This window comes from Adiantum capillus-veneris, chromosome 15, assembly GCF_014529385.1.
Source record: "Adiantum capillus-veneris isolate H3 chromosome 15, ASM1452938v2, whole genome shotgun sequence".
Taxonomy (NCBI): domain Eukaryota; kingdom Viridiplantae; phylum Streptophyta; class Polypodiopsida; order Polypodiales; family Pteridaceae; genus Adiantum; species Adiantum capillus-veneris.
Genome location: NC_140945.1, coordinates 117,215,114 through 117,287,202, shown reverse-complemented (window position 1 = coordinate 117,287,202; position 72,089 = coordinate 117,215,114).

The window sequence follows — 72,089 nt, the reverse complement described above, 5'->3', positions numbered from 1 at the left end:
AGGTCTTCTAGCATCCCAATAGGTTTAACGATAAACCCATTGGCCATCTTCACTACTATGGTTGTGGTCGCAAGGTGAGGTCTTCCCATAGTTTCCTAGCAATTTTTAGTCACAATGCTAACCCCAGCGCCACCATCAAGGATTCCCTTCACAGTTAATCCCTTAGTAGTGATTGGTATGGTCGCATTGGATTCATCACCCTCAAAGTATTGTCCCAACTTGTTAACATGTATTTCTATAACAAGGTTCTCATCTAGGTTGGGTTATGGATCTAAGTGTTCCTCCTCTATTGGAATCTCCCCAGCTCCATCCATCTGTTCAAATTGTGGTAGCCTAAACTTTAGTTCTCCATTGAGGAAGGCTCGAAGAGCTGAGACTAGCTCAGGGTCTTTATATAGTTTGGACATGATGGTGGTTCTAACTTCTGAAGACATGAAATCCATCAATTTGGCAATGTTTAAAGGCACCTTTTGGCCTTGATTCCTTTGACGTGGGGAAGATGGGATCTCCATTTCTTTGATAGGATCAAGTAGTCCCTCTGTAAACATTCTTTCCATCAAGAAGTGAGTACGCCCACTTTCCCATGACTTTAAGTCACTTTCTTCTTGGATGACACTAGGTATGGCTTAGGGTCTATGGACTTGGTGAGGTTGTTGTTGCATAGGGAACACGGTATCTATAATCTGGATCTGCCTAGGTGCCGGTTCTAGATCCCTTTGGGTATCTTCTACCAAACTCCTTAATTGCTTGACTCGCTCAATCTCCTCCGTAGGGTTTGGATAAGTTCTTATCTTCTTCTTGGATCCTAGCCATTGTGGCTCATGAAGATCTTCCTTGTTCGTTTCTATCTTAGTGGTTTTTTTGGTCTCCATGGTTTCACCTGAATCAAAATCCTCTTCAGCGTCGTTCATATATACGGGGTCATCACCAATCCCTATGTTGGTCTTTGAACTAGGGTCTGACTTCGCTACTTTTTGCGATCTCTTCCTTCATGTTTTCTTCTTTTTCTGAGATTGGGCAATTGATGCCGTGTCTCTTTCATCAAGAATATAATTTTGTTTTTGGAGCATCGATCGTGTGAGTACGTTTACTGGTACCACAGTTGTACTTTGTGATGGATCCTCGATAACTTCAATCAAATTTAATGGCGTGATCTACGGTGCATTTGGATTATTTGGACATTGGGCAATCAAATGATCTATGCCACATCGATTACACATGAGTATCGGCATTTTAGACGTGCTCGCTTGATTGGTTTTTTTTAGTGTGGCGTTCTTTTGTAGCCTAATAGGACACTCGGCTACACGATGTGGACCTCCACACTCATAGCATTGAAGAGGTGGTCTCTTAGTAGTGTAATTGATATTTTGGCCTCTTGCAGCAAGAGCAGCTACTTGATAGACAGGTTTGACTTGTCCCCAATAGTCCTCCATGTAGTATTATGGACTTTCTTCAAGCACATCCATCCCATACTCAATATTAGAATCTATATCTTCCTCACAACCTTCCAAACAAGCAATAGATGACTCACAACCCACTTGATTCACAGAAGTGATTCTTGGATGTGGTGGTTGTGGTCCTAGCACTAGAGGTGGTAAGGGTGTTGTTTGAACAACATTTTGGGCCCTAGGGACCATGTGTTGTGCTGTTTGTTCAAGAGGTGGGGCTGGCATCAATGCAGGCACTTGAGGTGTGTCTGTCCATGCTAAGGTTGGTCTATTGGCCATCGCACACTTAAATACTATTCAATCCTTATCTTGATGACCATACCTTCCACAGGCATTGTAGTTCCCATTGAATTATACTCTAAAAGTAGGGCATTTACTGGTACTATGCTGTCCATAGCATACTGAGCACCATTGTTGCTCCCTTCTTGGATACATATGATTGTTTTGCGGAGCATGATTATCTCTACGACTCTCTTGAATAGCCTTGGTGAGATCTGCTAAAGTCATCTCAGATATCTTTGGCTCCTTAGCAATAGGCTTTAGGGTTATTGGCTGATGCCCTGATGCTTGCGAGCTAATAGATTTAGGCTCAACAGACACTCTTTCTCCTTGAATCATTAAATTATCCTCCAATTGGATCGCATTGGTGGTGACTGCTTCCCAAGTGGTGATACCTCTAATGACTAGGCCATTGTAAATATCCTCATGTCATAATCCCCTGTTGAGCCAGCAGAGGATCACACCCACATTTTTTCTCACACTCATCATTTTGTAACCATTGATTGTAATAAATGTCTTTCCGACATTAATTTTGATTTGAGCCATTCATTAAGTAACGGGACTCAATTGAGTTTCCAGCTTGTAATCCCGAAATAATTTCACTTGCTGATGTAATTAGTTAGAGATGTTCTCACCTCCAAGGCTGAGGTATATAAGCCAAAGTTTTTGTAACCTAAGGATTCAGATTATTAATCAAAGTGAGTTTTTGAGCGCTGTGACTGTGTCTGAGAGAGAGTGTGTGAGAGAGAGAGTCTTATCTACTTGCTACGCGAGCTACGGAGCCGCCATTGGAGAAGCGACACCGCCATTGTGTTAGCAACGGCGAGAGCTACGCACAGATACCAAGAGTGCGCGCTATCGGCTTCTATGTGTGGTAAGTTCCTACGAGCTTCGGTGTGAGTTTTCTTCCAACTCGTGTGTCGGAATGGAGCGTGCAGCATATCTATAGAACCACAACGAGTAGAGCTACACATTGGTACCATCGGGGTCAAGTTTCGATCACTTGTATTTTTCGGCCTGTCTTCATACGCGTTTACCGCACGGAGTGGTTATAGGTTGATTTTGCAGTTCAAGTCTTTAGGGTGTTGTTCTTACCTAGTGAATAGACTTCCCCTTGAGTTTAAGATCGATTCAACGATTCTAGGTCCTGTTTCGTATAGCATTCGTTCGTAGTACGGATTTCAGTCACTTGCGTATTTTAGAACTTAGATTTGATTTCCTTAGTAGTGATTGTCATTAAAAGGTCGAGTAGGTGGTTTGACACCCACCTAGTTGTTTCCATGCGCCTGCGGGTCAAGCTCCGTCCTCGTCTGACAAATTCTATTGTTGGTTGAGTTCTCGCTATTTAGCTTCCGCTAGCGGCGTAACCGCTTTAACATTTGGCGCCGCTGCCGGGGACGAGAGCCCTAAGTAGGTGACCTTAGACTAATCCTACGAGGTGAGTCGTATAAACTACTTTGTATACTTTAGTTAGAAAAGATCTAGGAGTGGTGGACTCCGAAGATCTCGAGAGATACTAGGAAGTGGGGTATTCCTGGGTCTTCCGTGTTGACAGTATTTTTAGTTTAGCTTAGATTTGTTTGTTGTTTTGTTGGTGTTGAGTAGTTGTTGATAGAAGAAGAATTTGCTAGTCCGTGAGTGGCAGTGGATCTCTTTAAAATCACAATTACCAAACCCATTTTATGATTAGGAATAGCTTAGGTAGGACTTCATTTGATCCTGATCTGGAGCTAGTAATCATTGGAGTATTTGCTTGATATGGTTGATTGCATGTTAGATCACTAAACCGTCGAGTTAGTAGTGAAACTTGCAATAAACAAAAGTCAGAGAAATTTTCTGTGTATCTGGGAGTTGCTGAGCACTTGAGAAAGCTTTAGGAATGATTCTGTGCCAAAAAACTCAAAATCTGCAACTTTAGACATCATACGCGTATGATGTCTAAATGACCAAACAGAGACCAAAACAGAAATTTTGACTTTACCAAAGTGTTCAAAAGGGGGGTTATACCCTAATTTCAACTTAAAACAAGAGCATTAACACTCAAAGAAACCCAAAAAGACAAGTCGGAGTCCAAGAAACGCAAAGAATAGGAAATTTTGAATTCAGATCTTATTTTTACATTCAAACCTGACAAAAACACTTGAAACTCAATTATAAACATTGGAGAAGGCTTAAAACCAAGAATAGTCAAAATCTGGGACAAAAGATATCATACGCGTATAATGTCTTTTAGCACATCCACTGCTTATTTTTTATATCTGACCTGACAAGATTGTTACAAACACTGTAGAAAGCATAAATATCAAGTCTTGGCCCAAATTGATGAAAAAGACATCATACGCGTATAATGTCTTTGACCTAATTTTGGACATATTTTGATACTTTGCCAACACAGATCCATTGTAATAGCTGTCTAGAGGTTATAATTCAAGTTTCATCCCATTTGGATCACAATTGACCCAAAACAAGCCAAAAGCGGAAAATTGCCAAGAAAAGCCTAAATCAGCCATAACTTGCTTAAACAGAGTTCAAACTGAATTTTGTGAGTGGACTAAGCATAAGGGGGCTACTGAGAGTGAGCATAACCAAAATAGTCCAAATCTGTGAAAAAAGACATCATACGCGTATAATGTCTTTTTCAGCATAACTGCAACAAAATTCTCACTTGATGAAACAGAAGTTGTCCAACTGACAAGATTAAACAATTGACCAAGTATCAATCAGTTTGGATCAATTCTGACCACAAAAACTTGGGAAAACAAATTGCCGAGACGAAAAAGTTAAAGTCCTTTAGGGGAATTGATGAATTTGAGATCAGGCAGGAATCTCCAGAATAACCAACCAAAACAAGGGGAACAAGCAAGTGTCATATCAACCGAGGGAAGTGTACACCAAAGTTGGGTGCAATCATTAGAGCCGATCTTTGAAGGAAGTGTTGCTGATACTTCTTCAGAGAGATCTTACGAGATGTTCACCGAACACTTGGAACACTTGAACCTGAACAACAGAGAAAATATGGCAGCAGGGTCATCAAACCCTTCCGCCACAATGAAGCTATTGTTCATAAAATACCAGTACGACAATGAGCAAGGTGCCAAGATCTACAAAGATGGAATGGACCGCTATTGTGTAAAGATAGAAGAGAGACCTAGTGAGTTCAAGGACTTAGTGCCTGTGAGCTATAGCGGAGATAGATATCTAGATGACGAGGGTACCATGTACTTGGTAGTCCTAAACCCTAACATTGTGGACAAATGGGGATTGATGGGCACCAAAGCCAAAGTAGATGAAGAACTTGAGGAGAAAGCGCCAATAATGAACTTCCCTGATGTGAGGTTAAGAAGAGAGAATGAAACTACAAGGATCAACACTGATAACATCTATGTGGGGCTATACAAATATAATAATGGGGAGCAAGATCTCTATTATAGATGTGAAGAACCCTACACTGGAGAGTTGACAGACCAAAAAAGACTTTATGTCTTTACCTACACAGAGGGATCGGAAGTGAAAATTGCCGCTTACGACAAGTATGGGAGGCAATACTCAACAATGGGCAAGAAAGAATTAGAAGGATATACATATTTTGGGGGACCACTACATCAATATTATGTTACTTCTAGCTCACAAAGACCAGCACCAACAAATGGAGTGCAAAACCCAATGACGACAGGAGGACAAAGAACTCAGGCTGCTGACTCTTTCAGTCAACCTCAGTACTCGAAGCCCGGACCAATGGGATCATTACATTCCAGAGAGTCAATGGATACGAATCGAGGTAGTGCAATTCCAATCCCCACGTATACCACTCCAGGTCTAAGGTTCGAAGAGGAACCATCACATTTACCTCCTAGTAGTAGATTCAGGGCAGGGGAACCGACAAGGGTAACCCATGAAGTCCATGATGCTAGAGAAAGCTTTAGCCGGGATACAGGAGCAATGAGATTGGTAGCAGACCATAGACGTATGAGACCATCTCAAGTAGCCAAGTGTATGCCAAAGAAGTATGGTGGTTCAGGAGATCCGTATGCACATGTATCACTCTTTAAGCAAGTCTTAAGAGCTGAGCAGATAACAGATTTCCATACACAATACGAGGGATTTGGTCTTACTCTAGAAGGTACGGCATTGACATGGTTTCAACCACTGAACATAGGGGGATTCCATGACATTGACCATTTGCTAAGAGAGTTTGCTGAGGAATTCTCAAAACGAGGGATTAAGCACAATACGGTTTCACAAATATATGCTTTTAAACAGAGAGAACACGAAAAAGTGAAGGAAGCTTCACTTCGCTTCAAACAATACATTGAGAGATGTCCAGTACGTGAACGACCACAAGATGACAGACTATCTGTTCTCTTTATTGAGGGATTGAGAAACGACACTCTCAAGAAGGACTTGCACTTGAAAGCGACACTCTCAAGAAGGACTCTCAGCGGATACAGATTTCACATCCAATAGCTCTTCCTCCGTAGCGAGCGAGACTACCACTAAAAAGAATGTTCAAACAACAACCATGCCAAATGTAGAGCAAATGATAGAAGAGGCTCTAAAAAGGATGGCACCATACCAAAAACCATTGCCAAAACCACTGAAATGGTGTGCGATTGAACAAAAATGGACAAACCATCCAACAGAGGAATGCTATTACAACAAAGGGTATGTAAGGGAGCGCCAGTATGCACCTCCTGCTCAATTAGCACCACCTCAGGTACATCCAGTACCTCGATACCCAACGGGAAATGTACCAGGACCTATGGGGATAAAAAGACCGCAACCGGTATTGGGACAACAACCACCTTTACCAGGAGCAAGACCAGTGGGCATTAGATATGCACCAACCTTAGAGAATCAGGAAGAACAAGCCTTAGTGCCTGTTCAAGCCTATTATGAAGAATCTGGTGCACACATGTCTCCAACTGTGTATTACCCACCAGAAGAACCCAAACAACCAGAACCATAGGGCATGATTGGGAATGTTGGAATACCAAGACAAAGACCATCCTATCCACAAAGGACGAATCAAATGGGACCGAGACCAGCACTAGGACCCTATTACAAGTGTGGAGGTGACCATCTGATGAATGTTTGTCCACATACGAAAATCATTAGAATTAACGCTTATTACACTGAGTGTGGGGTTACTCACTTCATTGAGGATTGTTCAAAGAATCCAAACAAAGTGCAAAAGACGACATTGAATATGCTAGAAACTATTCCTACCAGCAGTGGGTCTGAAAATGAAACTCTGATACCAACGCAAGTTGTTACTAGAGCTCAAGCTAAGAAAACCACTAGAGAACCTGAGAATGGAAAGTTAGCGACTGAAGTGGTTAGTCAAGGACCGCGGAGTCAGAGAAACACATGGAAAGCTAGAAAAGCACGCATGAAGTTGAGAAAAGAACGTGAAGACGCTATTCTAGCTGAGGAACTAAAGCGAACTAAAGATAGATTAGAAAAACTTGAGAGTCAAAACGGGAAATGAGAGATGAGCCCGGAAAGAACGAAACAAAAGAGTATTAAAGAAACAACGAGCTTAAGCTCAGGGGGATCAGTGCTAGTCGACAAAGTACACGAACCATTGGACGCACTGATGAGAGCTTACGAAGCTAGGTTAAAGAACAACCAAACACAAGAACAGAGGTGGATGACATACCCAAACGCGGAATTGGAAAAGCAGAGACTTGAAATGTGCCAGAGAATGATCGAGACTGCACAAGCCTTATTAGAACCACCAAGAGAAACAATGAATTGTGGAACGGAAAACCCAATTCAGCAAGAGACTATCATTTCACGGGTAGCTGAAAAGACTCCCAGTGCACAAAAACCTGAAAATACACACAAGGATGACCGCATAGTATTGAACACAACCGATCAGGAGATAGAGAGTTTTCATCCAGTCATACAGAGTTCTTACGGAAGAGATGAGGATTACAATGAATTTTGGAAACAAGTGAGAGAGGCAAACTTTGCAAACGAGCTAAGTTGCCAAGCTAATCGGACAAATTGGGAAAAGGACATCAGGAATCCTCCCATAGTGGAATTTGAGGCAGGATCTCAAGTGGATTTGGATCTGCAATCTTATTGGGGAGATGGGGGCTCTGTTAGAACAATGGAGAGCAAACTTCATTCACTGAATACCTTACCTTCATACTTAGGAGAGTATGAAGCAAAATCCGAGATTAGAGCACTTCCCTCACGAAGAATCTCATCAGAAAAAGTCATGGACTCGCAAGGATTGATAGAGATCTTGTCAACACCAGTGACATGCACTATCACTCTAGCTGAGCTTTTGAGGCTAAGACCACATATGTGGACCACTGTAGGAAAATGCTTGGAGAAATTTGGGATAAAAGACCCAACATCGAGACTGCAAGAGGGTATACAAGAGCTGAGCAAACCACAAAAGAACGCTAAGTCTGTACCCTTAAACAAGGTCGGAGAGTATTGCGAAGGTGAAGAGGGGAATACAACCTTACCAGTTGAATTCCAAGGCGTGAACACGATGGCAATACTAGACAGCGGAGCTGGGGTAGCCATTGCTACAAAAGAAATCTGGAAAAAATGGGGGAAACCAGCAATAAGGAAGACTAGGTTGAAACTCCAATTAGCAGATGGACACATGGAGAAACCTATGGGGTTATTAGAGAAAGTCTTAGTAACTTCTTGCGGCATTGAATACGAACATACTTTTGCTATTTTCGATTTTGGCAAGGAGAATAACTATGATATCATACTAGGAAGACCATTCATGAGACAGTTGAAAATGGTCCAGGATTGGGGCTACGATCACATATACCTGAGAAATATGGAAACCACTACACGTGTGAACCTGAAAGACCATAGCTACAAAGATGTGAACCGAACACCGGTAGAGGAGTTTGATTCAGCTACTTTGGCGGGATCCGAATTTCCAATCTGGTTAGGTAAGCCCAAGGAGTTATGGTTGTGTGGAGCCTCAAAATGTGGAAGTCTGAGGCGAGAAGAATATGTTTTAGAAAGGGCTATCGAAGACGAAGCTTATATAGGAGAACTCTTTCCAGAGGACACGCTTGAACCATTAGAATGGACACACATTCTAGCAACCCTAGATGTTTGTGCAATTCCGGATGGTCCCACAACGAAATTTTGTGACAAGGACGGGTACGACGTGGTTCCGTACTTCATGCTGAGAACTACACTCGAAAAAGAAATTGATAGAATAGATGACCTGGAAAAGCTAGACGAGCTTGGCCTAAAAGCAGTAGCTTCTATCTACGCTCAAAAAAGGCGACAAAAGGAATTTTTTGATAAGCATGTGCGGACTAAAGAGTTTAAGATTGGGGACTATGTCCTAGTTTACACTCTGAAACAGCATGCTAAGAAGCTTAAAAAGCGAGGGATGGGACCTCTGGTGATTAAAGATCTATCACCAAGTGGAGCCGTCAAGCTTGCTACATTAGACGGAGAAGAAATGCCCAATTGGATAAGTGGATGCAGAGTGAAAAAGTATCTTTTGCCGCTAACCCAAGACATGCTTCTCAAAATACATCAAGAAAAGCTGCGTGTCCAGAAAAAGAAAAAGATTGTGGAGGAAGCGCAAGCCGAGGCGAAGGAAAGAATGGAGAAAAGAAGACTACTGCGTCAGAAACACCGCAATGAAGGAGCAATACGAATAAACATAGTCAGTATAACAAAAATGGATAATGACAAAGAAGAACCCATCATTGAATGCAAAGTAGGAACCAACCAAATCAAAGCCAGAGCACTATTGGATTCAGGAGCTCAAACTAACCTACTTTCACTCAGTTTGTATAGACAATTGACAAATGACATTAAATTACAAACTGCCAAGCAAGAGTTAAAGAGTTACTCTGAGAATTCAATCAAAACTGTCGGATGCACAGGTTACATATACAGATTAACCAGTATGTGTATCCTCATATGTTTTACGTGGTTGAAAACCAAGCTACACAACATCCATTATTGCTAGGACAACCATGGCAGAAGCAATACAATGCAATGATTGACTGGAGTTCTAAATCAGTGCTTATCAAATACGAAGGTGAAAGCCAATCAGTTAAGTTCACCAAAGAAGCAGAGCCAACTCCAAAGGAAGAATCCAAGAACAAAGGTAAACAACAACCAGAGAAAAAGAAGAAGCAATGGCAACCAAAAGTTTCTATACAGTTGGATTGCTCTTCGACGAGGAACTCTCAACAGTGGATAAGGAAGACAAGCAATAATATAATAGCTCAACCTTGGGAAAAAACGGAGTCAAAGTTGGTATGGAGACCAAAAAAGGTTGTGACAGAGGAAACAAAGGTGGAAAACAGAGTCTTCAATACCAGACAACAGAGTGATTCTATACAATCAAGGACAGTGAAACAGATCTGGATTCCAAAGAAGTTCATGACGGCACAAAGCTATAGCAAGCAAATTTGGATCCCAAAGATTTGTAAACAGGAACTCCCTTCAGTACAATCAACGGAAACTCCTAGGTATTTCAAGGCGAGGAAATCAACACAAAGAACAAAGCAGGTTTGGGTCGCAAAGAGTTTGTGGCAAGCATAAGCGAAGAGGAAGCAGATTTGGATTGTGAAAAAGAACAACCAGGTAAAGATGAATCCATCTACTGATTCTACTACCGAAGTGCCAAAACCAACCCAAAACCCGCCCACCAATCCTTCAATCAAACAAAGAGCATCTTTATTGGAAAGACTGTTGTATCATCGCTCTACAATTGCATTGGGAACTTATGACCAAAACAACTACAATGCTTCGCCCACGGACACTTCATAGTCGTCCGGGAGGACTCAGACTAGGAGGGGGGGAGGTATACAGGTATACAGGAGCTACAAAGCAACTACAAGCGAAAAAAAACAAAGAAAAACAAAAATTATATTACAAGGGCAGTGTCTTACATGATTTTGCAATTTTTATGTTTGATTGCGAATATTGAGAATATTTATGCCCTTATATACCTTGTTTTGCAACAAGAAGAGATCAAATGATGAATTTGGGTCTCTAGACGTGTAAATATCACTAAATAAGAGTGTGTTTGGAGCTAAAAAGTGAAAAAAAGTGGTAATCCAAGTCCAAAAATCACAAATAAGTGTATATTCATATACACAAGGTTACCAGCTATTTATTGTGTATGTTTGGAATTTTCTGGCTTCAATTTGCTATTTTCCTTTATTTTTTATGATTTTCTTAAGAAAAATAAAAAAGCAGGTGAAACGAGATCAGAAAAAAGCAAAGAATAGATGGTGATAATCCTAATGACAAGGGCAACCCATGGTAAAAATTGAGTACAATTCGGGAAAAGTTGCGGAAAGCCCGAAATGACAGAATTTTGGCAAAGTGGACAGATTTCTCAGAAACAGGTCAAACAGAGTCCAAATTGAGAAATTTCAAATCCTAAAGTGCATTTCACGACGAGATAGGAGTACATGTCAAATTTGGTAACAAGTGATCCGGGAAGTCCGAAGTTAAGTATTTTTCACTTCACTTTCAAGCTCATTTCCACTATTACCTTCTTGGAGAGAGCAAAGAGCACACAGGAGCATCCAACCTTCTACAGCCTTCTACGACTGCTACGAGAGCTCAGAGGACACCAGACATGAGAGGTAGACTCGTTGCCATAAGCTTTTGATGCTTATCATTAACTTTTGTCACGAAAACTGACCAAAACCAAGAAACAAGAGCAGACGGGGAATGCGGTAGAATGCTAGGTAGTGGCACAACCGCCTAACCAAACCTTGCAAGAATTTATAGGTGGGTTACCCTAGTATAGAAGATAAGTTTCTAACACTCAAAGCTCGAGAAAGAACGACTGGAAAAACCCTAGGTCAACAGAGCCAGCAAGAGGCAGACAGGAAAAAATTGTCGAAACGACACGAAACTTCACAGGAAGTTCAACCACATCAAGGACAATGCAACCATAGAGTATCTCCAGGTTTGGACCACCAAAAGTAGGTCGGAACAACCGATTCGGCTGCGAACACACAAAGCGTCATTTTGGCATAACGACTGAAATTGACGACCAAATGAAATGAAACTTCACAAGCAGCTTCAAATATACATGGATGACTTATGTTTGCAAGCAAAACCCAAAAGAAAGCTGATTCATTGACCGATGGTGAAAAAGACGCTTTCGGGCAACCAAATGGAGAAAGATGGAGAACGGAGAGCCAAAGTCAAGTTCAACCAAATAGATGGCTTCACAACATATCCAATGAGCTGGAAATGCAACTCTCGAGAAGAAAAGTTGAAGAAATTCAACCCCACGGAAAAGAGACGACTTCGGGGACTGAAATGCCTATAAGGGGGCTTTTTAGCTAAACTAATGACTTTTTAAGTTGAAAACTAGTTAGCAGGGCTTAGGGCACTAGCACAAAGCATTCTTTGCACAAAAAGACCAACATTTCAGGAAAAGACATCATACGCGTATGATGTCTCACAACATGAATTTCACATCCATTTCAACATTTGAGTGCATAGCCTCATTCCACATGTTAATCACATCCTATGAACCAAGTATCATGAGAATTGGAGTTAGAAAACCCAAGGAAAGCCAAAAAGACGCAAAGTAGGCCATAAAATTGATTTTTGGTCCTAATTTTGTCAAGATAACTCCAAACTCATTGAAACTTTGTAGGATTGTTGATTAACACATCTACAAGCTCTCTGGAACCAAAAAGCACCATTTTGACACAAAAGACATCATACGCGTATGATGTCTATTTGCACTTACAGAGCCAAAACTGCTCATTTGTCATCATACATCCATTATATATATCTAATACATGCTACATATGAAATTTGGAACCATTTGGTCAAGTGGATCACCCCATTAGCCCAATTGAGGGAAAATCCTTCACCTAAAGCCTATTTTTGGCCCAAATCCAACATACTCAAGTCCAAACCAAGATTTGAGTAGGGACAGTCCTTCACTAGTACATGGGGAGTCCACAGAACCAATCCCATGCAAAATTGATGAAAAAGACATCATACGCGTATGATGTCTCCAGAGCCATTTTTAGCCCAAAATCTATCCAAACTTCATAAATCCACTGAATAAGCCTATCTAAAGCCAAATCCAAGCTTATAGAGAAATTTGGTCCAAAAATACACTAAAAGACATCATACGCGTATGATGTCTCACTATGTGATTTTGGCAACTCAGGGCTTCAACCACCAAACAGAAGTGATCTACATGCCATTTGAAAGTGAACCACCAAGTTTTATCCAAGTTGGATCATAAAATCCAAATCCCTTTCAAAATTTTGCCAAGAGCCAGAACTGGACTAAATTGGCCAAAACTTGACCAAATGGGATCCAAACTCAAATCCAAGCATATGATAATCATGTATACACTATCAGCTACAAGCACAACCAATATGAAGTCATTTTGACACAAAAGACATCATAGCGTATGATGTCTCCAGCATGATTTTGAGCCCATTTTGCATATTTTTTCACCTACCTTGCATCCTTAGGCCCTGGATAGCTCATGTTTCAATTTTCAAGTCATTTGGATAGTTAAAAGCTTCATTTTGGCTTTCAGTACTAAAAAGACGCTAACTTCTGAAATTGGAGTTACAGGATCCATGGATTACGCCAAGTTATCGGCAACGAAGAGAAAAAGACCGACAATCAAAGATGCTCTTGCAGAAGCGGAACCCTTTGACATTCCAGCAGAAACCCTCAAGCCAACCAAAACTTGGGTGGCGGAAGCAATATTGGAGAAAGAGGGAATAAAGATCTACCAGGGGACTTTCAGAGATCCTCAAGGGCAAGCGGTGGATGTACCGATGATCCCACAGGAATTGGTAGATTATAGCAGGTCAGAAGACATCAGCAGGTACCTAGAAAGGGCAAACTTGCACAATTTCTTCACCTCGAGACCATCAGGTGTGGATACAAGAAGAGTGTACGAGTTGGCAACATCCATTCAGAAGGATGGAAAAGCCACATTGACAGCCATGGATGGAGAGAAAGTAGAAGTACAGATCACTCCACAGCTCATTGCAGACGCATTGAAGCTACACAACAAAGGGAGCTCGGTCAGGGAAAGAAGGGAGGCCATAGAGGTCTATGGGCCCAAGAAACAGAATGCAACCTATGGAGATATGGCGGACCCAAGAGCGGCAACCCTTTGCCGACTATACAACCAATTCCTTCATGTTTGCAGTAAAAGACCGCAAAAGTATACGACACCACCCCATGCCATTGCGACCACCATCACATGGGCATTAAAGAGCAATATGCCAAAGGAGGTGAATTACGCTCAACACATCCACGAGCAAGTAATTGCCATGCACAACGAGAAGCCAAAGTACATAGGAGGAGCGGAAATTCTGACAAGAATAGCTTATGAAGCTATTGGAGCTAGAGATCAGTGGCCAAAGGTTCCCTCCCAGAATGAGTGGCTTAGAGAAGCCGACGAGGAGGAAGAACAGCCCGAAGTATCCAAGAGGGCATCCACAAGAGCACGCCGGAAACTAGAAATAGTTTCAGAACCTGAAGAGGATGTGGACGAGCCGCTTAAGAAGAAAGTAAAGAAGAAGGTTGCTCCCAAGCAAACCAAAAGTCAGAAAGCGGAAAGAATGAAAAGACTAGTGGAGCAATTTAGAGCGGAAAGAGCTCTAAAGGGTGACTTTGAAGAAAAGTGGGTGCCAGACCCCACTAAAGTTGGAACTAGCTCGGCCAGGCCACATATTGATCAATACAATCAATATATTAAAGCTTATGAGGAGTCAGAGGCTATTCTGGAGCAGCAACCTGTCGAGCCATACACTGAAGAGGAGGTACAACAATTAAAAGCTGAGCTGAAAAAAGACGACAAGGGGAAAAGGAAAGTAGATGAGTCTACTAAGCCTCAAGAGATAGACGGGCAAGCCGACAATTAAAAGCTGAGCTGAAAAAAGACGACAAGGGGAAAAGGAAAGTAGATGAGTCTACTAAGCCTCAAGAGATAGACGGGCAAGCCGACAAAGGGAAATCCAAGGAAGTTGAGGACAAACATCCCTCTTTTACTGATGTACCAAGCCCGAAGAAGACGGAAAAAATTGTGGAGGAGACCACAGTAGAGGTGGACACAGATGATTTGGAAAAGCCAGAGGCCGAGACCAAAGAAAAGAAGATAGATCCAGTTCAGCAAAAGAGAAATGATTATGAGGATCTGGTAGCTATAGGATACACTGAAGAAGAGGCCCTTGAGGCAGTTTATGGGATCACCCTACAAAAACAAGATGAACGGAGAGGGACGGAGGAAAAGACAAAGAGTAAAAAAGAAAGTGAAGAGAAACTGGACGAACCGAACGTACTAGAAGAGCCAAAGCCAATGGAGGTGGTGGCAGAAAGAGCTTTAGGGTTGACAAATGAAGATGAAAAAGACATGCACATGGTGCATGAACTGCTCAGCAAGATAAAAGAAAGATCCAAGGCAAAGGAAGTAGAGATGGAGACAGCCAAACAAAGGGAAGCGGAGTTGCAGAGGAAATTAGAGAATGCTATGACTGAATCTGAAAGTCATAAAGCATCACTCTATGACGCGGAAAACGAGAGAGACGGCTTGATACTCCAGCTAGCCGAGGCTTCAAGAGAAGTAACAAGTGCACAGGAAGCAAGGGAGCGGATAGAGGATGAGTTGGAGGCGGCCAAGGATGAGCTCATTGAGCTAAGGGAGAGAGTCGAGCTCCAAGAAAGAACAATCACTAGACTTAGGACTACCCCTAGAGCTAGCAGAGCAGGAACCGAACAAGAGGGAGTTATCATACCAGCTTTGGAAGACCAGGTCCGAAGCTTACAAAGAGAGCTGAGATTAGAGCAAGTGCAAAGGTTGCACATTGCGGAGGGATCATTGGCCGCAGAGGAGAGGCTCACATTAGAAAATCAAACACTACGGACAGAGAATGAGGCCCTCTGCAAACAGCTCCAAGATCTACAAGAGCAACAAAGAAGAGAGACAGAGACACCACACGAAGAATCAGGTGGAGCAGCCATAGAGCTACCAGAAACTGGAGAGGCAACCACAATTGAAGATCCAGCCCCAACTCAAGAGGTGATCTCGAATTCAGGAATCTCTGAAGAAGAAGAACAAAGGCTCCATGACCAAATAGAAAAGTCAGCAGAGGAGAGTGCCAAGGCAGAAATGGAATGGGAGAGGAGACTCCTAATCTCCATTAGACTTCAGGGACTAGACACGAAAGTGCTCCATGAACAGTGGATGCAACCCAACCTGCCTTTCCCTTTGATGAAATTTGAAGTGCTAAAGATGAAAAAGAGAATAGAGGAGGAGCAGTATGTCGTTCTTTACGAAGGCGACATCACAAAGGAGGAACAATCAAAGAAGATAGTAGATTCACAACCTAAATGGAGGAAAGGTTGGCTGAACAAATACCCAGCCTACCTCATCTACTTGGTGGAGGCACCAAAGGAGATTCGGGAGGATGCAACCTTCTGCCCAGTGCCAAGAGTTAGAAACTGGAAAGAGCATGGCAGGATTGCAAAAAAGAAGCCAAATTGGCTTAATTACCCCAGGATGCCAGGACCAAAGGCAAGAGAGAGAATAGGTAAAGCCTACATGGTGAAAACCCTAACGGGCACCATCAAGCTCTTTACTGGCTCTCCTGACCTTTCGTGTCAGATGCTCAAAAAAATCTGCAGGACTCTCTTAGCTTGCATTGAAGTGTTCGCGCCAGATAAAGCCACGACCTCGAGTCTACTATCGACGGCCGACACAGTGACTGATATGATGTACGATCTTTCATTGCAGCCTTCTCCAAAAGTGTTACACCTCCTATACCAAAGGATTATGTTTTTGCCTAGCTTCCACATGCAAACATTCGAAGAAGCTTTCTACACCGGCTTTTTCACCCACGAAAGCAAAATATTCGGCCCAACCTTGACCATCGGCAACCTACGATACGAATCACATTTGCAGATGCTCAGGACGACAGGACTTTATTGACCAAGCATAAAAGTCATGTCAGGGACGACATGAACGCGGAGGGGGGGAGTGTTGAGCCAGCAGAGGATCACACCCACATTTTTGCTCACACTCATCATTTTGTAACCATTGATTGTAATAAATGTCTTTCCGACATTAATTTTGATTTGAGCCATTCATTAAGTAACGGGACTCAATTGAGTTTCCAGCTTGTAATCCCAAAATAATTTCACTTGCTGATGTAATTAGTTAGAGATATTCTCGCCTCCAAGGCTGAGGTATATAAGCCAAAGTTTTTGTAACCTAAGGATTCAGATTATTAATCAAAGTGAGTTTTTGAGCGCTGTGACTGTGTCTGAGAGAGAGTGAGAGAGAGAGAGAGTCTTATCTACTTGCTACGCAAGCTACGGAGCCGCCATTGGAGAAGCGACACCGCCATTGTGTTAGCAACGGCGAGAGCTACGCACAGATACCAAGAGTGCGCGCTATCGGCTTCTATGTGTGGTAAGTTTCTACGAGCTTCGGTGTGAGTTTTCTTCCAACTCGTGTGTCGGAATGGAGCGTGCAGCATATCTATAGAACCACAACGAGTAGAGCTACACATTGGTACCATCGGGGTCAAGTTTCGATCACCTGTATTTTTCGGCCTGTCTTCATACGCGTTTACCGCACGGAGTGGTTATAGGTTGATTTTGCAGTTCAAGTCTTTAGGGTGTTGTTCTTACCTAGTGAATAGACTTCCCCTTGAGTTTGAGATCGATTCAACGATTCGAGGTCCTGTTTCGTATAGCATTCGTTCGTAGTACGGATTTCAGCCACTTGCGTATTTTAGAACTTAGATTTGATTTCCTTAGTAGTGATTGTCATTAGAAGGTCGAGTAGGTGATTTTACACCCACCTAGTTGTTTCCATGCGCCTGCGGGTCAAGCTCCGTCCTCGTCTGACAAATTCTGTTGTTGGTTGAGTTCTCGCTATTTAGCTTCCGCTAGCGGCGTAACCGCCTTAACATCCCCTAATATATCTATCAAGCAATTGATTATTATTGAAGTGGTCATTTGGATTACAACGAGAATTCAAATGCTTCAAGCGACTAATAAAGTCTCTCACTGACTCTCCTTCCTCTTGTTGGGCTTTCTAGAGCTGAGAGGCTACACCCCAAAGCACTCCCTCTCGTATGTATTCTTTCAAGGACAGTCTCCTAAGAGTAGGGTAAATCATTTTTTCTTCCACCCTTAGGGTTCTATACCAATCCCGTGCCTTTCCACTTAAGGTTAGGCTTAAAGCATTACTCTTATGCAAGTCATTGTGTTCTCCTAGAGAATTGCATATTTGTTCAAACACTTCGATATGCTTTCTCACATCCCCGTCTCCACTAAATTTTTGTGTGAGCTTGGCTATTTGTACTGCCTTACTTCTAGGCTCTCTATCAAGCATGTTACGCATATTCTCAGCAATAGAGCGACCAACAGCTTGAGAAAATGTTGCCAAGTCACCTAAGTGAGCAGGAACCGTGGGTGGAGGTGCTCCAGAGACTACATGTGGAGTAGGTATTGGCATTGGGCTTGGCACATAGGAAGCCCTTGGGTTCCACATTAGGTACGATGTTGTGCCATGTGGTGGTCCATAGGTCATAGGTGTGGCCCTAGGCATAGCATACGTTGGATGTGACATGCTAATGCTAGCCGGTATAGTCCCATGGAAATAAGAACTTGGGTGTTGTGGTTGTGGAGCATAGGTTTTTGGAACAATGGGAGGGGTAGGGACTACATGAGTACGAGGATGCATGGGTGTATACGATTGGTACACACTTGTAGGTACTGTTGCAGGCATTGAGCTACCATGTAGTGGTGCTTTACTAACAAATGAGGTCCATGGTGTGTTTCTCGGCATGCCCATCATTGGGGTAGGCATGGTAGCCGTGGTGTCATCAAGGGAAAGATGAGCTAGACTTGGGAAGGTAAAGCTATGACTTGTGGGCTCAGATTGCACCGAGACCCCTAGAGAAACAACATATGGAGGATCCATCGGATTTACCGAGGGAGTCTCCATTTGCGATAAGGTCGGTTGTTTAGCCTTTCGTGTATCTAAGAATCTCATGAGACCCTTTGAAGGCATGTTGATCCCCTTGTTCTGTCTCTCTAACTCAATGACCCTATGGATGACCTCACAAACTCTTTGTTGTTGATCCTCCACACTAGTAGCACCCATTGTGGATTGTAGGACATCTAACCAACCCACGTGATAGGTGTGACCTGTGTATAGGTCGGTCAGAGTTTCTGTTTGTAGTTCGTACTCCCAATTCTCATTTAAGAACACTCCATCTAGGATTGAGGTGCTAGGGGTGTCCTTTGAGCTAGATGCAATGTTGCTTTCTAGGGGTTGGCCCTTAGCGGTTGCTAAGTCAGGAGCACTTGATTTCTCTCCTAGCAAGGATATTGACATAGGGGCTTTTGCTTTTAACTCTCTTCGTTGCTCCGCCTTGCGTAAGGTCTCAATTTCCTTTTCCCTTGCTGCAAGGATATATCGCTCAACCTCTTGCACTTTGGTAAGGCTTCTACCATCGGGTAATATGACCTCGGAGGGAAATAACTCTAAAGATTCAGGAGGTGTAGTGAATGAAGTATTCACGTGCATATTCTCTAAGGGTATAGGGTCTACGTTGGTCATGAATGGAGAATTTACTTCCCCACCCCCCTCATTTACATCATTAGCTCCATGTTCGGAGCGAGTGGCTCTACTAAAGGTTTCCTTCAAGCGGCTAAGCACGCTTGTCCCGGACCGTGGACCCATGGCATGCATGTCTTGGCTTGAGCTATCGGGATTAGGCATTGGGAAACCCTCCATGACGTCATAGTCAGAGGAAGAGTCACTAGCCGCTATGCTCGGGTCTTAGTTTGTACTACCTTGGGTCCTTGCCGAGGGCCCGGAACCTAAAGTAGGTGGATATTGAGAACTCGCGTAAGTCAAAATTCTCTCTAGTTGCTCCATCTCTAGCACACGACCAGAGTGCAGATGCATGTGCCTTTGGCACCCTACAAGCGTCGGCGAATAACCTCGAAGGTTAACCACTTACTTTTTTAAGCGTCCATTTTCACTCGTGTTTTTTACGTTTTTTAATATTTTTAAATGATCGTTTTTTTATATTAAAGTGTGTGATAGCTCAAAACAAGCGTATCACTTAGAGGGTCGATGTGTGCTTTACAGCACAATTTTCGGGCATCTGAAGTTCCGTTGGTCCTCAAAAAATTGATTTCTAGCTACGTGTGAAGCTAAAATTCGTAATTTTAAAAGGCGGCTGAGGCCTAGGCTTGAGTGTGAGCTTGGGCTTGGGTCTGGGAGATATTCCCGATCCCGGTCCTACCTTTAATTTTTTTATTTTTTTTTTAAATTTTTAAATTTTTTTTAAAAAGTATAAGGTCGCCGTGGCCTGCGCGAGAGCACACACACACTCTACCTACCTACTTCCAACTAATACACCTATTGTTACACACTAACACACTCTATTAGCTCTCACAGATCTACTTCCTACTTACTGTACATTACATTACACAGAACTAACAACTTTAATACTAACACCTTATATAGAGAAAAAATACAGTACCTTTGAAAACTCCATTAACAAAAAAAAATACACAGTAGTAACACAAAATCCTTCTTCTCAACACACACACCCTCCTTCCTTACCTTTCCTACAATTGAAATTACACCACAAAAGAAGCACAGAGTGCCATTCAAGCTTAGTGTATGGCATTCCTCGGCAACGGTGCTAAAAATGTGTGCGTCTGTCGCACGTGTCAATGCAAGGAACTTGCCGATACACCGTGTGCGAGCCACAAATGGCTCCAAGCACACAACAAGCCTAAACTATAAGCTCAAAGATGGCATTGGTGTGTCACTCACCGCTCTACGCTTCCTATCGTGGAGGATTCCTTGCCGCGAAGAAGAGGGAGATGCCGCTACGCCGCGCTCAACCGCCTTGCCGCCGTCGTGCTGTCGCAATGCTCGATCGCGCACACACTCTCTCTCTCCCGCTCATGCATACACACACACACACACACACACAAGGAGATGAAGAAGAAGAAGATGGAGATGGAGCAAGAGCACTCTTCAATTGTACAAATGAGAGAATGGGTGAATTTTAGGTTTAGTTTTTATATGAGTTCGTCCCATTCACACTTGGGCGCCCATGCTTAGCCAACTAATCCCTTGAATGTTCCAGTTAGAGTGCGCCTCTCATCGTCGGTCACTCTTACCCTTTTCCTATTTGACCGACAAGCTCGGTACCTGACTCTACCAAGTAAATAATACAACGTCCGTCGTAGGTGATAGGGTGTCCGTGAGCCGTGAGGGTTAACAAGAAGATGGCAAGCTTAAGCATTGGAGCATGGCTCTTGGTTGGATTTGCATTCCATAGACAAGAGTGTTGGTGTAGGCTCTCAACTTCTCTACAAGCTTGGAGAAGGAGATGGAGCTCTTGCACTTTGCAACTCACACAATGAGAGTGTGTGTATGTGAGTGTGTGTATGTGAGTGTGTGGGAGAGTATACCCCCCAAGCTAGCCCCCTCCATGATTTGGTCGACCCCCTCTGCTAGCACTACCTTGCACTTGATTGGACCTCCTCAAGCTTGGCCAATCACATGCTTAGTGCAAATCAAGCAACAGGGATAGTCTTGGGAAAAGTGTCCCACTTTCCCCTTTGAGAGAGACGACTTGATAAATGCATAAACAATTAATTAAATTAACTAAATTATCATTGGACCCCTTGGGAGACCAACCAATAGGATTTAGGCACACTATGAGGGCAACATGAAGAGGAGCTTGACAAGTGTCTTAGTTGCTTTCTTTGTACCAAGCTTGCCTTGTGTGAGGGTGTGTTTGTTCTCTCTCTATCTCCTACAGAAAGGGCTCCCCCCTCATGAGTAGGGACGTGCTTTGACTTTTTAAACACCTTAACCCCTCACGCACCTTAGTCATGGAGCACATTAGCACCTTAGTCATCAAGCACCTCAAACACCTTAATCAACAGGCACGACAGGCACCTCGCGCTTGAGCCGGGTTCCCACCTGAAGCATAGCCCTAGCTTTCCCAAGGTCAAAGGACATTTAACACTAACCTTTGGTGTTCTTTAATGAAGCTAACACTAATGTATTGAAGCTCCATTAACTAGCCTTTCTCTTTGACAGACCACCTCTCATTTAGACCCCTTTACCCATTGGTTGCGTGTTGAGATAGATCTATAAGCACATGTCTATATTCTAATCCTTGTTCCCGTTTATTCTCCACATTCAATGATGAGTTTAATATGAAAAAATCATTTGCATAGGTAAGATATTAGATTTTATGATATTACCTCTCTCTTGAAATCATAGTCGTCCTCGACTATGAGGTAGAAGAGATAAATCCTTAGCCATTAGTCAATGTTTCTAAGCAGGTATAGGATCCCTTTTATCCTACGACATCATTCCACAATGGATGACTAATGGTGCTTGGGAGATGTAGCCATCGCAAGCATGTCTACTCTTTAGTCCATTTCATTCTCCCAGCTAGAGTGAAAAATTCTACAAATTTTACTTGTTGTTTGAGAGACGTCGTCATCACAAACATGATTCTAAGCATGCATACTACTTAAATTTGTGCAAAATAAAAAGAGAACTAGTCTTATAAGACAAAAACATTGATCATTTAAAAGAAACATGTACATTTGCTTACTCTAATATAGCATTGTAAGCATTGACAAGGTTCATACTATCCTTAAGTTGTATTCCTTGCATCCATCTAGCATCTTCAAAAAAATAATTTTTCAACTTAATAAGATACTGTCGGATAATCTTACCATGTCATAGTACCTTGTCTTCATGCCGAAGGATAGCTTTGGGTTGTAGCACCTCTTCTTGGTCTTTGATTTTGGGAGGGTCTTTAATAATTGGTTCACTTGGTGGCTCTCCTTTGTAGGGCTTAAGTAGGCTCACATGAAAAGCATTATATATGAGCCAATGGTTGGGAAGATTAAGTTGATAATCCATCTCATTGATTGGCTTCCAGATTTGAAAACGACCATAGTATCTTTTTGCTAGTTTAGCAAATTAGTTTTGATGGCCCATAGGATTTTTGCCCATCGTTTTCCTCAATCGAGCCTTGGGAAACTTAAGTAAGACCAAATCATTTTCTTTAAACGTTAAGGCCCTTTTGTGCTTGTTAGTAGAAGCTTTTTTCCTTTGTTGAGAGATGGGGATATAGCTTCCTTAATCTCTTGGAAAGATCTTGTAGGTCACGGCTATACTCATCAACAACAAAGATCTTCCCATGTACTTTAAGTAGCAAGGGACTTTTAGATCTTCCCTCTATGATTTCAAAAGGTGCTTTTCCCATAAAAGTATGGACAGTATTATTGTACGCATACTCTACAAGGAGTAAGTACTTTTCCCATTGTGAGTGTTGATATACTTATGTACATAAATCTTTAGTAGATCAAGAATCATAAGATTGGCTATCTCACTTTGGCCATCCATTTGTGGGTGATAGACCGAAGAGAAATTCAATTTTGTACCTAGATTTTCAAAGAGACCTTTCTAGGTCATTCTAGGATCTCTCTCATAACAAATGATTTTCTCATATTAAACTGATCATTTAATGTGGGAGAATAAACGGGAACAAGGGTTAGAATATAGACATGTGCTTCCTGGTCTATCTCGGTACGGGGCCAAAGGTAAAGGGACCCAAATGAGAGATAATCTGTCAAAGAGCAAGGTTAGCTAATGGAGCTTTGCTTCATTAAATGCCTCCAACGGTTAGTGTTAATTGTCCTTTGACCTTAGGTAAGCTAGGGCTGGCTTGAGGTGGGAACGTGGCCCAAGCTTGAGGTGCTTGTCATGCTTGATGTGACTAAGATGCTTGAGGTGCTTGTCGTGCTTGATGACTAAGGTGCTTGAGGTGCTTGTCGTGCTTGCTGACTAAGGTGCTTGTTGTGCTTGCCGACTAGGGAGATTGAGATGCTTGTGGGAACATTGCTCAAGCTTGAGGTGATTTTTCATGCTTGTTGACTAAGGTGCTTGAGGGTAAGGTGTTCCACAAAGTCAACATCTATCCCTACAAGGAGGGGGCAAGCCCTACAAGAGGGGGCTAGAGAGAGAACACACACACCCTAACACACGGCAAGCTTGGTACAAAGATAGCATATAGGACACTTGCCAAGCTCCTCTTAATGTTGCCCTCATGGTGTGCCTATGCCAATTGGTTAGCCTCCCAAGGGGTCCAATGATAATTTAGAAGATCTAATTAATTATTTTTGCATTTATCAAGTCCTCTCTCTCAAAGAGGAAAGGGGGACACTTGTCCCAAGACTACCCTTGTTGCTTGTAATGCATCCTGCATGTGATTGGCTAGTCTTGCAGGGGTCCAATGAGCTTCAAGCTTGAGCTACAAGCGGGGTCGATCAAAGCAAGAAGGGGGCTAGCAAAGTGCAAGAGCTCCATCTCCTTCTCCAATCTAGTAGAGAAATTGAGAGCCTACACCAACACTCTTGGCTAGGGAATGAAAAACCAACCAAGAGCCATGCTTTCAATGCTTAAGCTTGCCATCTTCTCCATCTTCATTACTATGCTATTATGTATGCTAGCAAGAAGAGTGATGATAATTGAGGACCTAATTCTTTCTCCTATGAAATGTTTCTTCTTCCTCTTCCCTACCCTCATTCCCCGCTAGCTCTCTCCACCTTTGAAGGTGTTTGAGGTCTTGGGACTGAGGCTCGGGATAGGTAATTCTTTTTACAGAGTTTATGTTATGCTCGTAATGCATGAAGCTTTCCATCTTCATTGCAGTACCTAGGTCACAAGGAACACAAAGATTGTATTGTACCAAGTCTCTCTTGATGGAAGAATCTATAATAAAAATGCCTATCAGAGGGGGGGACCGACTTCACATAAATCGGGTCCTCAATTGTTGTCATGTTCTCTAAACTCTCTCTCTTGCAAAATTATTGTTCATCCAAGTTAACTAAGTGCTATGTTTATGTTGCTACCATCAATTAAGTTCACACTCTATGCCCTACTCTATGCTCACCAAGTAATCTCACAAAAGTGCTTTATCTAATTTCCTAATTCTGCTACTCTCAAAGTTCATAGGCCATTTCCATTACATTGGTATCAGAGCATTTGGTTTCTCTTTTCTTGCTTAAGAAGAGAGGTCCTTAAGTAGCCTATAAATGGTTGATTTTTGCTAATTATATTAGGGTAAGTGGGACTGGGATCTATTATCAATTTTGTTGAGCCCACTATGTGGGATATAGTACACACCTTGGGAGATTTGGTCTTAATAATGGAGTCTTTTTAGACTTGCCTACGGCTTTACCATTATTGATCCATAAGAAGTCCAAAAGGAGCTATCCCTAGGCAACTCTGCAATATTAGACCCACTCCACTACTCTCTATAATTAACCAATTCGAGCCATGGGTGTAGATACTTAATTTCTGATTTTCAAAGACTAAGAGGAGTAGCAACTAAGGTTTTGAATTTCCAAAGCATATAGTAAGTAAGTCCTCAAATTTTGTTAACATGGATGACAATAACCAAGAGAGTAGAATGAACATTGATAACTTTGATTTTGCACATGAAGGTCCTAATGATGATGCCCCCATGTTTGTCAATTATCTTGTTACTAGGTTGCAGCAAGCTATGGGCAACCTTGCTTTGCAAGCCGAAGTTACCCAACAACTTCATGCTTATGGAATTTCACTTACTCTCCAAGAGGAGAGAGAGCTTAGGAGGCCTCTTGAAGAGACCCCCAAAAGGAGACTCTCTCCCATACGAGAGGAGGAATTCAAAGAGCAAGAAAGCAATGAATTGTTAAGTTCCTCTGAAGATGTGGTTCCACGAAGACGACGGTTTAGACGATCGCCAACTCCTCCCAAGAGGAAACGTTCAACTCACAATCCTTCTCCTTTGTCACCCCAAAAGGGAAGAGAGGAAACAAAGGAAGAAAAGGGAAAGAAAGAGGTCACCCTCTTCTCCTTATTCTTCACCTTATTTCTCTTCTAACGAAAGCTATGGCTATTCTCCTAGAGAATACAAAAGGGGAGGACATCTCAAATCATACCCTACATGGCAAAGGTCACAAAATCTCAAGAAGTTCAAAGAGGGAGGAAAGAGTATCTCTTTTCTCACCTGTGATGGCACCTTTAGTGCCACCGACAAAGTATTGGTCTTCATCCAGCAATTTGATGCGTCCTTTGGAGACGAGGGCTTTACAGAGTCCTCCAAGCTATGCCATGTAGTTATGCATTTCCAAAAATCTGCTCGTCAATGGTGGGCTAGCCTGCATGGCAACGGTGAAGCCAGAAAAACATGGAAAACTCTACGAGTTTCCTTCATGAAGCAAATCCTTGCAAGTGATATGCAAAGGACAAAGTTCTCACCAAATGGCGTAGTTTGAAGCTTCTCTCTCATGAGTCTATCCACAAATATGTAGACAAGTTTTGGGGTTTACATCTCAAGGCTACTGTCTTTCAAAAGATAGACTTCACTGAGCAAAAGCAACAATTTTGTGCGGGATTACCTAAAGAGATGGCCGAATATGTCAACTCTTAACGGCCTGGTTCTATCACCAAAGTAATCCACCACACCATGGTTTCTTCACGCATCAATTTCCAACAAGGGGCTAGATAGAAAATCAAGCCCATGGAAAACAAAGACAAAAATGATGCAAAGGGGAAAACCAATGCCCAAAATTCATCCCAAGGCAATTCCAACAACAACAAGAGTCGGTCCAAGGAGAAGGGAGTTCACAAAGGTAAAAACAAACTCTCTCCTGAAGAGCTTGAAGCTTTTTGTAAGGACCATAAGTGTTTTAAATGTGGGGATCAAGGACATGGCTATCGTTCTTGCCCCAAGAGAAATGCTCGCAATGAGACTACTAGAGATTCCACCATCAAAGCTCCAAAAGACGATGATCATTGCAAAGGTTCACCTCTCTCCTATGCTTGGGGAAAGATAAGGGAGTATGATGCCTTCATCTTGTTTGACCCTGGCTGTACTCACAACTTCATATCAGCAGAGTTGGCCACCAAGTTGGGCATTCAAGCTTTTGAGATGGAAGATATTATAACGGCTAACACAACTTTCAAGGGATAGCAAGCCTTTGTTACTCGCTTGATTGGGAAGTTGAGAATTTTTCATCTCTCCTCTCCAACATGAGGATGCTATCCTAGGGGCGCCATGGGGTTTGACCGCATGGCTGCCAACATGAAGTTCCCTGAAAGGAGAATCTACTTCACCTACAGGGAAAGATCATGTATATAGATGCTAGTGAGTCTGGTCGTACTATTCCATTTTTAAATCCTCTTGCTTTTGATAAATCAATAAATATGTCAGTTTTTGCGTACATGATTTTTGTCAAAGAGTCACTAAAAGGTCCTAATGTTTCATCAAATGAAAGGATAGGAATCAAGAAGAGTTAGACTTGTCTAATTTTCTAAAAGGATTCCAAGATGTGTTCATCGATGATATCCCTATGGAATTACCTACAAAACGAGGAGATGATGACCATCGAATTGAGCTCCTACCAGGAAGCTCGCCGCCTAACAAGCCTCCTTATCGAGTTTTCCAAGCTCAACAAGAGGAGATCTTGAGGCAAGTGCAAGAATTGGTTGACAAAGGTATGGTGAGGCCTAGCTCCTCTCCCTTTTGTTCTAAAGTCCTTTTAGTGCAAAAGAAAGATGGTACATACCATATGTGTGTGGACTATCGAGCACTAAACCATATCACGATCAAAAATAGATTTCCCGTGCCTCGGGTACAAGGTCTATTTGATAAGCTACAAGGATCTACCTACTTTAGTAGGATTGACCTTAAAAGTGGCTATCATCAAATTAGGATAGTGGATGAAGCTATCCTAAAGACCGTGTTTCGTACAACGTTTGGTCTTTATGAATATGTAGTCATGCCTTTTGGCTTTACTAATGCACTAGCCACGTTCAATCAATTAATGGAGAAAATCTTTAGACCCTACCACAAATTCACTGGAGTGTTCTTTGATGTTAATATTATCATCTACTCCAAGTCCTTGGAGGAACATAAACAACATCACCAAGTGAATTTTTCCTTCAAGAGATTCAATACTTAGGTCATATTATCTCTCAAGATGGAATCTGTATGGATACATTGAAATTAGAGGTAATAAAAGCATGGCTTAATCCAAGGAATCTACATGACCTAAGAAGCTTTATTGGTATGTGTGCATACTATAGACGCTTCATAGAAAAAAAAATTCAAGTAGCAGGACCATTACATGACTTAACAAAGAAGAATGTTAAGTATTCATGGACTGCTAAGGAGCAAAATTCTTTTCACAAGATCAAAGAAAAACTTACCTCTCAACTAGTCCTCATGCTTTTGGATCTCTCAAAGCCATTTGAGGTCCAATGTGATGCTTGTGGTGATTGCCTTGGAGTAGTCTTGCTTCAAGAAGGACATGCCATAGCATATAAGAGCCGAAGGCTCAATACAAATGAATGGGTCTTAGGCATTTATGAGATCTAGATTTTAGCTAATCTAGATGCCCTAGACACATGGAAGCACTATTTATTTGGGACTCCATTCATTTTACGAACAGACCATCAAAGTCTCAAGTAGTTCATGATGCAAACCAAACTTTTTGACAAACAAATGAGGTGGGCAAATTTTCTTTTGCAATTTAACTTTCATATTGCTCACATTGCTGGTAAGCACAATCAAGTGGCCGATGCACTTTCACGACGACCAAAAGTTAATGCGGTGTCTATAGCAACTCACAATTATCTATCTTCTATGATAGATGAGTATGCTACTGACCCTGACTTTAGAGACATCATGTTAGACCTTGCTTTGGAAAAGAAAGAAGAACCATTCACCTTGTAGGATGGTTATCTTCTCCATGGAAATAGGCTATGTGTTACCCACTCCCTTCATGAGAAAGTCATGTATGAATCCCATGCTCCTCCCTATGCGGGGCATAGAGGCATTCAACCTACTCTCCGAGGAGTAGAAACGTACGTCTATTGGCCTACCATGAAAGTGGAAATACAAGAGTATGTTTCAAAATGTGTAGTACGCCAATAGACTAAGTATGATAGAGGAAAGCAACCTGGATTAGTCCAGCAATTGCGTATCCCAAATTCACCATGGGAGAGTATATCCATGGATTTTATCTTTGGATTACCCAAGTCTATCCATGGGAATACCAGAATATGGACAATAGTCGACAGGTTTAGCAAGCAAGCACACTTTATTCCTATCAAAAAGACTATTAAGGCACACCAAATGGCAACTCTCTTCATACCACAGATTTTCAAACACCATGGATTACCAACATTCATCGTGTCAGATAGAGATCCTAGAATGACAAGTAATTTTTGGAAAGGTCTCTTTGAAAATCTAGGTACAAGATTGAATTTCTCTTTGGCCTATCACCCACAAACGGATGGCCAAAGTGAGATAGTCAATCTTATGATACTCGATCTACTAAAGACTTATGTTACCGAAGTAGATCAACGCTCACAATGGGAAAAGTACTTACCTCTTGTAGAGTATGCGTACAATAATACTGTACACACTTCTATGGGAAACGCACCTTTTGAAATCATTGAGGGAAGACCGAAAAGTCCCTTTCTACTTAAGGTACATGGGAAGATCTTCGCTGCCGATGATTATAGTCGTGACCTACAAGAATCTTTTCAAAAGATTAAGGAGGTTATATTCATCTCTCAACAAAGGCAAAAAGTTATTGCTGACAAGCACAAAAGGGCCTTAATGTTCAAAGAAACTGATTGGGTCTTACTTAAGTTTCCCAAAGCTCGGTTGAGGCAAACGATGGGCAAAAATCCTATGGGCCATCAAAAGTATTATGCTAAGCTAGCAAAAAGATACTATGGTCCTTTTCAAATCTTGAAGCCAATCAACAAGATGGATTATCAACTCAAGTTTCCCAATGATTGGCTCATACACAATGCTTTTCATGTAAGCCTACTTAAGCCTTACAAAGGAGAGCCACCAAGTGAACCAATTATTGAAGACCCTCCCGAAATTGAAGATCAAGAAGAGGTGCTACAACCCAAAGCTATCCTTCGGCATGAAGACAAGGTACTGTGACATGGTAAGATTATCCGATGGTATCTTATTAAGTTCAAAAATTATCCTTTTGAAGATGCTAGATGGATATAAGGGATACAACTTAAGGATAGAATGAACATTGTCAATGCTTACAATGCTACACTAGAGTAAGAAAATGTACAAATTTCTTTCAAATGATCAATGTTTTTGTCTTATAAGACTAATTCTCTTTTTATTGAACACAAATTTAAATAGTATGTATGCTTAGAATCATGTTTGTGGTGACGACGTCTCTCAAACACCAAGTAGAATTTGTCACTCTACTTGGGAGAATGAAATGGACTAAAGAGTTGAAATGCTTGCGACAGCTATGTCTCCCAAATACAAAATGGATTAGTAATCCATCTTGGAAAGATGTTGTACGATAAAAAGGGATCCTCTATCCTCTAAGAAAGATGGACTAATGACTAAGGCTTTATCTCTTCTACCTCATAGTCGAGGAAAACTATGATTTCAAGAGAGAGGTAATGTCATAAAAATCTAATATCTAACCCACCCAAATGATTTTGTCATATTAAACCGATCATTTAATGTGGGAGAATAGACGGGAACAAGGGTTAGAATATAGACATGTGCTTTCGGGTCTATCTGGACACGGGGCCAATGGTAAAGGGATCCAAATGAGAGATGGTTTGTCAAAGAGAAAGGTTAGCTCATGGATCTTAAAGACCTTAGGGCTAGCTTCATTAAAGACCTCCAAAGGTTAGTGTTAAAAGTCCTTTGACCTTAGGCAAGCTAGGGCTGGGAACCCGGCCCAAGCTTGAGGTGCTTGTCGTGCTTGCCGATCAGGGAGCTTGAGATGCTTGTGGAAACGTTACTCAAGCTTAAGGGGCTTTGTCATGCTTGCTGACTAAGGTGCTCGAGGGTAAGGTGTTCCACAAAGTCAACATCTACCCCTACAAGGAAAGGGAGAGCCCTACAAGAGGGGGCTAGAGAGAGAACACACACACCCTCACACAAGACAAGCTTGGTACAAGGAAAGCATATAGGACACTTGTCAAGCTCCTCTTCATTTTGCCGTCATGGTGTGCCTAAAGGTTATTGGTTAGCCTTCCAAGGGGTTCAATGATAATTTAGAAGGTTTAATTAATTTTTGTTGCATTTATTAAGTCCTCTCTCTCTCTAAGGGGAAAGGGAGACACTTGTCCCAAGACTACCCTTGTTGCTTGTAATCCATCCTGCATGTGATTGGCTAGCCTTGTAGGGGTCCAATGAGCTTCAAGATTGAGCTACAAGGGGGGGGGGGGGGGGGGGGTGACCAAATCAAGAAGGGGGCTAGCTTGGGGGGTATACTCTCCCACACACACACACACACACACACACACACACACACACACAGTCATTGTGTAAAGTGTAGAGTGCAAGAGCTCCATCTCCTTCTCCAAGCTAGTAGAGAAGTTGAGAGCCTACACCAACACTCTTGGCTATGGAATGCAAATCCAACCAAGAGCCATGCTTCAATGCTTAAGCTTTCCATTTTCATTACTATGCTATTATGTATGCTAGCAACAAGAGTGATGATAATTAAGGAACTAATCCTTTCTCCTATGAAATGTTTCTTCTTCCTCTTCCCTACCCTCATTCCCTGCTAGCTCTCTCCACCTTCGAAGGTGTTTGAGGCCTTGGGACTGAAGCTTGGGATAGTTAATGCTTTCTTCAAAGTTTATGTTATGCTCTTTGATGCCAGGTATTTTTTGGATGAGCATAAAGTCACTAAGTCATGCCAAAAATCTTGCCCACTAGACTTGTGTATATACGTGTACATAGCCGTGCAAGTTTTGGAAGTGACCATGTAAAAAATCATGTACAAAGGTGTGATTTTTCCAAGCTTAAATGCTGATGTTTTGGGTCATTTGAGTCCCCACAATATTGTTTTTAGTAAGTATTTATAGTCGTGCTTTATAGCTGGTGAATCGGACTTGGGCATCATGAGTTACGAGCATCGAAGCGGGCGGTCTCAACTTAGAAGGTAATTTTGCGGGTGCATGCGACAAGGGCAACCAGGCCAACTTGGGGGTCTAAGATTAGAAATACTGAAGTTTTACATTTTTGGAGATAGCCAAGAGCAAAGCCAAAAGGCATGACTAGATGTTCATAACAACCAAACGTTGTATGAAATGCGGTCTTTAGGATATCTTCATTCACTATCCTTATTTGATGATAGCCACTTTTAAGGTCAATCCTACTGAAGTACAAATAGATCTTACCCGAGGTATGGGAAATCTATTTTTGATAGTGATATGGTTTAGTGCTAAATAGTCCACACACATGCGGTATGTACCATCTTTCTTTTGCACTAAAATGACTGTAGAACAAAAGGGAGAGGAGTCTCACCATCCCTTTGTCTACCAATTCTTGTACTTGCCTCATGGTCTCCTCTTGTTGAGCTTGGGAAACTTGTAAGGAGGCTTGTTAGGCGGTGAGCTTCCTGGTAGGAGCTCAATTCGATGGTCATCATCCCCTCATTTTGGAGGTAATTCCATAGGGATATCATCAATGAACACATCTTGGAATCCTTTTACAAAATTATACAAGTCTAACTCTTCCTGATTCCTACCATTTACATTTAATGAAACATTAGAACCTTTTAGGGACTCTTTGACAAAAATCATATATGCAAAAACTGAGCTTTTCATTGATTTGTCAAAAACAGGAGAATTTACAAGTGGTATAGTATGATCAGACTCACTAGCATCTATATACATGCTCTTTTCCCTGTAGATGAAGTAGATTCTCCTTTCAGGGAGCTTCATGTTGGCAGCCATGCGGTTGAACCATGGTACCATAGGATAACATCCTCATGTTGGAGAAGAGAGATTCTTTCTTGACGTAGATTTGGACATGAAGCCTCAACTTCCTAATCAAGGGAGTAATGGAGGCTTGTTGTCCCTTGAAAGTTGTATCGATAGTTACAGTATCTCCCATCTCAAAAGCTTGAATGTCCAACTTGGTGGCCAAATCCATTGATATGAAGTTGTGAGTAGAGCCACGGTCAAAGCCACAGTCAAACAAGGTGAAGGCATCATGCTCCCTTAACTTTCCCCAAGCATAGGAGAGAGGTGATCCTTTGCAATGAGCGTCCTCCTTTGGAGCTTTGATAGTGGAAGCTCTAGGAGTCTCATTGCGGGCATTTCTCTTGGGGAAAGAATGATAGGCATGTCCTTGCTCCCCACACTTAAAACATTTGTGGTTATTGCAAAAAGCTTCAAGCTCTTTAGGAGAGAGCTTATTTTTGCCTTTGTAAACTCCCTTCTCCTTGGACCAATTGTTGTTGTTATTGTTATTGGAATTGCCCTGGGAAGAATTTTGGGCATTGGTTTTCCATTTTGCATCACTTTTGTGTTTGCTTTACATGGGCTTGACATTCCTTCTAGCCCCTTGTTTAAAATTGATGCGCGAAGCAACCATAGTGTGGTGGATTACTTCGATGATAGAATCAGGCCATTGGGAGTTGACATACTCGGCCATCTCTTGAGGTAATTTATGATTCTTGTTGAGCTTGGTCGTAATAATGGTTAAGCCAAAGCCAAGCCCCGAGAGGCTCCATTGTTAAGACTATAGTTCCCAACGGTGTACCTCTAACTAAGTCCTTCTCAACCAAGAGAATAGATCCCTGTCCTACTTACCCTATTGCAATACACAGGTCCAACCGTTTATGGACAACTTAAGGACCTCTCTTATTAAGTAAAAAAGAGAAACCAATAGCTTTGATGCCAATGTAATGGAAATGGCCTATGAAATTTGAGAATAGCGGAATTAGGAGAATTAGAGAGAATTTTTGTGAGACTACTTTCAAAACCTAGAGGGTGAAGTTAATTAGAGGTAGCAACATAACCATAATACTTAATTGACTTGGCATGAACAATACTTTTGCAAGAGAGAGAGTTTAGAGAACTTGACAATAGTTGAGGACCAGATTTATGTGGATCCGGTCCCCCCTCCAATAGACTTTTGTATTATAGATTCTCCCATCAAGAGAGACTTGGTACAATACAATGTTTGTGTTCCTTATGTGAGCTAGGTGATGCAATGAAGATGGAAAGCTTCATGCATCACGAGCATAACATAGACTTTGTAAAAAGCATTAACCATCCTCGGCCTCAGTCCCAAGGCCTCAAACACCTTCAAAGGTGGAGAGAGCTAGCGGGGAATGAGGATAGGGAAGAGGAAGAAGAAACATTCATAGGAGGGAGAATGATATAGTTCCTCACTTATCATCACTCTTCTTGCTTAGCATACATAATAGCATAGTAATGAAGATGGAGAAAATGACACTCTTGGCTCTTGGTTGGATTTGCAATCCATAGCCAAGAGTGTTGGTGTAGGCTCTCAACTTCTCTACAAGCTTGGAGAAGGGGATGGAGCTCTTGCACTTTGCAACTCACACAATGTGTGTGTGTGTGTGTGTGTGTGGGAGAGTATACCCCCAAGCTAGCCCCCTCCTTGCTTTGGTCGACCCCCTCTTCTAGCACTAGCTTGCACTTGATTGGACCTCCTCAAGCTTGGCCAATCACATTCTTAGTGCAAATCAAGCAACAGGGATAGTCTTGGAAAAAGTGTCCCACTTTTCCCTTTGAGAGACACAACTTGATAAATGCATAAACAATTAATTAAATTAACTAAATTATCATTGGACCCCTTGGGCGTCCAACGAATAGGCTTTAGGCACACTATGACGGCAACATGAAGAGGAGCTTGACAAATGTCCTAGTTGCTTTCTTTGTACCAATCTTGTGTGAGGATGTGTGTGTTCCCTCTCTAGCTCCTACAAAGAGGGCTTTCTCCCTCATGAGTAGGGATGTGCTTTGACTTTTTGAACACCTAAAACCCTCAAGCACCTTAGTCATGGAGCACCGTAGCACCTTAGTCATTAAGAACCTCAAGCACCTTAAGCACCTTAGTCAGCAAGCACGACAAGCACCTCAAGCTTGGGCCGGGTTTCCACCTCAAGCACAACCCTAGCTTGCCTAAGGTCAATGAATTTTTAACACTAACCTTTAAAAGTATTTAATGAAGCTAACCATTAGGTATTTAAACTCCATTAGCTAGCCTTGCTCTTTGACAGACCATATCTCATTTAAACCTCTTTACCATTGGCCCAATGTTGAGATAGATCTATAAGCACATGCCTATATTCTAACCCTTGTTCTCGTTTATTCTCCCACATTAAATTATCAATTTAGTATGAGAAAAATCATTTTGGTAGGTTAGATATTAGATTTTATGACAACACACATAGCTTGGAGAAGATGAAGGAAGCTCAAGGCACACAGCAGATAGTGTTTTACTTAGTGTGCAATGGAAAGATAAGATAGCCCCAGAGTGATGGGCGTATATACAATGCACGGGGGAAAAAACCTCCTAGTGAGGGAAAAACATGCCTTGGCGGTCCTAAGTGTGTCACACACATCACTACCACATGTATATGGTAACATGATGCACACACACTCTCCCAAAAGAAGCTTAGATTTCAGTTGCTTGCTTTTCAACCAAAGGTTGAGCATGCATATGTGCTCTAGATGCACTCTTGTTGATCTCCAATTTTCTGTTTACTATAAAAACTTAGGTCCATACTGAGTCTAATGCACGTACCACCTATGTTGGTTTGAGCTCCTCGATCTCTCCAATGTACTATGAATCTCTCGCTCTTGCATTTGTTGTCGTTGATCTGCATGCTGTTGCAAAGCCATTAACACAATTGTAAGACATCGTGATGTTTATTGAAATAGATCCCATAGCCTTGAACTGAGTTTTGGCAAGTAAAATCTAATCTCTGAGCTTGAAATTCTTCCATGGCATGCAAGAAGATAGAGGGGGTGAGAAAAATTACTTTTAATTACTTATGCTCAGTAATATGAGGAATCAAATTTTGTAAGAATGAATTTGTTGCCAATTTGGTTGCAATGTGACAAATATCAAGAAGACATTAGAACTATTCCTCCAAGATCTTTAAGTAGCAGGTAGATATCATTAGCAAGAATTTAGAGGAGTTAGATCTCCCCCCATAAGTCTCTTCTTGCTAAGGTAATTTTGTACTTGAGTTTAATTTTGATAGGGAACCATAAAGATAACAGAACATGATTTAGACCAAAATCTCTTCAAGGGAGGGTAGGCTATATGTATATCTAGATAGGGTGACAATTTAAGTTGGTAACAATAGCAAGGACAATACTTGCGGTGGACCTACATTCTACTTTTGAGTGATTGAAGAAAAAAATATTCAATCGTTCCCAAAGACTAAGATCGAGAAATCATCATCGAGATTACTACATTAGTAAGCGACATTACTACATTAGTAAGGTAAAGGTCTTTTACTCACGTGGGATCTTTATTCCTTTTATGTGGTCTTGACACACGATGGGAGCAACATTCTTCTTTCTACTTTGAGAGACTTTTTGGAAACCTCAGATTTGAAGTCAAAGGTAATTTTTGTCTAATTGTTTTGCACCAACGAATTTTTTTCTTTTTGAGTGCTTTGCTAAGATACCATCAAAACTTTTAAGCCAAGAAATAGATTTTTAGTTTACTCACTGCACCCACTTATTACATGATGATAATTCATGTTGTTTGTACATTTTTTGCAAATAAAAATCTCACGTATATCATTAAAAGGAACCACAGTATGCAATTTATAGAAAGCATTGTATGAATTGAAACAGGCACCACAAGCTTCATTTAAGAAGACTCGTATTGCTCGTGGGTTTTTAGGTGGTTATCCTTAGAATCAGGACGTACATCAATGCCCTGCACAACATTCCAAACGCCCTTTGACCCAAGAACATGTTGCATCATGTAAGCCCACATTGGGTAATTGTCCCCATCCAATTTATCCTCAATAGCAAACATCTTGAACACATTTGTGTTGTCGTCAGCCATGGCGAGTGCCTCACCTAATGTGAAAATTTCCCGAAAAGAGGAGAAACAAAGTGATACCAACACATGCTATGTAGCACAACCTGTAGAAGACTATAAGAGACCTGTTATGCAAAAAATGGCACTGATAAAAATTTTGCACAAAATGACAAAATTGCTTGCACGATAAACGGAGGTCAAAATGAGCCCAAATAAAAGCTCACTAAAATCTGAGAAAGTGAGAAGACATGTGCTGGTGATGCTGGTGACTAAGCCAAGGAGGACGCAACTTTCTCTGATACCAATTGTTGGAAATAGGGTTGCAAGGAAACACACACAACTTGGCGGAGAAGACGAAGAAGCTCAAGGCACACAACAAAGAATAGTATTACTTGGTGTGCAAGGGAAAGATTACTTATCCCTAGAGTGATGGGCATATATACAATGCACAAGGGGAAAAAACTCCTATTGAGGGAAAAAATGCCCCGGCAGTCCTAAGTGTGTTCACACACATCACTAACACATATGTATGGTAACACACACAATGGGATCAGTAAGTTGTATGAGTTGTATGTAACATACACACACATGGTAGCATCCCAGACGAGTGAGCCTTGACAATGCTCAATGCACAGTGCTCAATGCACAGTGCTCAATGCACAGTGCTCAATGCACGTGCACGCACGCGTGCACACACACACACACACACATTGGATTGTGTGTAGCTTGCCTACGCATATGACATCATTGAGGAAGATTTGGTATCTTCTCTTTTGGCATCCCATCAACTTTAAGCATTGTCGAGCTCGAGGACATCACATCCAAATCGTCCGGCAGTAAAAGAGGCATCAACTCACATCAATCTCAAAGAGAGAGAGAGAGAGAGAGAGAGAGAGAGAGAGAGAGAGAGAGAGAGAGAGAATTTAGGATCTTCTTTGACGTAGCCTCACCATAGTTGATCTTCCTCTCAACATCAACTCTTCCTTGATACACATTGACACTGCCACAGCTCCAATGACATTCTAGAGTAGATTTCCTATGAGCGACTATGGCTCCCAAATGTCATCTTCTCATAGGCTGCATTTTTCAATACAGATTATGATGCACATGCTATGTGCTCATGTATTACTATGTAAATCCTTTTTAGAGAGATGTTTACATAGGGTTGTGCGACTTATTGTCATGCACAACATATGTGGATACAAGTGAGCTTGTTATAGCTTGGATTTTGCAAATTCATAGGTGTAGGGTATGCTTTGGATAAGTGTAGTTTTTGAAAGAGCTACTCATGCAAGAGTGAGCTCCATTGCCATATCTTTGGCAGTTTATATATGTCCATATGGATTTGTCATTGAGACGGGTTTGTCTTGATAGGTTTATGCCTTTTGCTTTGACCTAGCTTTTGTCTCAATAGGTATATGCCTTTTGCTTTGACCCATAGCTTTTGTTCTGCTTCTCTTTGTAGATTTTGAAGGGCCATGTCGTCAGGTTTGGCCAAGTGTATGACAACTTGTGGATGAGAGATTGAGCCTCTACTTATGCGCATAGCCAAGTCAACTTTAATGTTACTGCTTTTGTGGCTGAGCTAATTTGTGTTGCCAATTTTATGGCCGAGTTAATTTGTGATTTTGCTCAAGTTAAAGGCTTCCCCCCCGAGCCGAACGTCTAGTTTTGGGTTGCACATTGGCTGCACTGCTTACCCTTATTCTTTATAGTCATAGAAGAATAAGGACTGAGGGATCTTGCGACTCTACTCCACACACTCTATGTTCTCTCTCTCTCTCTCTCTCTCTCTCTCTCTCTCTCTCTCTCTCTCTCTCTCTCTCTCTCCCCCCCCCCCCCCCCCCCCTTGCACACTCACCAAATGTGTACACCCTTCAATTGATATTAGAGTGCACGGTGATGGTAGGGAGCATGGCAACGTTGAGAGCTCCAAGGCAATTGCTTACTTGGTCTTGCTAGTGGAGAGATCAAGAAAGCTTGGAATATTTTTGAGAACGCAATGGGATCTTGTGAGATCAATTGAAAGTGATGTAAGCTCATGTCGAAGCTCGAAAGAGAGTGTCAAAGATAGTGTATAGGTGAAGGTGCCCTAAAAACTATGTATACATAGTAGCACAGTTTACGGATTAATTTTATCCTTATAGATTACAAATCTGAAAATTTTGTCTATGATACCTTTTCATTTCACTATGGCCTTTAAATTTGTGGAAGAAAATTTTGACAAATTCCTCACTGTTTTTTGTATACTCATCTCAAATTGACTATGTACAAGAAATTTCATGTTTTTTGTTTCATGTAGCATGCAAGTATGATACACTTATGAAAGCAAAACAACAGAAGGTTGGGCGCTTAAATTTTGAGGTTGAAGATGCAAGTTAAGCTTGTGCAGAGCTTGAGGTTTGAGGTTTTTTAGTAGGCTTGGGTAAAAAAGTGGGTAGATTTGGTAGATTGCAGCATTTTGGACTACGACATTGACTTATCGATGGCGACACCTCCGTTCAACAACAAAGACATGAAATTGATGGTTCGAGATTGACATTAACACCACTATCTGTTGTGCTCTCAAACACAAGCCCAAAGTTGTTTACACACCCTTGCATTGGTCTCTTGAGAGATACAATTCCTTGGGCACACACCCGCTCAAAGACGGAGGCTTTTGCATTGATAGCACAAGTGGACAGCGTTGGAGTTTTGACCAAGGATCACATGTTGGCCAAGATTTTCTATTCATAGGTTGTGCATTTTTCAATAGAAACTATGCAACACAGTTATTGTGCTCATGTATGATAGCGTGGGTTACTTCAAAGGGTATTTCCAGCATGATTTTGTGTGGTTTTTTTGATATGTATGCATATGCAGATACCAAGTGAACTAGTTATAGCTTGCAAGTGGTAGATGCATAGGTTTATAAGGAGTTTGGATAGGCACAATTTTCCATGTAGCCATTTATTCATTTATGAGCTAGATTGCCAAGGATTTGGCAGTTTATGTATACCATATGTGGATTTGTGAGTGACAATGAGTGTTTGCTTGTGGTTTATGCCATTTTGGTGAGCTTTTTTGATATTTTTCTAAAATTATAGGGGAAACTCTGTCTGTTTTTTCCTAGATTCTTGCCATGCTTTCTACGTATCTACAACTTACTCTCTAATGCTTTATTGGTCAAGATTTACTCCCACTTTGACAAAAATTGAGTTTTGACTCTCACTTTCGTAGGTTTTGTTATTTTCAAAAACAGATTATGATGTTCTTGTACCCACCCTTGCAAGAGTGAGATTCTGTATGCGCATAGTGGCTATAGCTTACAGGTTGTCACATATACAACAAGTAGTCACAAGTTTTACAGGTTATATGTATAAGTTCCTTGCAAATGTCAAATTGTGAATGCAATTTTATGGGATGTGTATTGAGTATCATGTTACTCTTTACTTATGCATATGGTCATGCGTTTCATGCTCTTTTGAGAGTTGTTTAACCCTGGATTTTTTATACGTAAATTTTTCTTGGTATAGTAGAGGTCACTCCATCATAGTACATTGAGTCTTGGACATTTCTATTGAACATATCTTCTCGGTAGAGCTACATTGTGCTATGCAAGCATCGGATTGATATAGTGATCAAGTGATCTCCCACTTTGTTGCCATTTTGGCATGGTTTATGGTTGAGATTTTTCTCAACCTACAAGTCAGACTCTATCAAATTTCTCACAAGATTTCTTGCCATAGTTTGGGTTTCTTGGCATCCATATAGCATGTATGTGTGACTTCTAAGAGTCTACAGACATGACTCGTAAGAGACGAAGGTCTTGTTCATTTTGATACTTGCGTTGTTAGCATTGTGGTCACATAGGGCACATTATGCATCATTGCTTTTGATGTATGAGGTAGTGAAAGTGATGTATGCAAGATGCACAGATAGTTGTGATACATGCTATAGAAGTGGCTTTGTATGCCAATGGCAGTGTTGCCACATTTACGTCTAGTGTTCCTATAGATTACATGTCTTTGAGAGGAGGTGCTACTTCTCGTTGGTTTCTAGATGAGGGTGCAATTTTCCACATCACACCACATCATGAGTGATTTAGCACTTTCTCTAGTAGGACCTTTGGTCGTGTGCACTTGGCCAATGGTTCAATATTTGACATTGCAGGAGTAAGAGATGTATGTTTGTCATTGCCTAGTGGTGCATCACATACACTTTGTCATGTACATTATGTTTCTCAGTTGAGATAGAGCTTGATCTTATAGTGACATAGTTAGCAGATTGTAGGTGTCAGATACGACTTAGAGAGTAGCTTTGGTAGTTGTTTATCATTCATGACTTTCATTGTGATGATAACTTAAGGCATACATGGATAGATAAGCTTAAACCACATCCTTAGATGCGTACGTGCCTTGCATCATTGCATAGACACACTCCATTCTAATGAAGGGTGAAGTACATCTAAAAAGAATTTATGGTTTATACCTAGTCATGTGATTAATCCCCAATATATAATCTCATGTTCCCCTAAGATGGAGTATGATGTGCTTGTTAAGAATGGAACTTGATCAATATGTGATTTTCCTTTCAGCAGCAAAGATTCCATCAATACAAAGTGGGTACACAAGCTAAAACTTTAGTCCAATGGTAATATTGATATCTACAAGGTAGAGCTTGTTGAAAAAGGTTGTGCTTTAGGGCCTTGCTGACCTTACAATGAGTTAGAATAAAAATGAAATAGAGCTTTGAAGGCATTAGAATGGGGAGAGCGTACTAGATATTTTAAAAATTCCATCAACCACTAGTCCCTTGGCTGTCTAAAATAGGTAATTTCTATGAACTCATTCTAGAGGAATACAACCAAAAGGATGAACAATAAGGGACTTAGAAATTTGGCCCATTTTTGGGACAACAATTCCAGGAGGCGGAAAAAAATTGACCAATTGGCAACTCAATTTAATCTCAGTGGGACAGAAAGACTATTGGCCATTAGAGTTCTGGAAGGTATGGACAACTTCTATATGTCGGTCTATGAGTCTAAGTTTGTGTGGAAAGCTTGGAAATGGCCCAAGTGCAGACAATTCTATAAACCAAAAACCTATTTCACTCTTATGGCCTTGCCAGATTGGTTTGCCCCCCTTAACAAGAATTGGGGGAAATAATGGCGGGAGTCAAGATGGTTGGCAATAGCAAACAACATATGGACACTGCATTGGCTGCTTGCAATGAAGATCTTCATTTGAAGGTTTAATGGGAGGCTCTACCTACAGGAGTAAAGATTCATGCTTGAGCGATTGGCTTTGATAGATGCTCGGGATGCAAAATGGCAAGCAAGGACCTCTCGCACGTGTTCAAGGAGAGCCCGCCGGCCATCAGTAGTCTTGCAAGGAAAATATGCAAATGGGTTCAAAGGACCTCAGAGAGGATAGGGTTCTTCAAGAACAATCTGTTCCTGAGGGAAGGGGGGGGGGGGGGGGGGGCGAGAGGCAAGCTCTTCTAATTTTCACTCAAATAGTTAGATTTTGCTACTTTAAGCAAATATGGAAGGCTAGAAATTGTCGTGTGTTTGAGAATGTTCCCATAATTGCTAGCTTCACAGAGATTACACAAGAAAGAAAAGAATCAATTGTAGCCTTTGGTAAAGGGAAGGACTCTAACAAGTAGATTTGGGCCACCACAACTGTTATAACGGGCTTGCACTGACCTTGAAGTGGGTTATGGAGTGCCTCTGTATGAGGCCTAATACAATTTTGTTGTAATATGTTGTCCCTCAAGGCTCTACTTGAGATTCAGGTATATATGTAATTCTCTTATGCTAGTACAATACACTCACATATTGTGAGTTTTGCAACAACAAAAAAACGTTGTGCTTCAAGAAAGAGAATTAATTTTGATGATATATTTCTAGAGGAAATTTATCAATATATAAAACTAAAAAAGTGAAAAACGTTTCAATGGCCACAAAAATGGGGGGAGAGGCATTCACATGTCACCTAGAAAACATGTTTAATAATCCTAATCTGAACCTACTAGGGGTAGTACAGGACCATAAATCCAAAAAACATTCTAGTTATACAGTAAAGGAATGAGATTAGAGCACACACAAGTGGAGATAAAACACAATGTGAATGGGAGTGGATGAGAGAGAATGACCCAAAGAAGTAACAAGAGATTGCTCATACAAATAAACAACTTAAAATGAGTGCTAGGGGTCCCTATATACTGAGAAAATGACCTTGAGTCCCAAAAAAGTAGGGGTAACTAGTTTACAAATGACTCATGTCAATATAATCCCACATCATCCAGAATAATGACTTGTCAAAATTGATAAATAAATATGCCACATCAACATAAAATCTACTATACATGCCAAATAGGCTAAAGTTGCATATGCAAGTCCATTATGGCCATACAACTATAAGGTGCAACCTAGAATTCCATCATCCAATGATGAAATATTTCCAACACCTCCTCTTCCCCGGGCCTACCTTGGATACCATGTGCATTCAAGCAACATTTAAATAAGCCCTCTTCATATACTTGTTTTTATGAATTAAATAACCCTTCTTGCTTTAAAACATGTAGATTGTTTCCAAAAGATATTTTTGAAATCCATTCTGCTGCTGTAAGCGTATATTCGTCTTCAAATTTAAAAACCTTCTTGATGAACTCACGTGCTATAGTAACATATTTTAAGGTGGACCCCTCGGGCTCCTCTTCAATGTTAGAAGGATGGTCCAAGTTGGCATCCTTAAAAAAGAGAGCCCAATTGAGATTGCAGTAGATTCTTGTTGGGGAAATCTGCATAATTTTTGAAGGGGAAGACCATACCCCAAGCTATCATTACCATCCTCAATGTAATCTAAAACAAAGTGGTAATAAGCATTGAGATGCTTAGGTAGTCCAAAAAGAACACAATCTTGTGCTAAATCAATAGCACTCCAAGAATCCAAATAAATAGTGGTAGGAGATTATTTAATAGGCGTCAAAGCCGTAAAATTTTCACTATAGCACCAAGACCAACACGATACTATAGCAACATTAAACACGATACTATAGGCGTCATTACCAACATTATTTAATAGGCGTCAAAGCCGTAAAATTTTCACTATAGCACCAAGACCAACACGATACTTAGCTTTCAAAGAAAAAGAGATAGTGGTGTTTTGCTTTTAGCAATTTGATAGAATAAGTGTATTGCCAAAGAGAAAGAAATAGCCAAAAGTAGATCTCCATCTGTCGATACATCCAAGCCAGTCGAATTCACTATATCCAATAAGAATATTCACTTGAGTCACATTAACTTGAGTTTCACCCACCCAACAAGATCCTCAGTTAAACTTGTGGTGTCAGAACAATGGTAGGACCAGTCATGGCCAAGGGCCAGGGACAAGGGCCAGGACGGACATGCAGTCAAGGGGGTCCCTATATTTAGAAGGCCAAGGGCCTATATAGGGCATGGCTGGGTGGTGATAAGCAGGTTCTTGTCCCCTTGCCCTTTCACTGGTATCAGATCCAACACTTTGATCCCCAAGCTCAGATAGAGGATCAAACCTACGATTGGGTGGTTTCAATCCCAAAGCACAACCTCTAGGGTAACTAACCTTGTGTCAAGCAAGGTCTATGCTTTGTCCACTCAAGATGCTCGACAAGGACAATCCTTAATCATTATTTCATGATGTTGGTCAGCAAGGCTAATCAACCAAGTTTATGATCCGCAGCAAGCATCTTTTGGTGCAACAACCAGATTTGTTGCTCGATTTGGGAGCACAACTCCATATCTTACATTGGCCATTGACTTTCTTGGCAATAGCACAGGAAAGGCAAGGCCTATGCTTTGTCCACTCAAGATGCTCGATAAGGACAATCCTTAATCATTATTTCATGATGTTGGTCAGCAAGGCTAATCAACCAAGTTTACGATCCGCAGCAAGCATCTTTTGGTGCAACAACCAGATTTGTTGCTCGATTTGGGAGCACAACTCCATATCTTACATTGGCCATTGACTTTCTTGGCAATAGCACAACTTACATGTGCATGGCTCTAACTCTATCTGCATTCAGTGCAAGGTCACTTCTATGCCGATACAACTTGCTAAACTGCGGACGAGCAAACTAAGCTATCTTTTTCACTATTGAGCACTCGCAAGATTCTCAATAACATGTCTTTCGGCAAGGCCCTTGACAGCATGAAGTATAGTAGTTATTGAGCATGTGCTTGATAACTCTCGTATGCAACAGAATGAATATCACGGCTATCATTCATAGAACCAGGCAGGTCTGAGAAGGGTTAACTTGTACGTGTTCTACTATTTTTTACTTACATTTACAATTCCACAAGGTCAAATTTTTTTTTGCATGATCGACAAGGTCGACTCTCTTTGCTATGACATCTGCCGTCAATAGCATTTGTTGGCAATGAGGCCAGACATAATTCTATGAAGCAAGGCTTCAATTTATACATCTTGCATTGAAACTGGCCACATTTGGCTTATGCTATGAGCATACAAAATGGGGAAGGAATAGGCAAGGTGTTTGTAGGTTATTTCATTATGAATACGAAGGCGTCTGTGTAGATATGGCTATGGGCCGTTTTGGAATGAGTTTTTCCTCCCGAATTTCCTGACAACTGGTTGCAGGAACAACAACAAGGTTAGCCAAGTTTAAGCTTTCCTTGTTTTTTCCTGTTTACACTTTACTTGGCAATTACTGTCATTGTGCAAAGCAACTGCTTTGGAAATTTTATATGAAGCACGGCTTCGGGGAACTGGCAAAGTAGGGAATATCACCAGTTTTTAGATTGTGCAAGGCACTAATGGTTTTGGCTCTCACTTTTGAGGCCATCACTCTCGCCAAGGGCTTAACAATCCGTATGCAAGGCATGCTAACCAGGTGGCATCAATTCGCTTCCACTATCACACCAGACACTCTGTCACGGACAAATTAAGTTCTGGATTGTTTAAATTTTTGGTTGTTGTCAATGCACAACACCACTAAAAAGAACCTAAAATTTTGACTATATTCACCAGCAAAGTGCCCTATTCAAGTCATCCTCATACAGTCACGACCCATACACGGTAGATGGTCAAGATTTGACTTGTGTTTTTTGTGGCCTCTTTTGATGAGAGAGTCATATAGGCAGATTGTTGTGTGCTATAGGATAAGCTGCAAATCAGGCATAAGATGCCTAAGAGCACACATTCTGGGCACACACTCTTGAAATTTAAGAAAGGTTCCTCAGCCCAACATGCTCTTCTTCTCTCTCTTTTTCTTATTTCTCTCAAGAATAATGAAAACTTTCTGATAAGCCTTTGATACATGTTTTGTTTGGGATTCAATATGAGCCAAGGTGTTCTAAGTCTCAGCTAGAAATTGGCCACGATGCCATTCACATTAGTTTTCATCGGTCTATCGATTGAACACTAATTTTCATAATAGCTAGGAGCCACACACAGGCTGGCTAAGAGCCATTGTCATATTTTGGGTAGAACCCAACTATTGGCATTCCTTGGGTGATTGTTCTTATGATTGACCAGATTTGCCCAGTGGAGTACACATCAAATACATCGACATTCATGGACAAGCAAGAGTCTTGTCATTTCAGAGGATTAGGGTGTCATTTTTGCACTATATGTTTCTAGTGCAATGCTCAAGTTGAGTTTTTGATACTCTTGCACTTACATCAGCTGATCTATACCATGGAGTCTAGAGGTATCAAATAGTTGAGACAACATGGCTGTTGATACGAGCTAGGCATCTCCCTTGTGTGGATTTCTTGCTCTCTCTATAGCACTACGAGTGTCTATGGCATCACAATTTTGGGGTACGACCCAGTGGGTGCTTATTAAATCACCGCATACGCAATGAGGATCACAGTTTGATCTATTCTTATTATACTTTCAAGGAAAGAATTCTGCAATCTACCACACGGTAGCAAAAAAATTCAACTATTCAAGTTGATTCTCATCATTCGTGTACACGGTTAACTAGGTTGGTTACCTGCTAGTTGAGCGGTTTCTACAAAGGGTCTTACCAAGGGGTTTGACTACGTATATTCTACCCAACGGGTTTGGATTGTGAAGACAACACCCAAGGTTTCTAGTGCAATGTTTCTTGGTTTTTTCACAGGGGGGAGATGTACTCCTGTGCAGTTGAATACGGGTAACTGAACTTTCAGTTCAATCCTCAGGGCCATGAAGGGCATGTCAAAGCAAGTATTTTGGGCCGTAGTGTCAAAAGTACATTATGCTGTTATGAATCCACTTGTAGGATTCGATTTGGCACATGTTGTCACATGGGATACAACATGGTCTAGGAACTCAAGGAGTTCGGTTTAGCCAATGTGGAGCAATGAATGAGGGTCCCTCTCACTCTTGTCGCAGAGTGTTTAGAGTTTCTTGTTAATGAAAAAGTTTCATGATCTGTACTTAGAAGTGATCAATGTTTCACCTTCTATTGTGATTCAGACATTTCAGCAAGTCTTGCAAGAGATTGCAACTGAAAGTATTTACTTTCTTTTCAAAACTATGCACATTCCTTTTTAATGTGTGCTAGGCGCATCACATTTGTATAAGTATTGGCAAGGATCACCATGGATATACAGGTTCGGATCTGTTTTTTGCTAAATGCATGCACACTAGGTGTTATGGGCCCTAGTGTTTAGCAAAGGCTGATTTGGAACGGCATGCATATTCCTCAAGTTGTTGCTTATGAAGCATTTTGCACTCTATGTGCACTATCTCTATGAGATTACTTTTGGGTCTACTAATCACCAAAAGAGTTCATGGCTCGGTTTGTGTGTTTGTGGATTTTCAAGTTAACCACGATGGTTATTTCGGACATTGTTGATTCCTCAACAATGTTATACGCTATTGTGATTCCCCGTTTACCAGTCGTCTGGGAAGACTGTCTGTAAACCGTGGGGGAAACACACCTCAGTATCGTCAGTTATCCAAGGGGATAGACAGATTACAAAGTGTGAGGGAACACACCTCAGTACGATCAGTTATCAAAGGGGATAGGCAGATTACAAAGTGTAATCTGGTGTTGAAGTATATGTAAAGTGCATACGTTAGCACCAAGCGATTCAATCAGTAAGCATTTATTGCTCTACTTAGAGTTTGCTTACTACTATAAGTTAAAGCATGTTTGTGACTAGGTGTAGTCTCTTCATGTATAACTCAGGCTCTCAACCTTGCACACCGGTTAGGGTGGGGTTGTTTACTGATGATGAAAATTGGGAACAAGTCAAGGACTTAAACTTGGCTGATGAGTTATGTCAGCAAGTTACTTTCATGGAAAGAGATAAGAGGTACTCTTTTTGGTACACCTTTGTTGTGATAAACTCATTTACCATGCTGATGAACGTTCTAAATGGAGTTTGCACACTATGTTTGGATGGGAACCGGTACCATCAGATGGTTACAAATGGACAACAATGTAGAAAATCAAGATGTTACTATTGATTTCATTGAACCTCCTACTGAACCGGGTTCCGCTCAAATGAACAGTTGGATCCATGAGGGATGTTACGGTAGAAAACATTAGTGTTCTTATGAAGATACCATCACGTGTGTTTTCGTGGACGAAAACGCTTCTCCAAGGGGGGAGTAATGTCAGGACAATGGTAGGACCAGTCATGGCCAAGGGCCAGGACGGACATGCAGTCAAGGGGGTCCCTATATTTAGAATGCCAAGGTCCTATATAGGACATGGTTGGGTGGTGATGAGCAGGTTCCAGTCCCCTTGCCCTTTCATGTGGCAATGCTATCATCCATATACAAGATAATGATTCAAATTTCACCATCCTTGAGAAGCACATAAAGATTGACTTTGGCATGAAAATGCACAAATCACCAATAGATGAGATACCAATCTCTCTTATTGTATCAAGCTGCCACTTAAGACCATGCAATGCCTTCTTCAATAAATAGGCATGATCCTCACAAACAAGAACTAAACTACGGAGTTGTTCCACACATGCTTTCTCGTCTAAATCATGTTTCAAGTATGTCGCTGTAATTTTCGCCAGCAGGTAAAAGCCATGCAAATCTACGTAGATGCTCTAATGTTTAGGATGGAAAAAAACGAAAATGTGGCATGTGGAGGAGAGAGGGGTTAGATTTTCAAAATGGCGGTAGCGTCGATATTCCTATCCGCAGGCATGACGAGCGAGAGCTGGAGCGTCGCAACAGCGCGCGAGAGGCGGTTGAAGACATGGCAGGAGGGAGAATCGCGTGAAAAAGGGCTCTCTCTCTCTCTCTCTCTCTCTCTCTCTCTCTCTCTCTCTCTCTCTCTCTCTCTCTCTCTCTCTCTCTCTCTCTCTCTCTCTCTCTCTCTCTCTCTCTCTCTCTCTCTCTCTCTCTGTGACACACACACACACATAGAAGGTGCGGTTGTCCTGTGTAGGCTCTCTGTCGGTTTCGTGCAGGCCATGGTTTCGTGTAGGGCCCGGCCCGTAGGCAGAGAGATGGTGCGAGGGCTGGTCTTGAGGGCAGAGAGACGGATTCTGCTGCATGACCACGCTAAGAGGCAGGCAGGGAGAGTGCGGAGCATGAGGATGAACACCAAAGGTGGATGGCATGAGCTAGACCAGGGGTGCAGAGCTCATGCCAATGCGCAGGAAGGCGGGCATGGAGGAGGACGCCGGAAGCGAGGAGAGGGGAGTCGGAGAGGGGCGTGTGCATCGGCTCCAAGTCAGCTCTGTATTCTAAAAGTTAAGGGCTTGACAGAATCTTTTGGGAAAGTAATTAATGTATGAGGAGTATACCCAGTATGTCCCTCTAATCTTGCTTTTTGGCTCTCTTTGAAAAATAAGATAGACCGTTTTTCAAGTGCACATAATTTTATCTCCATCAATTTGGACATGAAATGGATGTTGTGCAATCTTGTAATGATTTTTTTTGCCAAACTCACAATTGTGAGTGGAAGAATTGAATTTTCTAACAAAATGTACATATTAGCCTCAAGCTCGTGTCAAGCCTTGAGGTTTCTCATTAATACATCGATAAGCTACCTGGCCTCATCAAGGGGCAAACATCTCCCCTCCATCTCCCCATGACCTAGTTAGCACAGTTATGTCACCGTGGCATTGATGACCCTTTTTCACTCATTCAAGTCCTTCCTCTTTCCAAAGGAGACAATCATTTCCTTGCTTTCTTGTACAATCTCCATGAAGCTAGATGTTGTAAGAACATTCTCAAACACATGACTATTCTTGGCCTTCCACGTTTGCTTAAAGTAATAAAATTTAGCAATTTGAGTGCAGATGAGTAGCAATTGGATTTTCATCACCCTCCCTCTTAAGAACGTGTCATTCTTGAAGAACCCTATTTTCCACGTTCTCTAAACCCATTTTTAGATCTTCCTTGCCATACCTCCTATAACTGGGCACTCCTTGAACAATTGAGGGAGGTACTCACTAGCGGTTTTGCATCCCAGACATCTATCTGAGTTGATCCCTTTGGCTTGAATCTTTACTCATGTTGTCAAAGCCCCCTATAAAACCTTTCATAAAGAATATCTTCATCGTCGGTGTCCATTGTGGTTTCCAAATGTTATTTTCTACCACCACCCACCTTGCCTCCTTCCGTTGCTTTCCCCATTGCTTGTTAGCGGGGGAGAACCAATCAGTCAAGCTCATAAATGTTTGTTAGACATCCTTGGTTTGTGGTTTCAAGAGGTTTCTACACTTGGGCCATGTTGGAGCCCCATTTGTCCAACTGTTGTAATGAGGCCATCTTGTAAAGCATATCAAATTTCCATTTCATGTCAAAGACGTCTTATCATTTTGATCCATTCGTCTGGGTCATGTAAAGATTAATCAGTTAGTCAGGACTCAGATTTGTTCCCACTTTGTAATAATGAGTAAGAGAACCCCATGTACATTTTTGAGCTAAGGTGACTAAAGTATAAAAGTCACCTTAGAACCATTTTTGAATAACATTGTTCTTAAATATTAATCCAGTGTCATACGAGTCTGAGAGAGAGAGAGAGAGTCTTATCCTCTTCACTACGCACTTCTCCCTCACCGGATTCACGACGTGACTACACCATCGCGGTAGTCTCTCCGAGAGCTACGCACCCACGCCACGCATTCACATTTTCGAGCTGTTCGCGATCGATCCTTCCTCGAGCTTGTTTTGCTTGTAAGTAGCACAAACAGTGTCTGTTTTCAACAATCAAGTGCTTTATGGAATGAGAAAGAGATTAACTACACATAGATACTCATGAACTTAAGTTTCGCCCACTTTTGAATTATGACCTGTTAGTCTATCGCGACTGTATTCGAGATAACTAGGGTTCAAATCTGGTGAGATTAGACTTATAGGTAAGTATATCCTAGTGAGAGGATGGTGCCTAGAAGGTTTGATGCGATTCCGAGTTCATTGGAAGTGTAAACGGTGTTGTGAGCGGTTAGGGATAGAGTGGGTTGCATTCTACCAGGGTTAGTGATTGATGCATCATAAAAGTGCGTATGTGTAGATTGGTCTCGGCCTGACAAGCTAACGAGATTGCCTATGTGCACCTACGGGTTAGTCGTGTCATCAGATGATAAGTATGTTGTATGTGTCATGCTTGTGAGTATGAACAAGGGAGTAGTTATGCCCTAAAACATTGGCGCCCCTGCCGGGGACACAAGACCTTAAGTAGGGAGATCTACGTCACTCGTGTGATGGTTAGCTTACTTTAGTTTTGACTAGAGAGATCTTAAACTTTTAGAACAAGATCCAGGATAGAGTATCCTGAGGTCTAGTGGATAGCCAAGAAGCATGTGTCTTGTCGAGGGTGTGCGACTAGTTAGATTTAGTTAAGTAGGATAATGTGGAGTTATGGTTTTTGGTTTTGAGTGCTTGTTATACTTGTGTAGAAATAGAGTAGAAAAACACTGTAAAAACGCAAAAAACAAACAAAAAGAAGCAACAATAAGGCTGTTTGCTTGCCTTGAAAGCAAAACCCACACCATATACCCTTGAAGGGGGTGAAAAAAGTAGACATTGAAATTTATGATCCAACACTTGAGAAAACATAAAAATTGCGACCAAAACCAACAAAAAGAAACAGGTGATTGTCATAAGAAAACACTAAGTGAACCTAAAGAGGCCAAGAAGAGATATAACCATTAGCCTAGGGTAAACTGACTGTGTCAGGTGGTACGATTGATATTCACAAGTTTAAGATGAAGTGTCATCAAATTTGCATCACTTCAAGTGCATTTGAGTTGTGAATTACCATAGAAGAGTGAAATTTGTGAAGTGCTTGAGTCTAAGGTCAAAATAAGTCGAAACTTCATAAAACTTGGGGATAGACTTATATGGGCACAGGGAACACAACTATACAAAAACAGACAAAAATTAAATCCCCATTGCTCTCTGCCTAGTCTATCGCGATAGACTGATGAAGGTGGTGATTGACTAACAACAAGGAAAAAACCTTTATACCACAGGTTCAACACATCAATACAAGGGTACTCACAAAAATTGAGTGAAACTGAACACCATCTTGACCACAAAACTTCAAAACTGGTGTTTTAGAGTCTGAATTCAGAGACAAGGGCAAAAAGGCCTTGACCAAATGTCTAAACAATGCCAAAATTTGTCAATGCACTACACAAGGAGAGGCTGAACCAGCTGTGGAAAAAACTTGAGAAAAATGCTAAAAATGGAGAAAATTGCCAGTCTATCACGAACTGCTGCTAAGGACCATATCTTCCAAATTTCCCCTAGGGAGAGCTTTATCAGAGCCTATACAGCACACACACCAAATTTCAAGGCATTTAGACCACTGAAAGCCAATCTAAGGCCCAGATAGAGAATCAGGCTCTGACTAAAATACTAAAATACTAAAATACTAAAATGGGACCAAAACTCAACCCAAGTGTCCAAACTTCATAAAACTTGAGGGATAGGCTATAGAGGGTAACTGGAACTCAAGGGTGAAGTCACAATTTTGAATTGACTTGTGCTGAGCAAATTGTCAGTCTATCGCGATAGACTAAGAAAGTAGTGATTCAGACATATTTTGCAATTTGTGACTATACTGCTAGGACATACTCTCCATATAGATCCCAGCCATCATTTCATATTTGAAATTGGACCACTAGAAGGTTGACTAAGTGGTTGTTGTACATACTTAAAAGATTTTTTGGTAATTCAGGGAAACCCATGTGAACAGACTAACCATCCTTGTGTAGATCCCAGAAGGAGATCATCACAAAGCCGCACAAGGAGTCCAAGTCAGATTTAAGTTTGCAACCCAACTTTCATTCTTATGTATTTAAGGTCAGGAGCCTTTTTTAAGTCGGGAGCCAAAAGTGTCAAAAGTCAAGTAAGCACCACGTCCACCGAAGAGAGTGTAACTCAGACGAGACTAGACCCATTAGCACCGATCATTGAAGAGGGTAGTGATACTGACACTTCATCAGAAAAGTCCTTCTTCATGATGGGGAGTCAACAGCCAGGAGGTTTCAACGGTGAAGGACCAATGCCAGGGGGGAGCACCTCCCTACATCCTTTAAACGAAACCAAGTTCACTATAATCTTCTTGGAAGGAACTAACTCAAGGGGAGCCTTAGTTTATTCTGACTATCGGGGACGCAAGTGTATTTGTATTGAAGAAAGACCGGCTCAGAGACTAGAGATAATTCAAGTCTATGATGATGGAGACAGATTCCGAGACGAAAAGGGGAACCACTATCTGATAGTGAGTAACCCTGAGGATTACAACAGATATGGGGATAACGTGGCAAAAGGGAAAATGGTTTCAGAAACCCAAGAACCGCCTCCTAACATTGATCGACCTGGAGCGCTTTTTATGTATGATAAGAAAACAACCAGGGTTCCAAGATATAATGAGAATGTAGGGATTTACAAGCATGAAAGCGAGGGAATAGTCTCTTACTTTCGATGCAAGGAACCCTACCCAAACGAATTAAGCAAAGACAAGGTTCTTTACTTATTTTCTTATGAAACTGCTATGGGGAAGGATATTGTTTTTGTTGATAGATACGGGCGAGAATACAAACGTATTCTCCCAGAGGAGGTTGAAAAGGCAACAGTTCCAGGAGCATCGACCTATGGCCCCGACGAAGTACCAAGAGACACCTACACCCCTAGCAAGTCGAAAAATCCCTTTTCAGAAGAGTATGACGCTACCTCACATTCTACCCGACAACCAACGTCCAACTACCAGGACCAACCAGCTACTCAGCCATCATTGCAGGCATGGCTTCGACAAAGTGCTACATTAGAACAAGACCAAACCCGAGAGGGTTATCAAACCGTACGAGGGCTAAGGGATTTACAAGAACCACCACTCTATGCATAGTATCAAGGAGAGAGTAAGCCAAAGACTCAGGGGTCAACTGAGCCTGGAAGAACACCCCTAGAATGAGTTCGGAGAGATGAACCATCTCTCGCGAGAACTGTTAGAAATTATGGGTTAGCAGCACCATTGGGAGAGGAACCTAGCCACTACAGAAGGCCAGAGGAGGTATATCGACTAGGACGAGGAGATCCCATGATGAGATTTGTAGACCATCGTAGAATTAGACCTTCTCAAGTGCAAAAATGGGTAAACAAGAAATATACAGGAAGTAGGGATCCAAGAGATCATGTAGCAGCCTTTGTGCGTGTAATTAGAGCTGAAGAGGTGTTAGACTTTCCTACCCAATTTGCAGGATTCGGTTTAACCTTAGAGAATGATGCTGCTACATGGTTTGACTCAGTGGAGCGAAGAGACTTTGAGTCTATGGAGGAAGTGTTTGACGAGTTTATCGAGGAATTCTCACAAAGGGGAATAGCTCATAATACAGTCTCACAAATCCATAAATTCAAACAGAAAGATGGAGAGTCTGTGCGAAAGGCAGCCCTCCGATTAAAAAGATATGTTAAGTTCTATCCCATGGAAGAACTGCCAACTCAGTCCAGACTTATGCTTATATTTATCCAAGGACTAAGGAATACAGATCTTCAAAAGGACTTACATATGAAAAGGAGCACAACGTTGAATGATTTAACCAAGGAAGCTCTATACCTTGTGGAAAATTGTGCAGTCTACAAAGAGGGTGAGTTCAAGGATCTTGACGATGATTCTTCCTCGCAACAAAGCGGAAGCAAGTCTGCTAAGACAACACCGAAAGGAGAAGTAGCGGTAAGCCAAGAGCAGCTTGTAGAGGAAGTGCTTAAAAAGATTAACTTCTATTCCAAACCACAAGCTAAACAACCAAAATGGTGTGCGATTAAACAAAAATGGACAAACCATGGGACGGAGGAGTGTTATTATAACAAGGGATATGTGAGAGAACGACCATATGCTCCACAAGCTCAGGCGACATCCCCTCAAGTCCCATCGATTCCTAGATATCAGACAGGCAACCTACCAGGACCTGTAGGTGTAGAAAGACCACAACCAGTGTTGGAACAACAACCACCCCTACCAGGATTATGACCAGTCGGCATAAGATACACACCCACAGTAACTGAGTCGGATGAGAAGGCTTTGGTACCTATGCATGCATACTACGACGAGCCCAATGGATATGCGGCGAACTCTGTCTATTATCCACAGGAAGAACCCTCTACACCAGAACCATGGAGCATGATAGGAAATAGAGGACCACCAGCTGCTGCACAGGTAGCGGGGGAAGGAAGATATAGCTTGGATGAAAGAACACTATTGTTCATAGCCAACGGAGGCATGAGCGGGTAAAGAATTGCACACCAATAAAGAGGAGCTCCAGGAGCACCTCAACAGCCTAAAGGACCATGCTACAAGTGTGGTGGAGACCATTGGCTGAGGGACTGCCCTCATGACGAAATCATTAGGGTCAACGCATATTGCACCGAGTGTGGAATTACTCACTTGATCCCTGATTGCCCTAAAAACCCGAGCAAAGGAGCAAAAACTACCTTGAATATGTTGGGAGCGCTACCTTCCAGTGGAGGGTCAGAAAACGAAACTCCGATTCCTGTTAAGGTCTTGACGAGAGCCCAAGCAAGGAGAAATGACAATCAGCCCAAGAGTAACGATGAAAATGAGGAAGAAATCAAGACTTACAAGTCTAGCGTCAATCATGACAATCCTTGGAAAGAACGAAGAGCGAAAATGAAAGCTAGACGTGAGCGAAAACAAAAAGATGTAGAAGCTGAGCTAATGATAGCTCGAGAGCAACTTAGACAGCAAAGAGAGTCCGACTTTCTAAAATCAACGGAGGGACCAAGAAGTGCAAGCTCAAGAGGGTCGGTATTGGTAGATGAGATCAATGAACCCTTAGATGCAATCTTGCAAGCATATGAAGCAAAATTGAAGAACATACAGACTCTAGAGCAAAGATGGATGACATATCCATATCCAGAGATAGAAAAACAGAGACTACAGATGTGCAAACAGTTGATTGAAACTGCACAAGCTTTACTGGAGCCTCCACCTATGGAAGCAAGAGATAGAGTAATCAAACCACCAAACAATGAAACACCTCACAAAACCGAACAAAGGATACCCAACAAGATAGAAAACATTAAATCCTTGCCGGATGTAGAGGATGCAAAAGACGTACCTAATAGCACTGATGAATCACTGAAAGATTTTCCACCATATTCCCCTATTGTGGAAGAAAATTGGCCTGAAGAGCTATGGGAAACGGTGCGAAAAGCTCAAGAAAAATATGAGACCAAAACAGTCGAGTTAGCGCCTTTCTTGGAGCTGAACTTGAATAAGCCTCCATGGGATTTAGATGTTAAATCATTTCAAGGGGATAATGGTTCAGTTGCATCCGAAGATAGCAGACCACAATCACTCAGAACTTTTCCATCATATATGGGGGACTATGAGGCAAGGTCAGAAATTCGAAGAGTACCTTCTCAAAGAATAGGCATGTCAAATCAATTGGACACTAAAATCCTGACAGACTTGTTGACCACTCTGGTCAAGTGTACAATCACATTGGCAGAATTGTTAAAAATTAGGCCAAGCATGTGGACGGAAGTGGGCCTCTTAAGTTCTTCGAAACCGAGCTTAATGACACAGAACCGAAGAAAGTCAACACTAGACCAGTGCCACTCAATAAGGTAGGAGAGTATTGTGAGGGTGAAGACGGCAACACAACCCTACCAGTTGAGTATAACGGCATAGAGACTAAGGCAATACTTGATAGTGGAGCTGGCATTGCCATTGTGACCAAAATGCTATGGGAAAAATGGGGAAAACCAGCAATACGAACAACTAGAATGAAATTGCAACTGGCGGATGGGCACATAGAAAGGCCTATAGGATTGCTTGAGGCAATTGTGGTATCTTCCTGTGGCATAGAGTACGAACATACCTTTGCCATAGTAGATTTCGACAAGAAGAACAACTATGAAATTATCCTTGGTAGTCCGTTCATGAGGCAACTCAAAATGGTGCATGACTGGGGCTATGATTATTTGTATGTAAGACATGTTGAAACTAGTACACGAGTAAACATGAAAAATCATAGCTACCATGATGTCACGAGAACCCCTATGGAAGAAATTGACTCAGCCACCATTAGTGGATCAGAAGTCCTAGCATGGCTTTGTAAGAAAAAGGAGATATGGATGTGCGGGGCATCTCAATGTAGTGAATTTGACCACAATGAAAAGACACTAGAGAGGGTCTTGGAAGACGATGCATATATACGAGAACCTTTTCCTGAAGAGAAGCTCGAACCCCTAGAATGGTCTCAAATTTTGGCAACATTGAATGTATGCGTCAATGAAGTCACTCCCACCAAATTTTGTGATGAGAATGGCTACGATATCATACCATACTACATGTTGAGCAAAATTGTGGAGGAGGACGAGAACGATGGAGATACTGAGAATATGAGGATCAATAAAATAGAAATGAAACTTGAGATTAAGATAGTGGGCTATGTGGACATCCCCACTAAAGAAATCAAGCAGGAGGGAGAAGAATTTTATCATTCTTCTGATCAAAGTGAAAACAAGGATAACGCGGATGACGAGAAGTTGGAAAATACGGAGGGAGACGACAATCAAGATCAAGACAATGACGTCTTCTACAATTTTCCAAACCAAAGTGAGAGACGCCAAAAAAGATACAAGAGTAAACGACACCATATCAGTCTACCAACCAGGCTGAGACCCATGCCGGAGTTTAGGGGTAAGACGCATTTCCTTATGAACATTCATGTTGTTGATTGTGCTAAGGATAAAGTGTCAGGAATATTTCTTAAGGTTGTTGAAGACTCGGGATTTAAGTCCAGACTGTTGAAACCTAAGAAAACCAGCAAAGCAAAAAAAAGAGTTGCAACAGAAAAACTGAATGTCTCTGGTGGTCCAATTATGACAAAAATTGAATGGAAAACGAGATACAATGAGTTGAAACAAAAAATTAAAAATGTATGGAAAACTGAAATGGAAAGTAGCGATGGAACGAACGCTAGTGATGGGAGTAACAAGATAGATGTACCTCCTCACTATTGTAAGTACACCATTCAGGAAAGAAGATTGGTGGTTCAGCAACCAATGAGGGAGCCTAAATCAAACGAGTCCTACGATGGGCCAGAGAACGCCAAGAAAATAGACTTAGCAGAGCCAGGAGAAAGTCCTTGACCTGCTTACATTGCCACGGATCTAGGTCGGGAAGAAGAGGACTTACTGATCAAAACACTTAAGGAGTTTCGAGATGTATTTGCATGGTCGTACAAAGATTTGAAGGGGGTGGATCCTAACATTTGTGAACATTCAATCCCTCTGAAGTCTGATGCAAAGCCAAGCAAACAACATCCATACACGGATAATGAGACATTCTCCAAAAGGATAAAAGAAGAGATAGACAAACTTATGGAGGCTGAATTTATTTATGAGATAGAGCACACGGGCTGGGTGTCCCCGATAGTGGTGGTACCCAAGAAAAACGGGAAATTATGAGTGTGTGTAAATCTCAAGAAGGTAAACGCAGCAACAATAAGGGACAACTACCCTCTTCCTATCACTGAACACGTCCTGGAACGAGTAGTGGGCAAGCAAGCCTATAGCTTTATGGACGGATTCTCTGGTTATAACCAATTGGCGGTCAAACTAGAAGATCAATACAAAACAGCGTTTGCAATAGAATGGGGCATATATGCGTTTAGAGTAATTCCATTTGGCTTAACCAATGCTCCATCCACATTTCAGAGATTAATGACACATGCTTTTAAAGAATACTTGCGAATATTCTTGGATATTTACATGGACGACTTGTGTGTCTATTCTCTATTGAGAGAAGACCATATAGATCATCTTAGAAAGGTATTCGAAAAATGCAGAACGTATAGGATTTGCCTCAACCCAAAAAAATGTGTATTCATGGTACGACAAGGTAAAATCTTAGGCCACATAGTGTCGGCTAATGGAATTACCACTGATGAAGACAAGGTAAAGGTGATCATAGAATTGCCAAGACCAAACACTGTACGAGAGGTACAATCATTTATGGAACATTGTGGATACTACCGACGTTTTATCTACATGTACGCTGTAATAGCAAAACCCTTGTATAGTCTAATCACGATCTTCAATTGGACCAATGAATGTGAGGAGTCATTCCAGAAACTAAAAGATGCACTGGTATCTGCACCAATTCTAAAAGCACCAGATTGGTCAAAGATCTTTTATGTACATGTAGATGCTTCGTCATTTGCAATAGGCTGTATATTAGCACAACCAGGGGAGGGTAAGACGGATTTTCCAATCAGTTATGCTAGTAGACAACTCAACAATGCAGAAAATAATTATACTACCACTGAAAGAGAAGGATTGGGTATGATATATGCGATAAAGAAATTTCGGCATTACTTGCTCACGAACAAATTCACATTCTTTGTGGATCATCAGGCACTCTTGTACTTAGTAAACAAACCTTGTAACACGGGACTAATTGTAAGATGGTTCATTGTGTTGCTGAAGTTTGATTTTACGGTAGTAGTTAAGAAAGGAAAAACTCATCAAAGAGCAGACCACCTTTCTCGATTACTACATGGCAAAAAAGCTACTGGGGTAGATGATGATCTCCCAGACGCATACATGTTTAATATAGAGATGGTACCGAAATGGTCAAAGAAAATTATTCCGTTGCTGACATATGCAATGAATCTTGACGACAAACACACGGTGCAAGACGTTAAACAAGCAAGAAATTACACAATGCTTGCGGGAAGAATGTACCATCATGGAAACGATGGGATTCTAAGGTTGTGTATAGGCCCAGAGGAGTATGAAGCGTATCTAGAGGAGGCCCATACACAAACAGGGGGATTCCATAGACGAAATCAAATGATGTATGAACAACTAAGAAGACTTGGAGTGTATAGGCCAGGAATGGCAGGTGATGTAGCTAAGTACATCAAGAAATGCGACTTTTGCACATCCAATACTACTGTGGATTATGCCACATTATACCAAGTGACAGTAGCACCCGCATGGAGTCATGCTATTGTGGAATATTTGACTAATAAGGAGCTGCCAGGAGATTGGTCTAAAGCCAGACAAAAGGCTTTACAAATCGAAGCAAATAGGTATGCCCTCATTAGTGACCAATTGTATAAAAGAGGAACTGATGACCAGCTGAGGTTAGTTCCTCATGAAAATGACTACTTTCCATTATTGGAACAAGCTCATGCAGGCATAGCAGGAGGTCATTTTTCAACAGAGAGAACCGTAAAAATCATTATGGTTGCAGGTATATGGTGGCTGACCATGATTCAAGATGCAGCAGAATTCATGAAAAGGTGTGATGAATGTCAACGCACTAAGATACGAGTTAAAAGAGACGAAATGCCTTTAAGGCCAATGATGAGTGCTCGAGCATTCGCTAAGTGGGGATTGGACTTTGTTGGTCCTATCACTCTACCAGCGTATCGTTCACAAGCACAATATATCATAGTGGCCACGGATTACATGACCAAATGGGTGGAAGCAAAAGCCACAATGAAAGCAGACGCTAGAACCACGGCACAATTCTTATATGAATATGTGTTTACACGTTATGGCCTTCCAATCGAGCTGGTGAGTGATAGAGAGACACACTTTGTAAATGAAGTTATCCAACATCTCTTAAATGAGTTTATGGTAATTCATCACAAATCTGCACCCTATCATCCACAAGCCAATGGCCAAGTGGAAGCGACCAACAAAATATTGTGCACAGTTCTTACGAAACTGGTTAGTGAAACAAGAACAGATTGGGATCAGATGCTCTATTCGGCATTGTGGGCTTATCGAGTTACATATAAAACAACACTCAATGCTACACCATTTAATATGGTATATGGGTTAAATGCAATATTGCCTATTGACTTTTTGATCCCCACACTAAGGGTAGCCACACAATTGGACTGGACGGGGCATGAACTTTTAGAACGGTTAGAGGACCTTGAAAAATTAGATGAGTTACGACTCAATGTTGTAGCAACCATATATGCAAAAAAAAAAAAGACAACAGAAAGAGTTTTTTGACAAACATGTCAAGAACAAGGACTTTAAAACGGGGGACTATGTCTTAGTATACACCCTTAAACAGCATGCCAAAAAGCTAAAGAAAAGGGGTATGGGGCTTTATTTGATCCAAGAAATATCGTCCAGCGGAGCAGTAAAATTGTCGACACTAGATGGAAAAGAAATGCCGAACTGGATTAGTGGGTGTCGTTTAAAAAAATATCATCTACCTTTAACACAGGAAATGTTGTTTCAATCGCATTATGGAAAAGCCTATAGACAGGAACAGCAAAGAATTCAGGACCAGGCACAACAAGAAGCCAAGGAACGGATTGCTAAACGAAAGCAGTTTCTCAGGACAATAAACATGGTCACCCCAATGATGACTGACGAATATCCTCTGTTGACATCCCAAACAAACGAAGCGGATATACAAAGCGAAGAATTAGCAAAGACCATGACAGACTTTAGGGCTCAGGACGATAACATCATTGACGACTTGGAAGATACGTGGTGTAGTCCTTACATAAAAGCTTATGCAGGCACAAAACAAGTTGAAATCTATGCATTGCTTGACACTGGAGCAAAAATGAGCGTCATCAGCTTTGAGCTCTTTCAGAAACTTGGACCAATGAGGACGATCCCAGAGACACACCGGTTGAAAGTAGCATCGGGTGATGAGGTGACCATGTTGTGGTCTATTATAATACCAATCACAGTGCAGGGTACACTACAAAATTCCATGTACTGCCACCAAGTAAATCAGCAACGCCGTGTATCTTAGCAGTGTCATGGATGAAAGCTAACAGGGTATTCATTGATTTGGATACTAATGAAACACTGTTCCGAAATGACAACTTTTCAGAACCCTTTTTATCATATAACCAATACATGTCAAGGAGGAAACAGGAGTCAATACAACCGCAAGGATATGCCCAACAACAAACAGAGTTTACAAGTCCAGCAACGTCTTATCAAAAATCAACAACCATGCAGGGAACCAGGCAAGTTTGGGTACGGCATACAGATCTGGCCGAGGCACAATTACATAAAAAGAGGAAATACAAAGTTTGGATAAGGCAAGACACCTAATTCCTATAAAAAAGGGGGCAGAAGAACAGACAAAACACCAAAAGCCAGCAAAACTTCAAAGAACCAAAGTCAATCGGTCGATTACGCAACGGACTATATTGGTATGGCGGCCAAAATTGCCAATTCAAAACGGGCCAACAACACAAGAAGGGAGGCCAAAGATGACCAACGAGCAGTTATCTACAACTGTCAATGTCAAGACACATCATGCAAACAACACGAGGAAACAAACAGAATCAACAACAAAAACTACAAGGATCTATAAGACCCAAGTCATCAAAGGAGAAAGAAAGAATGTTCCACCAGAAAATGCAACAAAATATACGACAATATCGACTTCAAAGGATCCACATACGCCAATTCAAAACCAGTGGAAAACAATCAAACAAAGAGCGGCAGATTTACAACTACTCCTTGCAAAGAAAATCTGCCAGCCAACTCAAGCTACCACCGAAAACCTCAACGACAAATGCCAATAAGCGAATCGCTTATACCTTCCTCTTACACCGCATAAATTCTTTCTACATGCATTGACTGCACATGCATATAGGGCTATATTACAAGGCCTGCATTAGCACGAGTTCACGCCCATGCACAGCACATACCCTTGACGATACCCTGTCGTCCGGGAGGACTCCAACTAGGAGGGGGGGAGGCATTCCAAATGCGGACTCATGACTCATGTCATATATTAGAGGGCAATGTTTGTGAGCAATTTTTCAACCATTTTTGCGTTTTATTATGTGATTTTGGGAAAAAGAATATGCCCTCGTAATTAATCAAAATTGGGGACCAAATCATCATACATGAGCCCCTAGGGATGTGTATAGACTATAAAGAGAGTCAAATCTGGCCAAAAAACGTCTAAAAACAACAAAAAATAGGCCAAGGTTGACGATTATGAGTGAGAATGTACATAGACGAGAAAAAAGTGAGCTACAAAGTGTTTTGCTTTTCATTGGTATTTTAATAGGTTAGAATTGCTATTTTCAGGTTATTTTGGGATTTATTTGCTTTATTTTAGCCATTTTCTAGCAAAAATTATAGGAAAAATCCGTAATCCAGATGGAAACACAAAAGAAGAGATGCCTGATCGGAGCAAGGTAAAGAAGACATAGAAAAAATAGGGACTGCAAAGGTGACAGGGCAAAATGACCACCGTCATGAAGGGACCTCGAAAAGGAGAAATCTACAAAAATTGTAGAACTGGAGCAATCGAGGTCCAAATCAGGAAATTTGCGAGCCTAAACCACATCTCGCAAAAATTATGGCCACAAGTAAAAGATGGGAAAATTTTGTGTCGGAGTCTCGATTACATATAGAGAGGCTAGGCTAGAAATCTCTCATTTGAGCCATTTTCCATTGTGTGTGAGAGAGAGAGAGAGAGAGAGAGAGAGAGAGAGAGCTCCCTACACCAGTTGAGACTTCCAGAAGCTCATCCATCGCGCACGATCACCAGATCGACATCAGATATGAGAGGTACGCTCGTCAACACTGACTCTAAGTGTTGTTTACTTCAGTTAGTCGCAAAACCTCGCCGGCATCACAATCACAACCTGTGCACACATACGGTAGACCGGTTGTTAGGGAGACCTAGAGGCCACCAAATGGAACCAAAATTGAAAGGCACAATGCCTATAGCTTAGGGATCAAGCCTATGACCTCGAAAAGCGCAAAGGAATCCGCTCAGAAAACCCCAATTTCACAGGACCTGCAAAAGGGCAACTGAACCAAGGTGACCGGAAATGAGCCAAAACTCATAGACAGCAAGCCAGTAACCTCGACAAACCGACTGAAGGGTTAGACCATGAAAAAGTTCATCAAAACGGAGCCTAAAGTCCCTATCTGACGAAATTTGCACAAAGCGTCACGATACTCTAACGGGCCGACCAAATGACAAAATGACATCAAATTTAACAAGGTACATCCAAAAGAGGTCAACTACGAGATGGAATGTGTCCACTCAGGAAAAAAGCTCTTCCACTAGGGCAAATGCCAGCAACAGGCCAGAAAGATGTCCAAATGGTCGTTTTTGGTGTTGTAAACACCAAAACAACAACCGACTACTTTGATGGAAGGTCAAAAGAAAATAAAAGACAGCCGGAGTCATACAATGACCAAAAGGAACGACGACCATCACCTAAGTGATCTACTTCGACTCCAGGACCAACTAAGTGCTGCAAACAGGGAGTACACTCTTCTGAATTGATTAAAACTTGATGTGTGTGTCTAGGAGAGCCTAGTAACACCATTGTGGTCAACTAACATCAAAAAAAAAAGGTAAAAATGACTAAGTACTAGTCTATCGTGATAGACTTGAATTTACAATTAGACAAGTAAAATTTTGATTTTGGCTTCATGAGGGGTTCTAACAAGGAATATTAACCACCATTATCAAATCAAAGTGCAAAAGGGATCTCGTTTGGCCAAATAACCTAGTCTATCGCGATAGACTTGCTACTACAATATTTGGGGGAAAGACTTCTCAAAATTTTCACAAAACAGACTTGGGAAAGCACATGAAGGCAGTACACCAAATTTGGTGACAGGATGGACTCATATGGCAAGCCGAGAAAGACATGACGACAACTCAGAGTCAAAACAGGACATCTCAAGGGCAGACAGTTAAAATTCACATGTGAGAGGTCAAGAAACCTTACATCAACTTGGAGAAGGCAGACAGAGGATCACAGAGCCAAAAAAATGACAAATTGACACTTAGCACCAGTCTATCGCAATAGACTAAGCAGAGGGATACTAGGCCATCTAACCAAAAAATTGAATTAACAGTTGGATTCGGCATGATGCAAGAAGACTACCCACTAAGTTTGAGCCCAAAACAACACAAAATGAAGGAGATAGACCAACATCTCCTTGGAAGGAATCTGGAAAAAATGGGAGTTGATCCAAAAAGGGGTCACTTGACATTCATTTGAGGTGAAAATGGGATCAGATCATATGCAAGGTATGAGAAACCAATTGGTGGAGGCACAACTACAAAATAGGACCCTTGTCAAAAGATGGCTAGTCTATCGCGATAGACTGAGCAAAAGTTGCAAATGAACTGATTTTCAGTTTGGGATTATAGAGTGACCTTACATGCCCTGTGAACATACACCACACAAAATTTCAAGGCATTTGGACTTGTTCTCCTTCACCAACAACATTAATTTGAAGCCGTCAAAGTCGCACAATGGAAGAGCTTGTCTATCTGCTAACATTTTACCTTAACTCATCTTGGGACTAAGAAGGCTCATCTAGATGCATGATTAAGTGGTAATCAATTTAGAAGAGAAGTACTCTGTTTGTACATTAACTGTTAATTGTGAATACAGGATCCATGGATGCTTCTCCAGGGAAAAGAAAAGGCAAGAACCTGGCAACGGAAGGTGCAATACCCTATGCACTTCTACCCAATTCACTAAAGCCAGCGGCCACCTGGATACCTGCAGACGTGCAACAGGCAACAGCCTTTCAGATCTATCAAGGTTCATATGTGGATGACAAAAGAAATTTAGTGGATACAGTGATGATCCCCAAGGCGGCAGAAAATTACTTGAAAAGATCACCGCAAAGGTCATGGCTCAAAAAAGTTGGCTTGTGGAACTTTGTATCACTACCACCAATAGGGATAGATTTCAAGAGGTACAACACCTAATTGAGACTATCCAAGAAGATGGAACTTGCAGAGTGGTAGGCATGGATAATGAAGTGATGGAGATCCAGATCACCAAAGAAATCATCAAGGAGGCATTGAAATTGTCTGATCAAGGAGCCAACATGAGAGAAAGAAGAAAAAACCTCACAGTCTACTTGCACAAGTCCAAACTACCATCTTTTGAACTCATAGCAAACCCGGAAGTAAGAGAACTGACACAGATCTACAATCAGTGTTTGTTGAGCTACAACAAAAGACCGCCAAGATACACTACACCACACGGGAGCATCTCAACCACACTGACATGGGCTATGGGAATGACCCATGAGTTCTATATAGATCACGCATCATATCTGTTTGAAGAAGTGACAAAGCTAAGGCAGGACAAGCCAAATTACATTACAAGAGGAGAAGTCCTCACCAGAATCATATACCAAGCCATAGGCGCGGCAGATCAGTTGCTCCCCATCAAAACAATTGGCTGGTGTTAAGAGAGAATATCGAATACAGATCAGAAAGGAAAGTACCGGCATCTATTAACACCATTGGAGGATGCAGGCTGGAAAGAGTAACAAGAAGTACACAAGAAAAGATGGAAGAAGAAAGAAGAACTGAAGAGGAAGATGTCCGACTAAAGAAGCGAAAAGCGGAAATGGAAAACAACACCAGGTTGCAGAAGATAGCAAAAATGGAAAGGATGCTAGAAGGATTTGCTCTAGAGAGATCTCTATGAGGCCATGTAGGCGCCACTTGGAAACCTTCTAGTAGCACTTACACACTGAGAACGAAGAATAAAAACAACCCAGCTTTTGAGTTGGACTGGTTCGAGAGGTACATCCAAGAAAGAAATGCTAGGGACAAACCAGAATTGCTACTAGAAGAGGAGGATCTCCAAACTTTGAGAGATCAATTGAGGCCAACTTCACAAGATCAGGAAACACCACCGCCATCTCCAAGGCCAGAGACAAGTGAGAGGCAATCTACCCCACCTGCTGACTCTCCTTCGCATTCAGAAAGCTCACATCGTGATGAGAGAGTTCATACACCACCCAGTGAAGAAGAAGAAGAAGAAAGAACAGATGGTCACCCAAACACTGGAACCATATCACAAATTGATAAAGGTAAGCAAAAGGAGGTGGATCAGACAAAAGATAAAGCTTCCTCCTCTCAAGAAATTGAGCTGGAAGCTACTATAGATGAAGATTTTCCGTCAAGGAAGACAATACTAAATCGAACAAGACTGCACAGTCAATGGTTAGCTGATCAGAACAGGTCCAACAAAACGAAGTTAGAAAAAACCCATCAAGAAGTTATGAGACTGCAGGAGCAAAGAGATGACACTCTAAAATTGATCAGCATCAAAGATGCTGAGATCTTGGGGCTCAAAAGCACGGTAAATCTCCTCAAAGACAATTTACAGGAGTTTGAAGATTTCAATGCCATTTGTGAAGATACAATCAACGTATTCCTTGAAGATGTCAGTGACAGAGATGAACACATCCATAAGTTGGAAAAAGAAAAGCAAGATGCACTGGAGACAGTCAAAAGTTTGCAAGTCGTCATCAATGACTTACAAATTGAAGTCAAAGATTTGAGGGCAGTAACAGATATACAAGCAAGGGAAATCGAACGAGCTAAGAAACAAAAAACGTCGCTACCAACAACACCGGTAGTCCACCCACAAGAAGAAGTGGCTGCACTGAAGAGGGAGCTGGAGTTGGAAAGAAAACAGCGCTTAATGATAGCCGAAAGTGCGCTTAGAGCAGAGGATCAACTACAAAGGCAAATTTCAGACTTACAAAGTGAACAGCAACAAGGACCAGCTCCTGACAGTGAAATGGAAAGCATTGTTTCCAAATCACTCAGGGAAGAAAATGAAAACTTGCACATCAGGGTAAAACAGTTAGAGGAGTCTGCAGCTCAAAAAGAGATGGAATTTCAAGCTCTCCAAATCAATAGTAGAACAATGGCTGCGCAAATCGCAAGTCTTCAAACTACAAGGCAACACCAAGGACAGGTACGAGTGCACCTAGAGCAAGCAGCCACGGATTTGGCTGGACTCGCCGAAGTATATGGGGGTCAAGATGACTACGAGGGAGAATCAAATGATCAGGAAGCCCCAGATACACAGACTGATCAAACTGGCTCCAAAGACCAAGAAATAGACGAAGATTCAGTCACGAGATTGGAAGAGCAGAGGCTGGCCGAGCAAATGGAAAAACAATCAGAGATGATATGGTACAAGGCAATGCAACTAGAAAAGGAGATGCTACAAGGGCTCTCCACATCGGGCAAAACAGCAGCAGAGCTGTGGGAGGAATGGAATGCCCCTATGTTACCCTATGCTCTGCTGAAATACGAAACTCTAACACATCAACGACAACTCGCAAAAGAAGAACAAGTGACAGTGTTTGAAGGAGAATTACAGGATCGGGAACAGCAAAACAGAATAGTAGACAACCAGCCAAAGTGGAGGCGTCAATGGCTCTTGGATCATCCTAATAACCTGATCCACTTAGTCAACGCACCACCTGAGCTGAGGAATGACATAACTTTTTGCCCAACTCCCCGAACATACACCTACAGCCAACATAAAGCACTACAAAGTTGAAATCCAACATGGCTAAATTATCCAGTATTGCCAGGGCCTGCATAGGGAGAGAGAATATCCGGTTCTTACATGGTGAAAACCCTTCAGGGCACCATTGCAGAACTCGGAGGCTCTCCCGACCTATCTTGCAAGATGCTACGTAAAATAGCTGGAACCTTTTTGGCCTGTCTCACAGTCTTCTCAGAAAGCTGGACTTTAGAGTATATGAATACCGAAAGAAGCATCTCAGAGCAATCATACGATCTAAGTGGGCCACCTACAGAGCCAGTATTGTATGCCTATTTCAGACGGCTAATGTTTCTGCCAAGCTACCATCTCCAAACCTTCGAAGAAGCATTTTACACAGGCTTCTTCATGTACAAGTCCAAAATTTTTGGCCCATTAATGGCAAGCGAGTCTATGCGATATGATGCGTTTCTACATCAAATCAACCAAGAAGGACGACAACGACACTGAAGACAAAGACGATCATGTCGTGGTAGACATGAATTAGGAGGGGGGGAGTGTTGGAGCCCCATTTGTCCAACTGTTGTAATGAGGCCATCTTATAAAACATATCAAATTCCCATTTCATGTCAAAGACGTCTTATCATTTTGATCCATTCGTCTGGGTCATGTAAAGATTAATCAGTTAGTCAGGACTCAGATTTGTTCCCACTTTGTAATAATGAGTAAGAGAACCCCATGTACATTTTTGAGCTAAGGTGACTAAAATATAAAAGTCACCTTAGAACCATTTTTGAATAACATTGTTCTTAAATATTAATCCTGTGTGGTACGAGTCTGAGAGAGAGAGAGAGAGAGTCTTATCCTCTTCGCTACGCGCTTCTCCCTCACCGGATTCACGACGTGACTACACCATCTCGGTAGTCTCTCCGAGAGCTACGCACCCACGCCACGCATTCACATTTTCGAGCTGTTTGCGATCGATCCTTCCTCGAGCTTGTTTTTCTTGTAAGTAGCACAAACAGTGTCTGTTTTCAACAATCAAGTGCTTTATGGAATGAGAAAGAGATTAGCTACACATAGATACTCATGAACTTAAGTTTCGCCCACTTTTGGATTATGACCTGTTAGTCTATCGCGAGACCATATTCGAGATAACTAGGGTTCAAATCTGGTGAGATTAGACTTATAGGTAAGTATATCCTAGTGAGAGGATGGTGCTTAGAAGGTTTGATGCGATTCCGAGTTCATTGGAAGTGTAAACGGTGTTGTGAGCGGTTAGGGATAGAGTGGGTTGCATTCTACCAGGGTTATTGATTGATGCATCATAAAAGTGTGTATGTGTAGATTGGTCTCAGCCTGACAAGCTAACGAGATTGCCTACGTGTACCTACGAGTTAGTCGTGTCATCAGATGATAAGTATGTTGTCTGTGTCGTGCTTGTGAGTATGAACAGGGGAGTAGTTATGCCCTAAAACAGGCCATTGCCAGGATTTCCACTCAAACTTGACTCACAAACGAGCTCAAAGTATTTGTCTAGCCCTTCAATAGTTCTATTGACTAGTAGTCTTTCAACCCCATTGAGGTGAAATTGGTATATTCCTTTACAACTCTTGTTTTTGCTATCCCAAAACTAGGCTAAATGAATGAGCCCTTTGTTGTTGACCTTTTAGGCAATTTCTAGACCAGTGAATTATGGATTTTTAAAAATACCTTGTCAACTCTCCCCACTCCAACACCTTCGATTCTTTAGTGCATTTCCAAACGAGCTCTCCCGTTATGCTTCCAAGCCTCAGTTTGTTCCACCTAGGGGCAAGCAGCTTGTCATGTACCTCTAGGTCTTTCCATTGGCCTCCTTGAGAGATGTGTTTTGCCTTGTCAATCATGTCCTTAGTCACAATCTCCCATGCATTGATTTTCTTAGTGATCGATGTCAAGAGATCCACAAGGTGGAGCAATCTTGTAATTTTTAAAGTACAAGCCCTTAAGGCTATTTCTAATCTCTACCAGGTTAGATGGACGCTTAGTTCAGTTTCAAAAATATTCTTTTTTCTTGCTTTTTGATGTTTTTAGCAAAAACATGGGTAGATTCCATTATTATGTCTCGTAAAGTTATGGTTCAATTTTGTAAAAATATGTTTTTTTGTCCTTTTCATGCTTTTTTGACGAGTTTTGGTGAAAATAAAGGTTGTTTCCTAGTTTTTGGAAGGCCATGTTTTTCATGGTTTTTGGTACTCCTAATGTCAAAGTTGATGATGCGGAAGCATAGATCTTGGACAGAATATGTATGAGAGAGAGAGAGAGAGAGAGAGAGAGAGAGAGAGAGAGAGAGAGAGAGAGAGAGAGAGAGATGGATGGAATTATCATCCGCAGAGGTCAGATATGACCCATGGGACCAAAACAAAATATTACAATGGTTTTACCTCGGTGAAGGCAACTGAGAGTCCTTAACTAATATGTATCTCAATGAAGGCAATCGATACATATCAGTTAAGGACTGAGAGTCCATCAAAAGGGTAAATGAAAAAGAACAAAACCTAAGGGGGTCCCTTGAGGGGAAAGTCATCTTAGGAGTTTGAAACTCTTAAATGATGGCTTTATCATCTTGGTAAATTGCCCATTTACCTTGTTTGCAGGCTTAATGTCAAAGTTGATGATGCGGAAGCATAGATCTTGGACAGAATATGTATGAGAGAGAGAGAGAGAGAGAGAGAGAGAGAGAGAGGAGAGAGAGAGGGAAGAGAGAGAGAGAGAGCTGGATGGAATTATCATCCGCAGAGGTCAGATAACCCATGGGACCAAAACAAAATATTACAATGGTTTTACCTCGGTGAAGGCAACTGAGAGTCTTAATATATGTATCTCAATGAAGGCAATCGATACATATCAGTTAAGGACTGAGAGTCCATCAAAAGGGTAAATGAAAAAGAACAAAACCTAAGGGGGTCCCTTGAGGGGAAAGTCATCTTAGGAGTTTGAAACTCTTAAATGATGGCTTTATCATCTTGGTAAATTGCCCATTTACCTTGTTTGCAGGCTTCATTCACCTTCTTGAGTTTGCTTGTTTTAATCTTGAATTGATTTGCGGTCAGTTCCTCTTCAATTCAAAGCTTGTTTCCCTTGAGAAGGTGGATTGGCATAGCAGCTTCATCTACTCTTCTTTATTCTTGAAAGTGTGCCCATGTGGCACACGCTTATGTGTGTCATTGATCCAACTTATGATTTCGGGCTTGATGTTAAATGGTTGAAGGATGTCATTGAGCTTGATGATTTATTCTTTGCGGGTGTCCTCATCGGTGCACCATGGGAATTGGAGCCCCTCAATACTAATCTTGAGACCAAGGGATTCTTGGAGTGTACATTCTTGTAAGATTGCTTGTATGGTGTGGTGTGAGTGTGTGTGTGTGTGTGTGTGTGAGTGAGAGAGAGAGTGAAGAAAGAAGAGAGAGAGAGAGAGAGAGAGATGGAGAGAGAGAGAGAGAGAGAGAATCTATTGAAGCAGCTAATTGGGCAATGAAATAGATGATAATGCAATGGGGGACAGATTTTATCTTTCTCTGTGGAAAACAAAGGGGTGGATCCAACTTCTTATCCTTGAGGGTGCTCGTGAGCCATCTAAGGGGTCTTGCATAAAATGACTTTCTTTTTGCATCATTAAGGTTGGCATATGAGTGGAGT